The following is a 72,089-nucleotide window of genomic DNA, read 5'->3' as shown; positions in this document are numbered from 1 at the left end:
TGAGCAAGCTTAATTATCGCCCCATCTCTTTTACAAGTGTGCCATGCAAAATCATGGAACATGTAATCTATTCTTGCATAATTAACTTTCTTGACTCTATTAATTTCTTTCATCTTTCTCAACACGGCTTCCGTAAGAACCTACCTTGTGAAACAATTAGCTATTTTTGTCCATGACCTGCACATGGCCCTTGATTCTAACCTTCAAACTGACTCAATCTTCCTAGATTTCGCGAAAGCCTTCGACAAGGTTCCTCACAAGCGCTTACTACTAAAACTTTCTTGGTTAAACATGCATCATAACGTACTGCAGTGGATAAAAGAATTTCTGGCAAACCGTACCCAATTGGTTCACGTTAATGATCAAACCTCTAGGTCTCTTGCAGTAACATCAGGCGTCCCGCCAGGGTCAGTCCTTGGTCCCCTTCTATCTTTAATATACATTAACGACCTACCGACACAAGTCTCCTGTAGCGTTCGTATCTTTGCCGATGACTGTGTTATCTATCGCACAATCAGTAACCCCTCTGATCAACTAACTCTCCAAAGAGATTTAACTTGCGTCCAGGACTGGTGTAACCAATGGCTCATGGAACTAAACCCCGACAAATGCAAACTCATGTCATTTCATCGAAAACGTAATCCTCTCCTGTTCCCTTATACAATCTCGCACGTCACGATAGCATTAACACAGTCTTACAAATACCTAGGCGTAACGTTGTCTAACGATCTAACCTGGAATGCGCATGTCACTAGAGTGATATCATCTACTAACAGAAGCCTTGGTTTCCTAAAACGTCATCTACGTCTAGCGCCACCAAACCTAAGATTGCTTGCATACAAGTCACTCGTACGCTCTAAGCTGGAATATGCCTCTGCCATCTGGAGCCCCAACCAAAGATATCTAACAAACTCTCTAGAATCAGTACAGAATCGTGCCACAAGATTCATCCATTCATACTATTTATATAATGTCAGTATATCATCGTTAAAAGCAAAATCCGGCTTAACAACCCTGGCTTGTCGGCGTCGTATCGCTACTATGTACTTATTTCATAGGTTTTTTTACAGCTCACTTCATCATGCACCCTACATCAGTCCTCCTGCACGCATTTCACTCCGCATTGGTCATCCCTTTCAAGTCGCCCGTCCACGTGCGCACACTACCACTTATGCCACATCATTCTTCCCACGTTCAGCCTCGGACTGGAACGGCCTTCCACACGACATCGTCGCAATCGCCTGCCCATCCACGTTTTTGAACTGTATAATTAACATATTTACCAGCGAGCAAACTTGCACCTAAACATTTTTCCCTTGTGTATATAATTCATTTTATTAGCTACCCACCCCTTATGTAATACTCCCAATGCTGGGGGCCTTTAAGGTAATAAAGTGAAGTGAAGTGAAGTGAAGCTCAACAATGCAAGAACTATCGCTCCGGTGACCATCGGCACCGTGGCCTGACCGGTTATAATAAACACCTATAAACGACGGCCCTGGCGGTTAACTCTTCGAGCCGCCTACACTGTCAAGTGACCCGGACAATTAGGCTCAGTCATAACGAAGAAAAAGTTCCTTGTTATACGCTCGCCGACAGTGCGTGCCACTTTTACCACTGCATCAGCTTGTTAGTTAGTTGCCAGCTATTCCAGAGGGACTAGAATCCACTGCCGACGATAGGGAGCTCGAACAACATGCCACATCGTCGACAATGGTTTGCTTCGGTCAAAAATTGTGCAATATCTCTCACTTCTTGTCTGCCGAGTCTTTCTAAGAACCTCTGATTTTTTTTTTCTCGTGCACGGCGAGATGGTCTCGGGGTTGTGATGAACGTCACAAAAATACGCGTTCTCTTACACGCGTATTTTATCTTGACGAGACGAACAACGACCCTTATCTCGTCGTATATAGCACGTCAATGGATGTTGTGAAATTTCACATTGCATGCATTGCAACTATCATGTGTTCATCCAGTCCTTCTAGAGATGCTGTGCAACCGCAGGACTCTCTCAGGTCATTTTGAAGAAAAAAATGACTACCTTTTCACTCTGCGAAGATGGAATGGCAGCGAAAGCTGACGACAATCAAAGCTCTCAAATGAAAAGCAAAGTGCTTTCGCTGCCATTCCATCTTCACAGAGTGGAATGATTGTCATTTTTTGCGTTGCGAGTCTGGCGTCGTTGCTCATTCGGAGGTGCCCGGGCTCGCGATTGTCGTTTTCGTTCAGCATCGCGGGAACGTTTTTCGTTGGCGGTCGTTTCGCGCCGGCGCCGTTTACATTCTCGTTGCTGTTCCCTCCAGCGCTCCTCGTACGCATGTTGTTCTTCGGGTGTGCAAAGTACACGTGTCCACCCCATCGATAACGCAGCTGTGTTTAGAGCCGATACCTCTCCTACTTATATACTGCGATAACCTTGACGTTACGCTATTGTTCACGGCGAGCGTTCTAATCTGTTCCGCATTTTGACATCTGCGCCGCCGCACTGCACCCGTATGGATTTGTTAGAAATCGCTAATTCCGTTTCTGTTGCTCGACGCCGAAAAAACTACGGAAGGTTAGTCATGTACAGCTTTCGCTGTAAAAAAAACTTTCGTCCATGTGTTGTGTATGAGAAATCTCTTGCAAACAATCTCAGCTTTGCATTAGTAAGCAAATGATCGCTACTTTACGCTTGACGTCTGTGCTTCAGGAAGCGGGAGATAAAAGACATCCTGAAATGACGATAGCTATGTGGATACAGTGGGTGTACGCTGTACCAAGGTGTAATGTTGGTGAGCTGCCGGTCAGCATGAGAATACCGCTGCTGTAAGCGAAGTCGAGAAAAAGTATTTCTAGAATATTTGTGATCACTGCTACCTGACAGATGGCGATGCTCATTCAAGTCACCGCCAAGAACGACATGTCCTTGGTTGGAGTAATGAACGAGTCTTAGTTGACCAGCGCTAAATCTTACGTAGGAGAAACGTTGCCACGAATAACCGATATTGTGCATTGTTTTAAATGCTGTTACGGAAACGTCGTTAGTGTTGTGCGCAGGTGCTTGGTTTTGTACGTATGTGTGGTCACCTTATGTGAGTACTAAACTATTGCTAAGGTTTCTACTTGTCTCAGACGGAAATTCTATGTACCTTGAAAGTTCAAATGGCCATGTCATGTGCGGCTCTCATATCGCGATAAATGGAAATCAGTCCTCTGCTACGGTGACAGCACTTCTGCACTACAAGCCCGCGAAGGCCAGTGGATGCCCTATGATGGTGCTTGTTATGTTCTGCAAACATGACGCGGCTGGAGGTAAAGCCGCCGCTTGAGCAACATAACAGGAGTGTATGACGGCTCTTAGGATGTATACGGCGTCCATGTACCGATGCTAATCATTTGCTAGCGCCTCTGGTGAAGGTGTGCCTTAGAAGCTCCTTCCCTGGTATGTGGAATGATCTCGCACCATTTTCCTAAGCACCAATATATTCATCTTTAATAATAGAGAATCCATCCACGTTGCTCGGCTGGGCAACGTGGATCAGTTAGCGCGCCTCAGATTCGACGCACCACACTTCAACTCCTCATGATCACCATTTCAGTGGGGTCGTGTCTTGTTCGCGCAAACAGCTATCACGTGGCCCGTAACAGCTTAGTGGACATGATATTTCGTAATATCTTGATTTCAAATGCTCCGGCAGCTTTTTCCCCACAACTATAAGCTTTGTGCATTCGACCTTTCTAAATGATGAAATGTCTGTGATACGAGAATAACGGAGAATAAGATTGAAGTCGAGTGTAGCAGTGTTGGTAGATCGCCATCGTCGATATCTGTATCCACAACGTAGATCACACCAGCAGTTGTGTTGCTTCCAAGTGGGATGAATGAGCGGGAAGAAATGTACCCCAGCTGAATAACAATTTTCAAAGTGTTGAGGATAGTTCATTAGGCACAACAACAACGAGTATATGTCTTCTCGGATTTGAATTAACTTGTCTAACTCGCCCTGGAGCCTGCACCCCGTGATAGGTAGTGAGACTTTGTCTGTGGAGGTGTTAACCACTACGAGGTGGTAGGCAATTGTATAGGTTTGTTAAGAGGACGGGTTATTGCAGTCAAACTCGCTCACGCTTGAAGTCCTGCGCAGCTTCCCCATGAACCGGTGCTTTCTCGCCTCGTTGTCATCGCCGTCACATGCCATGTTGTTCACGAGAGAGCAGCTCAATGCCCTTGGCTGCTACATGGTCAGTTGCTTAAACACAACTATCCGACATTGCACTTTGAAATCCGGAGTGCCGCAGCATCTGCCATTGCTTTTGACAACGTATCCGCCACGAAGTCGTCGGCGTACAAAAATTTACCCGGAAAACCAAAGCTAACAAGACTAACAGCTGATAGGAATCTTTTTGATAAGGCGGAAACTTAAATTGCTTGGTGAAGCGTAGCTCAAATTTTGCAAGAGTAACGCTACATATCTTCAGCACATCTGCCTTTTGCTTCGGCTCAGCGCTGGTTTCCCATATCTGAGCTCAGCACTCTAACATCACAGTAAGCAAAAGTAAGCAATAGCTGCGCTTTCTCTTCGTTCAAGTGTATAAATAAGATGACGCATGCATATGAAGAAAAGCTGAAAGAATAGAGGCGATCCTTCCGTGCTCAACTACAAAGGAGTTGGCGTATATACGCTTCAGTATCGTCCGCGAGAGGCGGATAAGAACAGATGCCGGTGCCTTGAGCCTGCTCAGAGGCAGGATTTCGAAATTGAAGGATGCAGCAGAAACGCTTTCAAAAATGATTTAATGAACAAAATCTCTTCTTGGAATCAGCAGGAGCAGAATGTAATGGCTCAAGCTATAAGGTCTCCTTCTTGTTTTCTCTTTTCTTAGAGTTTGTGTACTCACAGAGGTGGCTTTTATATGGCCTCAGGGCACTCCTTTTTCTTTTTTACGTGCTCAGTTGCGTGAACTTCGATTTATTCCTCCTGTTGATTTACCCTGCATTCTGCGTAGTACCTACATATATATAAGCAATCGTTCTTACTTCGTGTTGCCGAGGCACCGCTCTGCGCCCGAACACCTGCATCTTCTTTTATTTTTAGATTACTTGGGATTGGGGGCACTGACCGAGCAAGGGCTTATATGCTCGAAAGCATTTCGTTCTTCCGTGGTGTAAGGTCTCTTTCATTTTTGCTTGAAAAGACCTCGTAACTCTGCACTTTCCGCCATTTTTCGCCTTGGGATACTCGGCTACACGTTATTTTTCTCAGCTTCTTTTTGTTCGTTTGGAACAGTCCCTCAATGTTCTACAATGGCAACGGTTTAAACACGGGAACGCAGAAACTTGGACAAACCGCTGTGAAACAGGCATCGCAGTGGCCAAGAACAACGGTAAGAAAAACGGAACGTACGGAGGTGTGCGCTGGCGCCTTAGGAGGACGACTTTGGGGGCTTTTGTTTCCACAACTTGCACTGATTCAGAAGACCGAACGACTGAACAGCCGGACAGGCAGACGATAAAATGGCCGTCAAAGCTTGACGTCTGAGAACAATAAGATGAAAAGTATACCCCAAGATAAGCACGGAACGTACACGGAGGCACTCAACTGGCAACATTTTCTTTTCTTTTTCTTTCTCCAAGAAACAGCTATAAAGTGTGACTTAAGTCACGATAAGGTCTGAGACATGAAGTTTCGAAGAATTGCAGCGGGTTCGATCCCCGCCACGGGAGCTGCATTGCGGTGGGGGCGAAATATAAAACCACCCGTGATTTAGGTGCACCTTAAAGAACCCCAGGCGGTCAAAATTAATCCGGAGTTCCCCATTACGGCGAGACTCGTTATTAGATCATGGTTCTGGCACGTAAAAGCACCGGAATTAATTTTTTTTTACGTTACGAGAAATGGTAGGGACTAAGCCTGTTCTAAGGTGAAAAACGAAACAAGAAGCATCAAGCCCGTCAACAACAACCACTCGCCGTTCGAGTAACGCATTCTAGAGAGAGAGAGAGAGATAAAAGGGGGTGAAAGACAGGGAGGTTAGCCAGGGCAAGTACCGGCTGGCGACCCTGTGCTGGGAAAAAGGGTAAAAGGAGTAAAAGGTGAAAGACGAAAAATTACTTTGAACTAAAGGGACCAATACCTCCTTCTCTCACGTTCCAGTTTTTTTTTTTTTTTTTTTTTTGCTTGGAGGACAAAGACAATTTGGCGTGACAGCACTCAAACGTAATCTCGAAGGCGAAAGCGAAAATCCTCATCATGATGTGAGACACCAACCTGCCAAAAGCAGAAAGGTTTTTCTCCGCATTTGTACACATACGCCTGCTGCTTGGCGGTATTTTCCATCTCGCAAACTTAGTCACCGGCTTCCATTTTGGTTTCTTTTCTCGTTCCATCAATCTGTCCATTCTCTCTTCTCTCTCTCTCTTTATTTCATTTCTCTCTCTCACCTTCTTTCTCCTCCTTTTTCACTGTGTAAGCATTTAATGCATACGGTACGAGTGCTTTCCTGCAACCTTTTCCATCTGTTCGCAAAAGCCGTGTAGGTGTTTTCTACCTCAACCTTTCCGTAGCAACGTATTGCGAGAATACAGCACAACGATCTCAGCGGCTTCATCCCCTTGGAGATTTCGAAACCCCGGCTCTCTCGGTATGCTCTCGGTCCCTTTGCCGCGTTATCAAGACGTATACGCTGGCGCGACTCGTGAGTACGTCTCGGTGCTTGTGTTCGTCCTTCTGGATTTCAGAAAAAAATCACCCATGTCCCTCTCCCTTCACCTGGCGAAATGTGACCTCTAATATAAATCCAGCTGTAAGCTTTGTGTGCCCACCGTGTGCTCTGTGTACGCATGCGTGCGGTTATGTGCGTGCGCATATGTGCCTTAGCGTGAGTGTACATGTTCTTGCGTGCGTGCGTGCGTGCGTGCGTGCGTGCGTGCGCGCGCGCGCGCCCGCATCGACATCATTGACCTTTTGATATTCATAGGCGACATCGACAAACTTCAGTGCCGACTGCATAGCATAACTGCACTTTTACAGAAATATATCAACGGGCTTGAGCTGACGTACGTACAAGTTATCTGAGAAAGGAAGCCTTCACGCTCCGCGAGGTAGGAAACCCCTCTTCGAACTAGCGGTGAACATTGAAAGCTTGTGAAACGCAGCACAGCGAACCTATATTTTGAAAATGCCCTCGAAAAATGTTCCCCGAAACAAATGTATGAAGTGCACGGGCAGCAGTTGGAAATGCCCGACTACTGCTTGCTACCCTAAATATATTGTAGTCACCGTAGCCTAAAGCTTGTATTTCGAAGAGGGACAGCGAAAAACCCATCGCCTACAGGAAACAACAAAATGTAGCTGTGAAACCGTATTTGCAAAATTTATCTCGTAACTTGAAGAATGTCGGACAACATTCGAATGTCCAAAGCTGGATTTTCTACAACCTACAAAATTAACAGCATTTACAAAGTGATGAAATCACCAAATGCATTAGTCCCAACCAAAGAATCCCTGAAGAAACACTAAACGGAGTACACTCAGAGCCAAAAAAATTTGAAAAACATGATAGCCTTCACATGTGAAAATATTATGCCTAGCAGAGGTGCCACTGAACCAACAATAGACTCTGGAAACATGATTATAATCCAAAAAGACGCACGTGAGTGGTGGCTTCCTGCCCATTTTGAACCATGTGATTGCTCTGCCTTAGCCAATGAGCGCACGATGTGGAGCACCTGTGGACGAAATAAGCTACCTGAAACTTGTTCTGTGAGAGTCTCACATGCCAAGTTTGAAAACTTCTGCGGCTCTGTGTCTGATGTTTGATGTTTTATTTCCAGACGCATATTTCGCACGTTATCTGTCTGTTTCAACTTCGAGTGCTTTACCGCACTATATTTTTGGCATGCCAGTCATTCGTGCCTTTTGCAATATATTTTTTTCTAAACAGCGCTCTGCTTGTTCGCTCCTTTTCGTCTTTTGTTCCTGTGCTCTATATAGGTATGATTATGCATCAGCGACAAACGAAGCATTCCACTCTCGGTAACAGAAATCATCATTATGGACGTCATAACTGTGTCATTTTGACAAATGCCGTCGCAAAACCAAATCCCGGTTAGGCCCCATCCAGGATTCGACCTCACGCCACAGTTCTCATCGTCGTCGTTGTTGTCAGCGAGTCGTCGCAATCGACGTGTCGTTGTCGCCATCATTTGGGGCCTTGCCTTCAGCACAGCGGAAGCTGTTGCGGCACGCGACGCTTTCGATTGAGTACAGACGTCGAAAAGTTAGATGAAGTAGCCCTTGGCGCCTATCGCAGTAAAATATCACATTCGTGCGGCGTTCGTATCTGTGGTGTTTATTGTACCCTAGAGGAAAATGTGCAAAGAGCACTGAACAAACTTCTGTAACACACCAGTCCCCTTGACAGCCCCAATAGGCCAAGTTATGTACAGGAACATTTTCCATAGAGTGACTGAACAATGACAGTAAAGAACCGGGCCCGCCTTATTCCGTGAATGTACATGCGCCCATTCGTGCAATTCGTTCGGAGAAAAAATTTTGGGTTCCGCGCGGACTCAAGGCCGAAAGCGCACTAGAGGGTGGGCCTGGCCTGGACTCGTCAATATATAGCGCTGTAGCTGCCGTGATCCTAGTGTAAGCACATGGCCTGGCACAGCCATGCGCGACAAACAGCGAGTCCTGAAGAATAAAGTGAGCATCCCATGTTCTTTGTTTTGTTTTTTTTGTCTCTCGGAAAATTGGAACGCCGGCAGGAGATTTCCTGCAGCTTCTCGAGACTCTTGTGACAGCAGTACACAAACACGTATACGCACAGCCACTGCCGCTTGCTTTGTTTGACATTACACCATCAACCGTCGTTGCCGACGAAACGCATCATCTCTTCCCGCGTTACAAAAAAAAAAAAAGGAAACTCACCGTTTGTTGTAAAGACCGTGTAGCGTGCAGTCTTTCTCGCGTTATTTATTTCTTTTTCTTTTTCCTAAACACTGAACACAGTGGAAAGAGAAATCACCGAACCCAAACACAAGCCTACTTTTTGTTCCGACGGCACCGAGGAGCGCCGCAACGTTGCGCCAAGCCGTCGCTGCCGATTTGCATTAAGAAGAATAGAAGCACGATATAGCGACCGTATCGCCTTGCTTTCTATTTTCGTGTCTTAAAGAGAGCTAACCCCATCCTGTAAGACTATACACTGTGTGTCTGTGAGGTGTTCTCGGTTTGACTTATTCTTACTTGAAAAAGGATCGACCGAATACTCAGCCGTATTTCTCAGAGGAGGCCAAACGTGGCTGCATGCGGCCTGCAATCGATTGTCATCGTATATGCGCGGTACATCTCTTCCCGCAACAAGAAGGAACATTCAGCAGGAATACACGAAGTTTCGTGGAACTGCTTTCTTCCCCGATACTCCTCCTGTCTTTTGCTAGCGGAGGTAACGAAGGTGAGGAACGAACCAGTTTGATTTGACTGCAAGTTGCGCCTTTGGTAATAAATTCTATCGGGAGCTACAAAAAAGAGGTTCAATATTCCACGTCGCGTACAAGAAAAACGAGCTCGAAACTCCGTTTGTGACCAAATAAAAAAAAAGACGGAATGAAAATTTGACGACGAATTTTATAGCATTTTGTGTAAAATGGAGGGAACAAAAATATGCAGTGATAACAAATTATGCACACCTTCGTGGCACTTGACTGTGAGGAGTAGTTAGGATGTGTTCCACATGTAACACTAACACAGCTGCTCCTGCCATGGGGGATAGGTTCTTTTGAGGCTACTCGGCTGCAGCCAGAAAGTCGAAGCACCATGCTTTAGTCGTCTACAATGCAATAAAAATATATCTATTCAAGTGGAGGAAAAAAATTTAGCAGATCCAACACATATACTATAATCTATGTGAAACGAAGCCTTCGCGAAGTGGTTAACTAATTGTTATAAAACAGTTCATCTTCTGCAACGCGTTTTGCAGCGCAGCGATTTCGTGCCTGTCCGGGAAATCAACAAGACTCGGAAACACCCTGCGTGCGACCAACGTGATTTTATTTACTTAATTATTTATTCATTAATACTGCAACCCCAATTTGGTGCTTTAGCAGAGTGGAGTTACATTTGTTGGGTTTTTCGTATTGGCAAAAAAAAAAAAAACAGTAACAATAAGAGAAATATACACGGAAAGGAAGTACATAATTGGCAATGTAAACACATTCATGTCCCGTAACTGAGCACAAGAACATATAATAAGCTTAGCACGACATGTGAGACAAGTCACTGCTGTAGGTGCACAGCAAAAATGTTTACGGATGGTTGTGAAATGACTTCATTAGTAAGTTTATTCCATTCAGTTATCGTCCTAGGAAAAAACGAATACCTAAAAGTGTTATTTCGAGTGAAAAAAGGAGTTAAAGTCAAGGCATGTCTCTGCCTTGTGGTTTAACCTCTAGAACAAGGAAGTATCTGCGACATGTCTGCCTTACAATAACCTTCAACTAACTGAAACAAAAACTTCAATCTCAAAACACGATTTCTTTGTGTTAGCTTTAGGACGTTCACTTTTGCTAATAATGATGTGATCGAAGTTCGCCCAAAGCGGTTATAAATAAATCTCCCGGTTCTTTATTGCATTTTTTTTCCAATTAGGTCAACATGTTTCTGAATGTACGGGTAGTAAATTATACATGCGTAATCTAAAGTTGGCTAAACGAATGCCTCAAACGCAATAAGGCGAACAGCGGGAGTAGAAAGTTTGAGAGCTCGTCTCAGAGACAAGAGTTTATAGTTAGGTGGGCTAATTACAGCGTTTATGTGTTTCTTCCAGCTAAGGTCATGTGATATCCAAAGACCAAGATAGTTGTAGTGCTCTACTTCCAACAGAAAGACGTTACAAGGTGAATATGCGAAATGAATAGGATTACATTTATGGGAAATTGTCATGAAAACGGTCTTTTAAAAATTAACAGACATTTGCCATTTATCACACCCCCATTCCTCCATTCAAATGACATTGATATTGCTGGCTTTCGATTTCTGAGTAAAGTATGCAGACAACTTTTACAAGTATGTCTTGTATCATTTATAAATCAAAAGGGGCCCGAGCACAGAGCCCTGAGGGACACCAGAGTGAACTGGTACTGTGTGAGAATAGTGTCCATTAAAGGAAACGTACTGTTTTCGATTTGAAAGATTGGCAGAAATCCAATTTACAAGCTGAGAGTTTTTAAATATTTTATCTAATTTAAAGAGTAGTTTATTGTGAGAGACTTTATCAAAAGCTTTGGCGAAATCCATAAAAATTGCATCAGACTGTTTTCCGGAATTTATAGCTTGAGCGAAATCATGTACGGTAGTTACTAATTGAGCGCAAGTAGCAAACCCTTTCCTGAAATAATGTTGAGAACTTGACAATATATTATAAGTACTAAAGATAACGAAATATGCGTATGTATTATATGTTGAATAATTTTACATGAAGTGGAAATTAAAGAGATTGGGCGATAATTAGTAACACAATCTGTACTTCCACTCTTATGAAGGGGCTTGACTTTAGCAGTTACCGAGTCATCTGGAACTCGGCTCTGATTCAAAGATTTAGAGAATAGAATTGTCAGATACTTTGGAACTTACTGTACATATAGTTTTATGAGCTCATTCGCTATTCTATCCGACCCAGGAGATTTTTTTACATCAAGTTGCGAAAGTAAATTAAAAACTCCCTGCTCACTAATCGTATTGTCAGATATAGGTGGACAGGACATAATATGCTCAAGGACTTCGTTATTCTTGAGGCTTGGATTGGAAAAATTTTAATAAAGTCCTGCAGGACTTGGGGAATACTGATTTAAAATGAGCATCGAAAGCATTAGAAATAACAAAACAGTCGCTAGTTTCTACACCGTTAATTTCAAAAACAACATTGGTCACAGTATTTGGGAAAATCCGACTCCAGGACCTCTCAGGAGACGACGATATGAAGTTGAGAAGCTGCTCCCAGAAATGGCATCGTTGTCAGCCGATACATTTGTAATGACTTGAGAAAGAAGTTCAGTTATTCGCTGCTGGAGAGCACCTACGTCATTAAAATTGCGTTCTTTATTTTTTAACCGTTTAGTCGTCTTTGCAACTGCAACGTCGCTCGAGAAATCCAGGGGTTCTTTCATTTCGATTTCATTACAATACGTGTAAGAAATCATTCAATGCACTCATTTGTGATGTCCACAAAGCTATTTCATAAACTATGAATATCCGCAGTACTACTTGAAAAAGAATCGTATTCAAATGAAAGCAAGTTCAATATTAAAGTATCATCTGCACGTGAAACGTTAGGGAAAGAGACCCTCTTGGAATTTTTATTTAAAACAACATCAGAAAGGGCTAGTATTGCAGCCTGACGATCAGATATTCCGAGGAGAACATCCCAGCTAGCTAAAGCAGCAACTCCTCCACTTATAAAAGAAATATCTAGTATTGCACAAGAATTTCCCTGAATTCTGGCGAATTCATTGACAATTTGCAGTAAGAAAAAAATATGCGATATACACCATTTTTTCATCGATTTTGTCGTTAGACTGTTTCAAAGAACAAGTAGCCCGATTAATACGCAAAAATGAGAACCTCCGGCCAAAACAATCTGATCTCCAGGCTTTATATGTGCAACAAAATTGTTACTTAATTCATCAGGAACATCAGTGTAAGTGGTGGGAGGCCGATAAATGGACCCAGTGACATACCTCGTCTTTTTGTAATAAGCTTTGCAGAATATGTCTTCAAAGTTAAGTATGTCCGGCATTTTTATTATTTGTAGCGATTGTCTAAAAAGAATGGACACAGCACCAACTCTACTACCACAGTCATTCCTGTACGCGCGGTAGCACCCTGGGGTAAATTCCCTGTCCTGTATTTCATCATGCAACCAAGTTTCTGTTATGATAGTAATATGAGGATCACAGGCTAACAACATCCCTTCCAATTCAGCAGTTTTACTAATCGCACTCCTATAGTCTACATTTAAAATTTTCACTGATTGAGGGCTGCACTTGTTTCGTCATTTTTCATTCTTCTTTAGTTTAACACGTGTATTTTTCGTTTCATCCCAACCAAACAAGTTGCCGTCCACTCTCAGTCAATCGTAAAGAAGTTTTACTTTAACACCATGCTCTCTCTCTTTTTCAGAACTTTTCCAAAGTTTCTTGCGTGTTTCACGAGCTCTGACTGAAAAATCTTCAGATATGGACACTGCAGATCCCTTTACCTTTTAGGAAAGCTTTAAGATAGACATCTCACGATAAACAATGAACTTAAGGATAACGCCTCTGTCTTTGCTTTCAATTACTTGGCCAAGCCTCTGACAGCTTTCAACAGCTGTCGTTGTTATACCTATTTTATCTCCTAGAATTTCTTTGACACTTTCTTAAGGCATGGGGGAAAGAAGACGAAGTGATTCTTTGATAGAGCGCTTGTTCTTTTGTCTCCGCTTTTTCGCTTTGTTTCCCTGCATTTCTGGGAGCTGCCGCTCCCTGCTTGCGGCAATGGATGAAAAGATCTCCGAGGACTTTCCTGATGTGCAGCCGTCAAGTCGGCTAGCACCCAGGAAACGTGGAAGTGCGTCAAGCGATACAGACAGCGAGGCCACTGAGATATGTTCGGACAGCTACGACTCGTCGGACGATGACTTCCAGGTCGTGATGAGTAGATCAGCGAAAAGAAGACTACTGCAGGCATCTTCTCGCCAAGTGCTTCTACCGTGAAAAGTGCACCGCTGCGCTGGCCGCACACTGTGCTGTTTATGCCCGTGGACCCGGCGACCAATTTGCGAATCCTCAACAGGCAGGTCCTCTCGTCATTACTCGAGAGAATCGCACCAAATGAGATTAAAGACGTGCGAATGAACTCGCGAAAGAATGTCCTGGTAGTTGGTGTCTTACATCGCAGCGCCCTACAAGACCTACGTAATATAACTGAGATCGACTATGTAAAAGTGCGATCAATGGTCCCTACAGGCGGCGATGGTACTGCGGGAGTCATTTATGACGTCGACGTTGCCTTCTCTAATGACGACTTGCCAATACTGATAAAGCCCAACGACAGAAAGAACTTTCATAAACAAGAATTTTCAGACTGGGAAACACACGTTGCGTGAAGATTTTGTTCGAAGGAAACAGCCTTCCTTCCCACGTCAAAGTAGGACATGTCCGCCATCCGGTACGACCATTCGTACCGAAGCCCCTCCAGTGCTTCAAGTGTTGCAAGATTGGCCACGTAAAGGGTGTCTGCGTGTACAAAGTCGTGTGTCCGCGGTGCTCTTAGTCCCATTCAGAAGACGCCTGCAGCACACATGTTCTAAAGCACCCAAACTGCAGTGGTCCTCACAAGGCCTCATCAAAGGATTGCCCGCGGGTGCGGAAGGAATTCGCGATCCTAAAACAAATGGCGCGGGACAATTCAACGCACCGAGGGGCTGCTGCCGCTGTTCGGCGACGTCGGCATCGACACCGAAAACGTTCACGACATTCCGCAACTGCAGATAGGAACACGCCAGCTAACGTCAGAAGGACTGCCGCATCACCGCACGGCGTCACCAAGACAGATAAAAGGAAACCAAACAAAGCGGAGATGCTCGCCCGTCCTGAAGAATGGCCTGAGCTACCGAGGGCACAACTCCCTGCTAAGTTACCTCGCAGCGCACCGACTTCGACGGCTTCGGCAACTTTTGAAGCTACGCGGGCTGATGACCTCCAGGTCACCAACATTCTGCCGTCGCTCATGAATGCCATTCGGGTTATACTTACCAACATGAGATCTCCTTCTGCGCAAACCGCGCTACAGGTGCTGGACACTTTGAGTCCCGTACTTGCAGCTCTTGGTTAAAATCATGGCTCTCCAGCAGCCGTCGTTTCGTGACGAAGTCCGGAACGCGTCGATATTTAAGTGTCTCATATAAGTGTCGAGATCTAAATGTATTTCATATGCACTTCTTTTCTTTGAACGTATTTAATTACATTACTGTATGAACGTATTCCCTCCTGCCTGGGTCACAAGTTAGCCTGTAGTATTCTGTAAAAAAAAAAAAACGCCAGAGGACTTAAGTCACGTATGACGGACTTTCGACAGTTTGTGTTCACACATAAGTTCCCAGTCATCGTCATCTGCGAGCCCCTATCAGGTATCAGACTGTCCGGGTATTAATGTTTTCAGTTTGCCACCCACGGAGAAGGCAGCAAGATCATCGTATTCATACTAAGAGATCTTACGCATGTCCATCATCCAGTGTCACCTGACAAAGAAAACCAGTACGTATGTCTGACATTGAAAAAAGGCAAGCTCACTTTCACATTAGTTGGCGCCTACATATCGCCCTCAAGTCGGCTGGACTGCGAGCGGTTACGGCGAATCACGACAGCGACTCCACAGCCTTTGGTGATTACTGGAGATTTTAATGCCCACCACCATCTCTGGGGAAGTTCTAAGATAAACTTGAGAGGCAGAAGATTAGTGTCATTTGCCTCTGAACAAGAACTGTGCTTGTTAAATGATGGAAGCCCCACCTTTCTGCGTGGAACTACCTACTGTAGCTGCCTGGACCTCACCTTTGTTTCATGCTCCTCTACTAGAAAGGTCAGGTGGTTTTCGGATATTGAAACGCGGGGAAGTGACCACCCGCCCACTTATCTTAGGATTGAAAGGTTGACGGACTCCAAGTTAGCCGGCGCCACACAATGCATCGACTGGCCGATGTTCAAATCAATTGTCGAAGACGGCTGTCGCAATGAGTTCTCCTCCAGCCTAGATGACATCATAAAGAGTGCCCTGGAAGCTGCCAATCATTCGCTTCCGAGAACGTATACACGCACCCATTACGACATTGAGCTAGAGAAGCTTTGTGCAATTCGTCGCCGTGCAGAGTGGAGACACAGGCGCACGAAGTCTGCACATGACTTGAAGTTGGCCAGAAGAACTCCAAAGAAAATTCAGCGTCGCATGGACAAACTCGCATCGCAAAGATGGAAGTCATTCTGCGAGTCTTTGGATCCACGAAAACCTTTGTCTCACATATGGAGAGCTGTTCGTGGTCTCCGTGGAACCCCTCAGCAGCGCCACCCTTTTAAGTCTTTGGCCCTTCACCAACAATGCAGCGAGATTGACGCCGCAGAAGCTTTCTGCAGGAGGATTGCTGGCGAAACTAGTTCCGCTGGAACATCGACGCTCCACCACTCACCGATTTCACGCGACCCCCGCATGGGCCGTCGTTTCTCCATGGAGGAACTCGAAGCTGCACTGGCCTTGTGCAAGCGTTCATCTTCACCAGGACCCGATGGTATAACCTACCGTGCCCTATGTAATCCTGGAGAAGAGGCTAGGAAAATGCTCGTGCTCTTGTTCAACAGCTCCTGGCAGACAGGTATGGTTCCCCAGGAATGGAAGACCAGTCGCCTAATTCCACTGCTAAAGCCTGGCAAGTCACATGTAGACATTGCGTCATACCGACCAATTGCGCTTGCCAGTTGCATCGGAAAACTAATGGAGAGGATGGTTCTAGCACAGCTAGAATGGTACCTCGAACATTACCAGGTATATCCAGATGCAGTGGCCGGTTTCAGGCTTGGCCGTTCTTCCATAGACAACGTTATCGACTTGATGACGTACGTCGAGCACCAGAAGTCCTGCAAGATTATCTGCTGCCCTGTTTCTGGATGTTAAAGGAGCGTACGACAGCGTAACGCACGAAGCGATTTTCAACGCCTTAGAGGCAGTAGGACTTGGCGGCAAAGTCTATTTTTGGATAAGTAGCTATCTACATAAGAGATCCTTTTTCATACTTACCGAGGATGGCCCGACCTCCCCGCATTAGACTAACCGTGGGGTGCCTCAGGGCGGAGTACTGAGCCCAACGCTCTTCAGTCTAACACTCATTGGCCTTGCCAACATCCTGCCATGCACTGTTAGGCTCTATCTATGCCGACGACATTTGCATTTGGACGTCGGGTGTGACGCGACTGCAACTTCGCGCGTGGCTTGAGAAGGCAGCCACTTTAACATCATCCTACCTTCGAGAACAAGGACTTCATATATCATACGAAAAGTGTGCAGTGGTGGCGTTTACCAGGAAATTAATGTCTCCATACGTGATATCCGTCGACAGACAACTGATCTCGTACTGCACGAGTCACAAATTTTTGGGGGCGGTCATTGACAAAAATCTTTCCTCGACCCCTCATGTGAATTATGTGAGAAAACGCCTGACAGAAATTTGCCATATGTTCAAGTTCCTTGCAGGAAAGACCTGGGGAGTGCCAATACAATCCATGCTGCAACTGTACAGGGTCCTCTTTATTGGATTCCTGCGGTACAGCCTACCGGTCATGTCCAACACCTTCAGAACTAACCTGAATATTATCCAAAGCATCCAAGGCCAAGCCCTCAAGCTATGCTTTGGCCTACCGCGGAGTGCGTCAACGACTGAAGTTATTGCAGTCGCTCACGATTCCACTCTTAGAACGCACATTAGCATTGAAACAATGCGTGTGCACATGAGACACTTCGCCCGGACCCCTACTCACCACTTCGCAAGTCTCCCAGTAGATAGGCCTCACACGACATTCAGTGCGACTATCTTCGCGCGCCGTGCCTCTCTCAGGTCAGGTTACACACCTGCGGCAAGGCTTTCCATTCCTCCATGGTGTATGCGCCGTACTCAAGTAAACCTTACACTCCCAGGACTTCAGAAAAAGTCGGACTTGCCATCATCAGCGCTCAAGCAACTAACTTTACTTCTATTGTACGAGAAATACAGCGACTGCACACACGTCTACACTGATGGATCAACTACATCAACCAGTTCCGGTGGGGCTGTAGTTATACCAACAATGAGAATAACCCAGCGGTTCAAGACTTCCCATGTCACTACGTCTACAGCTGCAGAGCTCGCGGCTCTCCGCGACGCGCTTCATGTTATAAAGGCTGAAAGTCCTAGAAAATGGGCAGTCTTCTGCGATTCAAGACCGGCCTTGCAATGTGTGCAGTCTGTTCTGCGACATGCAGCTCACGATCAGCTCACGTGCGAAATCGTGGAACTTGTCCATCACTTAGGAGAAAAAAGGCCATGATATCTCTTTCCAGTGGATACCAGGTCATTGCGGTATCATAGGAAATGATGACGCCGATAAGGCAGCTCGGACATCAAACCAAGAAGACCACTGCGTCCCCATTCCTCTCTCAAGGACCGACGCCGCGGGACAACTTGGCATTTTAGCACGCACGATCTCCTTAGCGGAGTGGAACACCGCACATACAAGGCGCACAAGACTGCACAGACTAAACCCGTCACTTCAACTCAGACCTCCAGCCGGTCTACACCGACGTGAAGCGCCTCTTCTGTGTCGGTTATGGCTTGGAGTTGCCTTCACGAATGCCTACTCAGCACTAATTGAAATGGCTGATAGTCCTGCATGTGATGTTTCCGGATGCGAGGAGAACATTGAACACTTATTGTGCCATTGTCCTCAATTTCAAGCACAAAGACAATCTTTGTCCAACACATTGAGGAAATTAGATTATCGTCCTCTGAGTGAAAAGACGTTACTAGAGCACCGTCCCGACCGATCATCAGCTCAGAAGGCAATAAAGGCACATTTATACTTTCTCAGAACTTGTGGTTTGCGCGAGCGTCCTTAACTCAAGTGCTGTCCGTATACGTATCTACACCTTCTCTCTCCCTTCCCTCGCTTCCCCTTCTCCCTTCCCTCAGCGTTGGGTAGCCAACCAGACTATTGACTGGTTAACATCCCTGCCTTCCTATATTACTATCTCTCTCTCTCTCTCTCTCTCTCTCTCTCTCTCTTAAGGCATCTTAGGAGCTTCTTTGTTGGACTCTTTCAAGCCGTAAATGATCAAGTTATTTCTACTGCTACGAGTTTCAAAATCATCTATTTTGTCCTCGAGGATGCTAATTGGGATTGCATTTGAGTCATCAACTCCTCCATTTTTTTTACTCGATTAGGCAGCAGGCTAAATTTATTCATGTGACGCTCAGTGGCACCGACACGTTCGGTTAGCCTGCTGAATTTCCCTACGATGTCTCTCTGATTGGCCTGTACATCCTCAATAGCTGCTTTTATGTATTTTGGTCACCAAGTAACAGATAGCATTTCTTTCTCCGTGAGAGGACCAGGATTAGCTTAACATCACTGCAAGCCACCGGATCAGCTGGGATGGGCGCAGCACAAGCAATAAGAAGTTTAAGACACGGCGGGCAATGCAGCAGCGGTAAGAAACAGTTACCATCACTATAACATGGAGCGGGAAGGTACCTACTAACCCGTATCGCAAGGCAAAGCGGGTTACTGAGCATGTTGCATTCTTTGTTGCTGCCGTGCCCACTGTCGTGAATCCGTGCATAAGGTAGCTTAAAAGGCTGTGAAGTGGCCACGGGAATCGCCGTCACTCGATGACAATCCAACGCTGACGTTATAACGAAAAGGGGCATTGTTGCGACTGCAGATTACACTGCCTCCGGGATTGGCCCACCTTTCTTCACTCCATCTCCGAGATCAGCCCCAACTTACTATTGCACTGTGTCCATGACTGGCGCATTTCACTCGGCAAGACGCGCCTAGCTAGAGCTTTGTTGTCGTCCTCTATATAAATTTTTGTAAGACCCTAGCGGTAGGGCTGTTACCTGTGCAACAATCAAAACATCTTCAAGAGTGTAAACATTCTCGCAGTGTAATATATATATATATATATATATATGTATATAATCACCAAGGAAACAAATGTAAGCACTATCCCTGTCATATTAGACAGTTTTAGAATAGCGTTTGCAACCAAACATAATCGCATTACATACGTAAAGAAACAGCGTTGTCCTTACTGCACATGCTCCGAAGATTGGTTTTCTGTGGTTTACATGAGGTAGTTTATGTTATTTCGCAAGTTTAATGTTCGCAATGCATGCTTACGGACGCTAAGAAATAGCACTGCCGAACATGGCGGCATCCATGGCTCCCGATTGAGCGTCAATTCTTATGAAGGCTACGTTCTCACTCTCTATGATCGCCAGTAACTATTGGAATCAGCTTTCGTTTTCCCTAAACTCACCTGGAACTTTAGTTACGAGCGCATAGCCCGTCCACTTTCTGAGATCATTCGGCAATTCTGGCGTCCGTAGGCCTAACGAGGCGCGTCCGCTTAGCAACAACAGGATGGTTGCTAATGGATTGTCTTTGCTCGTATACGTAAGGCACGAGGCACCAGACGGCGCCCTGTCTTTTAACGTCCTTCTTATGTTTGCATTCTCGTACGTTAAGCTGCGCGCCGGTTAAACCAAATGTATTGAAGGAACGCGCACCGTAACGTAACGTAACGTAACATACGTAAGGCGATAACCACTATTCTAAAACTAACTTTTCTATAATGCACCGGAAAAGGGTGTTACATAACGTTATACCCCGGCACGGATTCTATTCAATTCACGTCTATGGAGACAGTACGAATGAACAGCGGCCAACGGTACGGGTATCATGAAGATGCGTCTGTTGGTGTCACTAACTACACCTTTACCTTTTCTTTGAATGTGTGTTTGTGCGTGCATGTCTGTCTCTCTCTCTCTCTCTCTCTCTCTCTCTCTTTCTGTGGGTGTGTGTGTTAGAGAGGGAGAGAGAGAGAGAGAAAGAGAGAGAGAACGTGACAGTGAGAAACAGCGTGTATATTGGATTCACAGTAATATTATTGCAGCACAGCAACGGTATACAGGGAGTCCCAGCTAACTTTAGCCAAAATTTAAAGAAATATGCGTATGCCACATAGCTGGACAGAACCAAGGTAATGCTGTTTCCCGTCGCTTGGAGATACTCAGGCTATTACTTTTTCATTCTACCTAATTACATTATTAGTCCTAAGTAATTAATCAACTTCTCAAATATTATAATTAGATGAAAAGTGTCAATGAAAAAATTGTAGAACATGAGAAGTTCCCGATACAGCTTTCTGTTGCTCAGTAGATGCTACATAAAAGTGTTTTTCCGAGCGTGAAATAAGCCCGCGAATACACGCAAAGTGCCTCGAGCGGCTAGTCGCGCGGCAGTATGCGGGAGTTCTGCATTTCGGCCCTATCGAAATGCGGCTGCCATGATCCGGAATTGAATCCGCACGCATCCCTGTGTTCAGCAGAACAACATAAACATGGTGAAATTAAAACAAACACTCGCCAAGAGCATGATAAAAAGACAAAAAACTTGAGCGTTTTGGGGTTCCAGCGGGTGCCTTGTTCGCAATCACCCCAAACGCAATGGCTCTTTAAGTATGGTTAAGGGGGCGTAGTGTGCACGCGTAGATTGCGGGCAGATTTCCACGTGTCCTGTTAATCGCTTGCTGCGTCATCTGAATATGCAGTGAATGTAATCGAAGGTAGAGCCTTCTCCGTGCCATTAACGGACGCCGAGTAGTCTAGGGAATGGGCTGTCTTGTCATGGTGCTGCCATAATGCGGTGGAGACCGATTTGCCCTTCGCGACGTCGTGTTGATGCTGCTTTAGGTGCCTTTTGAGAGAGAGAGAGAGAGAGAGAGAGAGAGAGAGAGAGAGAGATGCATAGAAAGGCAGGGAGGTTAACTAGGGGTAGTTCCGGTTGGCTACCCTGCACAGGGGAAAGAGTTAAGGGGGATAAAAAGAGAAAGAGAGTCGAAGGAGGAGATAGAGAGAGAGAAAGAGTGACAGTCTACATTGCTACAGATGTCCTGAGAGCACACATCCGACACTTGACTCTGTTTGCCTCACACTATCTTGCTTGCTTGCCAAGAGGCCACATTCAATATTTGCCAAAAGTATTGCAAGACGTCAGTCCTACTTCTCATCACAAATCGCGGCTGCTACACGATTATCAGACCCATTGTGGTGTCTGCACCGGGCGCAAATGCAATTTGCAATGCCAGGCATCAGAAAGAAAGCTGGAGCACCGTTGTAAGTTTGAAGCAAACAACTTTGCAACACATTCACAACATGCCTTTTGAAGTTTCCAGATTCGTCAATATAGGCTGCGTCACATTCCTTGTACTGGACTTTATGCAAGACACCAGGATAGTTCGAACTTTCCAAGGGGTTATTTACGCGCACCAGTGACCGCGTAACTTGCTGGAAGGGACATGTGCCACACAAACGTCGTAGTTAGTAAACACTCTGGCCAAAGACTCAGTCATGGTGTGTGCATAAACATCAAGAGGTTTGAGTGGTGCCACCTCGAGAGCGACGTCACAGCAGGGACGCTGCTCGCTCTGGCTAGCTCTGCTGCTGCGCTCACGCGCTTGCTTCGTGCGCGCACGGAAAGGAATCAGTGCACAAGTCCCGCTTCGTAAAGACAATCTCGGCTGGTTGCCACTGCCACGTCTGAGCACGAGCTTGGTTTTCTAAATCGGGTGAGTCGTGAAAATTTGCCGCTTGGATATCTCAAGCAATGTAGAGTTGAAGGAGCCTGCTGCTTTTGAAGTTCAGAGGTGCCCCATGTCTGCCGGCAATTTCTTTTGTTTAGAGCAATGCTTGTGAATGAAGTAGGTAAAATATTTGTATGATATGTTCTTCCAAAATTTTCTTTATTACGATATCATCACAGAAATCACATTTGATGCAAAACAGCAAGCATACCATGCGAAATGACGAATACTGCTGGAGAAGCTCGCATCAACCCCTATTCATCTGGTGCGTTCGTCTAGTGAAATGTACGCGCTGTAATGATGCATAGAAAGAAAGGTTAGGCATACATTTTGTGCCAGTGAATTTAATACTGCTGCTTCGGTTCTTCGAAACAGCTGCGTGGAAAAAAGTGCTCCTCATGACTCCTTTAAAAATTGCTGCGTATCGCATGCTTCACTCACACAGCAATCAGTTCAAATAAATGGTTCGCAATTTTGTTCTAGAGCCAAGCCATTAAAATTGATGAGATCTATCACAATGGGCTGAGCAGCCTTCCTTGGACGATATGCAGCACCTCCCCACAGCCTCCCGCAACGGGACCAACCGGCCGGTCTTCGTTATGGGGAAGCCTGTACTGCTCGAGAAACACATCGATTACAACTTCTAACGGCAACTATTGATCAATACTTTACACTGCAATTAGAGGGCATAGAATGTATTCTAGGCAACAGAACGCAGCATATGCTGCGTTCAAGTGGAAAGCTAAGGAGGAGGAGTAGATTTTAATGAAGAGAAAGGAGGAGAGGTCGGCCTGGAGAACGTGTCTCTAGCCTGCTACTCTTCACTGGGGTAAGGTGAAGTGGGAGATACAGGGAAAGGTAGGTGGTAAGTGATTGTGTTATGGTACAATGAGCTACTACATACACGTTGTCCAATACGCGGATGCGCGCTGTAGACACAATACACGCAGGAGTAATCTTGTCCGCACAAAAAGTTATCGCGCCAACAGATTTCGTACTGTGTGCACGTCTCACATGTTCTAGAGGCGATCATCTAAACCAGTCTCACAGAAAGTTCAAAAGTGACTTTATGGCACGTTTGGGCATGCTCAACTCTTCTCCAGGCGCCTAAAATATTTTCTTTAGAAAAGGGGCGGCAGTCCAAACAGTGAACAATACACTTAAGTGTTCTTCGCTCGGTCGCATATTGAGAGCACAAGCAAAGTACGTGAGCTATTGTCTCGGGAGTGTGACAGACGCTGCAGTAAGGGTCCCGTTCTTGTCCAATATTGGGAAGGTATCGGTGAGTGTGCGTCACACCCAGCCGTAATCGATGGATGAGTGTTTCCTGGCTTCTCCGCAACCGAAATGGAAGCCGGAATCGCAAACTAGCGTCAAGTCTATGGAGACGCTCTTGCTGACATTCGGGGTTGTCCCATTGTCGCGCCATAGAGGTTTTGATGGAGGTATGAAGCAAAGCGTTGATGTCATACCAGGAAAAATTAAGTTTTACAATCTTCCCGTCAGTGTACGCCCTTTTTGCTTCCGCGTTATCTTGTTCATTTCCAGCTATTGCACAATGGCTAGGAATTCATTGCGGCACGATGGTATGCCCGGATTGAGATTTCTCAGCAAGCAGAGACATGATATCATAAACCAGAGGACTATTTGCGGTTCTGTGATTCATATAATTGCTGATGAGTTGCAGTTTCGAGTCACAGAATACTGTGCATTTCTCGAGGCTTTGTTGCGGACTGCTTCTCGAACTCCGGTCAACTCAGTTGCTGTAGACGAGGTTCTGTGTCCTATCTTGAACCGTTGCGGGATCCCCATTCCAGGTACTGTGTAAGATGCCGCGTAAGAGGTCTGTGTCACAGAACCATCTGCAACCATCTGCGAAAACATGTTTGGTATATCCAGACATGTAAGCAACGTAGGATAACGCGAAATGTTTGAGCCCAGCAAGCGGCATTTTCGACTTCTTAGTTATTCCGGGGATCGAGAGTCTCACCGTTGGCTTTACCATCGTCCAGAGTGGAACTTCTGGTATGTCATGCGGTTCGAAGTCCGACGGCAATAAGTCTTGCTTCGACAACACGGTTTCTGAGTAGGCGGCGACAGGCCGTATGCTTGTGACGTTCGTCAGTGGATGATTCCTGTGTCTAGTCAGTAACCTTAGATGCGCTCGCAATGACCCATGTTGCAGATAAAATCGAGCTGGGCATAATGCCCCAGGCAGACGCACATCGCGGTTGTCCTAGCAAAATTCTCAGTACGCGAGCCTGCGCACTTTCAAGTGCGCGAAGTGGAAAGCTACAGTATACATTGGGGAAGCACTGTGCACCATCGTTTAAGTATAGAAACAGCTGGCCAGGATAATGAAGGGATTCCTATCACTCGATTATTTTCCTTTCTTATCGTTCACCGCTCAAAGCTTGCCGATCCTGGTGATATTCTAACGGGACAGTCAGTCAGCGTTACCCACAAAGACGCGAAAAAGTGAAGACGACAAAGGCGCGCCTAGACTCCGTGCGCGGTTTCGCGATATTGCTTGTGGCTGTAAATAATCCTCGTAAATATATTCCGTCTCTCTCCTTCTTAATACAATATCGTAAGCGACCTGTCGCTTGTACCGCAGCGCAATAAGGGGAGAAAAAATGGAATATAGAACAGTCATTATTTCATCCAAGAACTATTCGCCTCCTTAATGCACAAAGCGCAGTCCCGTATGTCTGCCGAATAATGGATAAACCATACATGCCTTCATTTTATATACTTTATCTTCCATGCATTTTTTCTCCTTTCTGAAGAGTGGGCAGGCATGGTGCCCCTTTCGGTGGCAGTTGCCAGCCTGCTCCTCGCTGTCTCCTTACTGTCAAGTGTTGACGTGTTTTCAAATCAAATAATAATAATAATAATAATAATAATAATAATAATAATAATAATAATAAAGTGTAGCTTTCCTTGCAAGCCTCTCCACGGTTTGGTGTGGGACTTCGGTTTCTTTAGGATATGTGCGTGCCTGCGCGTTTTGGCGCGTGTGTCAGCCGTGCTACCGCACTTTCACCTACATCTTGCATTGTGCGCTTCGGCCATGCGCAGCACGCATTTAGCTATGTATCAACTAGCTCAGAACTAACGCCTATTTCTTGTTAAGCTTAGCTCTCTAAACGACCCTCTAAACGCCCAACCAGTGAGTCACACTAGTAAATAGCGCAATCTTCCCACGAGTAGTTAGGGTGCTGTTCTGTATTCCATTGGCCCTGTGACTTCAGGGACGTGTTTGTGAGTCGCAAATGGCGGGGCTTTCGATACTTTGACACTGTAGACAGCTCTGTAGCAGTTCGCGGCACGAGAAGTGATCGGGAAGATGCAGTGGTATGCCTACTATATATACCGTTGCTGTGCTGCAATAATATTACTGTGAATCTAATATACACGCTGTTTCTCACTGTCGCGTTCTCTCTCTCTCTCTCTCTCACACACACACACACACATTCAAAGAAAAATTAAAGGTGTAGTTAGTGACACCGACAGACGGAGTTCCATGGCACCCGTACCGTTGGCCGTCGTTCATTCGTACCGTTTCCATAGACGCCAATCGAATAGAAACCGTGCCGGAGAATAATGGCATATCACACCCTTTTCTTGTCCAATATGAAAAGTTAATAAGACAGGAACCGTGGTCATGTGCGTTTCTTCGGTACATGCCGTGCGAGACGAGTTCTGGCTCGTGGCCCGCCGCCTCGCTTTCCTTTTCAGAATGGCCACAGCTGGGGACGATTGACAAAGAAACGACCGGAACAGAAAATAACCGTCCCATTATCTCAATGCCACAGGTCATGGAATCGAAACCTGCAACTTTAAAAATGGATAACGCGGATGCTCTTCGCGTCTCTTCTCTTGGACTTGCATAGGCGCCGTCCGGGTTCGACCGCGCAATGCCCAAGAAGCAGCAAAGGCCAGCGTGGCCACGACGAGGCAGCGTTAGGCACTTCTCCGTTTCGGAGAAGTGCTCCGCCCGCTTTTCTTCGAAGGAGGACGATACAGCCAACCGACGAGAAAAGACGCAAATTCGTGTCTCCTCAAAGTGAGCGCACGGGGAGCCCCAGCGACGCGCTTCCCTAATGTTTTCCCTTTAGCCACGACGCGACGCCTGCGAAGCGAAACGAAAATGGGCCGCGCCGCTGCGTGCGGCAACGAAGCATCGCGCCGCCGGGAGCGCCGCGTCGTAAGGAAAGCAACGAGAAAACAAAGAAGAGAAGCACAAATGAGGGACCGAAACGGTGTAGCAATTGAAAAGCGTAAGTTTCATTTCCAATACAGTACCGTAATGCGAACGTACGGGTCCAGATCCCGCTCGCATAAGAGAAGCGCCTCGCGTACATAAGGCTACGTTCCGCCTCAGTACACGCCGAGCCGCGTGAATTCGGTGCAGCGTAGCGAAAAATGGCAGCGCGGAAAGTATAAACCTGGCACTGGTAACGCGAGATCTGGTGCTGCTCCGCCGGAGTTTGCGGGTAAGATGCGCTGCCCGAGCATAAGAAGGCGAGCAGAGCTGTTCTTTCTCTTTTTTCTTTTTTTTTTCTGGGGGGGGGGGAGGGGCGCAGCGTTTCTGGAACCGTTGCTTTGAGTTATGCATGCAGCAGGATCATACAAGCGCAATGCGCGGCGATGTTCTGACGCCACCCAGAAGCTTTCCGCGCTAGCTTGAGTGGAACGACCCGCACGTATTTTCGCATGCGCGAAATGGGAACAGTAGCACGACGTATGAAAAGGTTCGTTTCGCTAAATTTCGAGGAATGTATAGGGTGGAAGCAATTCAAGCAGAGGGTGGAACGCGCTGCGAGGCGTCTGCCAATATTCATGCGTTCTTCTTTAAGTGACCATTACATTTCTGTCGATGGTAGCCATATTTTCTTCTCCAGGGAAACGAAGGAATTTAACTGTGTACTTCACGAAAGCATCGTCCATAAAGCCTTCATACTTGTCGAATAGGAGATAGCTCCCCAAAGTTCAAAGGAAGGCCAGCTTAAAACTTGCGCACGACGGATCGTGTCGCATGAACCCTGTTCGAATTGCCGGTCGCAAACACGAACTGCCCCGTCCGTATAGTATCATAACCATAATCATCATTATTATTATCATCATCAGCCTATCCTATGTCCACTGCAGAACAAAGTCCTCTTCCTGCGATCCTCAATTACCCCTGTTTTGCGCTAGCTGATTCTAACTTGCGCCCTGCAAATTTCCTAATTTCATCATCCCACATAGTTTTCTGCTGTCCTCGACTGCACTTCCCTTCCCTTGACACCCATTCTGTAACTCTAATTGCCCACCGATTATCTACCCTACGCATTACACAGCCTGCCTAGCTCCATTCTTTTTCTCTTAATGTCAATTAGAATACCGGCCATCCCTATTTGCTCTCTGATCCACAGCGCTCTCTTCCTGTGTCCTGTCTCTTCCGTATAAAATGTCGTAATAGTAAACGGTACGTCCCCAAGTACCCACCCGTCCCCTACACGTCCAGTGCTACAACTCGCACCGACTATTGGCACTCGTTTGCAATGGCAGCATCAGTTTGGCGCCCACGAGATTCCCACACGTCTACTTTCGAAAAGCGGGGCGCAAAGCCCATAACCGGGCCAGAAGTATACGTCTTCGATTTCTGCGAGGCGACCCCGTGCCATCTCCTCGCGTTTACAAGCGGGACCATGCTGCATGAAACTGCTGTAGGCACGCTGCGACAGCGCCCGGTGTGACCAGGCGCGCAGCGAGCAACGCCTGCGCCGTTGTCTTTGTTTCGGCCCGTGCGCCACGGGTGGCTCCGAAGGAACGGAAGCAAACTGCCTCATTCCCATGGCTCGTAGAAGAAGGGGGAAAGACGGGCTGCGAAAGAGTCTCAAAGCGACGACGACGATTGTTTTTCGGCAGCCGCGCCGCCTCTTATTTCCTCGCCAGTTTCCGTTCGGCGCCGGCGCTGCTCGGTTGTGAGGAACAAAGGGACGCCGAGGAGCGAGAAAGCGATAGAAAAGGCGGGCATCACGAGCGAACGCTTACTTTTTGGCCCATACTAAAGCGGCACACCCGTCCCGTCGAGCGCACCGCTTATGGCACTTGTCCTTTTTCCTTATTCGTTCAAAACTCCAACGTGCACACGCACGCACGCATACGCGCACACACGCACACCTTTTAAAGCATACATACTGCGCGCCTCAAGCAGCTCTGAGCGGTCCTCTTCCTCAGGAAAACAGTTATCAATCCTGAAGGAGAGCGCGACGAGCTTGTTTTCTTGTTTGTTGCGCTGTTCGGAAGTTATTGCTCCACAGCGCTGCAGCTTACACGAGCTTCGAGAAGCAGTAGTGAAGAGCAGACGACGCAGCGGAAAGGAGGAAAGGCGCTTATGCTGAAAAGGCGCTTACCAAATGTCATTGCCTGAATGCGTGACAGTCTGGTTCCCAGTGTTGTCGCAGCTCCCGCTGCCAATGGCGCTCCCAGGCACCTCTCAAATATTCCACTATCGGAGTTTCTTTGCAACGGCTGTCGCAAGCGACTCGGCTGCCGCGCGGCAGCAATGTTGGAGGCGCGTTAGCAGCCGCGTTTCACCCAGTTTCGAAACTGATTTTCTTTTTTGATTCTGCTATTAGCCAACTTGCGCAACACACTCCGTTTGTGCTGATTTCTCAACTGCCCTAAACACCTGAAAAAAAGCGCAAGCGTACAAAAAAAAAAAGAAGAACGGAAGAATCGAACAGGGCAAGGTGAACAAATATACTCACGAAGAAACATTCGAGACACTCTATATTGCAGTGGAGAAACGAGCGTGTTGCCCATTGTCGAAAACGGGCCATTGACACGTCCCGCTTGAGCGCGTGCCAACCCCTAGAGGACTTACGGTATAGTCCGCAAAAACACATAAACCAATCAGAAATACTGGCAACCTGTGCATCCATATACAGGGTGTCCCAACTATCACGCAAGATTTAAAAATAAGCAAATGCCACGTAGCTGGACAGAGCCAAGGTAAGGCTGTTTATTGTGGCTTGGAGATACTCAGATTATTTTTGCATTCCGCCCGATTACATATTTAGCGTTAATTAATTAATTATCTCAGTTCTCAAATATTATAATTAAATGAAAAATGTCAATGAAAAAAAAATGTAGAGCAACATGAAAAACTCCCGATGCAGATTTCTCTTGCTCAACCCACGCTACATAAAACTGTTTTCGCGAGCATGAAAGACGCCCGCGAATGCACGCAAAGTGCCTCGAGTGGCCAGTCGTGCGGCAATATTGCGTGCATTTTCGGGCTGCTTTCACGCTCAGAAAAACACTTTTATGTAGCACGTATTGAGCAACAGAAAGCTGTATCAGGAATTTTTCATATTGCTCTAGTACTTTCCCATTGACACTTTCCTCTAGCTATAATATTTGAGAAGTTGATTAATTAAGACTAATTCTGTTATTTGGCGGAATTCAAGAAATAATCAGAGTATCTCCAAGCGACGGCAAACAGCAGTACCTTGCTTCTGTCCAGCTACGTGGCATTTGCATATTTTTAAATCTTGGTGCATGATAGTTGGGACACCCAGTATAGTCAGTGGGTCGTCGAATTAGCGACTGCTATCGCTTAGATCCTTTAAGTACCAGCCACGTGCGCGGATCGAGGCTCGATTCACAATGTGCGGGTGTATAATCGCAAGGACATGTACTGACCACACTGTATACTTGTTAACTTCTGTTACGATTGGCGTGAAGCACCCAGTGCAAGTAGACAGACCAGGGGAGAGAGAGAAACCGTGCGAGTTGAGGGGAGGCCCTGCTTCCTCGAACCAAACGGGACCCGCCAATTACCGCCAGCCGAGGCAAGCACGTGAAACATCGCCTAGTAGAGAGGGAACAGCTGCCAAACAGCAACCGAATTCAGGACATACCACGTGACGTTGGCGTGTGCAAAATCCCGCCTACGATTTTAGCGGCTCTATTTAGGCGGCCCTGCAATGTATATCTTTCCATTCTCTTCTTTCTTTCGTACTTCGTTACCATAGAATAAACAGCGCAAGTTTCGCACTAGAAATCCTCTTGTCCCTGCTTGGTCGCGATGGTTTCCTGGACGCCTGCGGTCTGCCGACAACGCCACGCCATCCAGTAGTAACGCCGGTCGAGGTTGAAGCAACCGGCGTCGCAACACTTCTGTATAGGTGGAAACATTTCCTCATTTTTATAGGCTACTGCAGATAATTTAGAGAGCCGCGTGGGGCTTCGATAAGGTTACTACAATTTTCAGAAGCAATAGCTTCACCACCAGGCGTCCTGTTATGTCACACAAGCTCTAACATGACACCTTACTCTGCAGTTATATATTCATGGCTTGTGTGTATTTTATTCCGATCGGTATAAACTTTAGGCCTGATATTAGTGTTACCTCGAGCAAATCACCATTATTTCGGGCATACATGGCCTATACTTAAATGGGCCCTGAATCACTTTTCGTCAAAGTCGAGAAATGCATTTGAAGTTAAATCAGACGATTTCCTAAATACTGTGCCGCAAAAACATACTTCAATGCGTGCATCAGAAGCTGAGTTACTGGCAACCAAACGTCCCCTACGCGTTGCCTCCACTCCTTCAATGAATTTTACTGTGAAGGTTACGGCGGAGCGAGGCGCGCCGACGACGGTCCACCTACTGAACGTCCCCGTGGCGCGCAGTTCGAATTTCATTTTGGATGTTCAAGTGGACGCCATGCACTAAACTTCCGATTTTGCCGCCTTCTGTGTTTTTCCTCAGCGAGCCGCAGTGCGATTAGCGAGCAAAGCGATGCTACGTTTAACTGTAGTGCGTATGCGCAGCGTTTGTTTTGTGCACGACAGGGCTTCAGTGCGTGCTCGCGCATATGCCCCAGTCTGGCCGTGCTACGGAGTGCGGACGAGCTTTGTCCTTCACCGGCTTACCGACGGATAGTTGCCGCATCCAACCTGTGTATTTTCAAGCGCCATCAATAGCACAATATCGAGACAAGTGTTCCAAGGTGTAGAACCAGGAGCGGCCAGGAGTAAGCGCGCGCTGGCAAGCGTGCGTGTGGTCTGACCTTAAGCTTCGTGTGGTTCGAGGATATAGTTGAGTGTTCAAAACAAGTCGAAATTAGCCAGGCTTGACGGCTACGACACCGACAAGTAGGGTATGGTATGCTAAACCTTTATTGAGATCCTGCAGGTCGTGAGTCATCACGAAGCGGGCCGCTCCCACGTGAGAACCGGAAGGCCATGCCTCTCGGCCGCATCGTGGGCCTGCTGCACCGCCCAGAGTTGGTCAGCCAGAAGAGAGTTGCGGAGAACCGTGCACCTCCCACCTGGCCGAGCTGTTATCGATGATAGAGCGTGACCGGGCACACCGCCAGAGCATGTGTTCTAACGGGGTTATTACTGCACAATCGCGGCATGTGCCATGGGTGTAAGTATCCGGATAGATCATATGTAAGAGCGAGGGTTTGGGGGGGGGGGGGGGGATGATACGTATTCCTTTGTAGTAGACGGAGCGTTAGTGCTTGAGCTCTGTTGAGCCGCGGATGAGGAACGAAGTAGGTTCTACGGCTGAGATAGTAGTCTTTAGTAATCTCGTTGTAGGTGGAGGGCGTGTCCCTGTTCTCTGGGGAGTCGGCTTCTGATTAGTCGGGGGTAGCGCGGTGGGCAAGTTCACGGGCAGCCCCGTGAGCCGACTCGTTGAGGTTGGGAGGAGCGCCCTCTATGTGACCCTGATGTGCGGGAAACCGATAAATGAAGTGATGCGTGATTGCCTTCCCCCAAGAAGTCTGAGGGCCTGTTTGGAAATGGTGCCTTTTTCAAATGCTCTAACTGCAGACCTTGAATCGCTATAGACAACATCCCGTGAGCTATCCAGCAGTACTAGTGCAATAGCCATTTGTTCAGCAATTTCCGAGTCCTTGGTCCGAACCGCGGCAGCATTGGAGATTCCTTGCCGACCATCGACAGTGACGATGGTGAACGCCCGACGTCCCTTACAAGAGGCGGCATCCACAAAGCTGACCGGTCGCTGATCACTGTGTATTTGCCTAAGCAGGGTGGCCAAAGTTTAATTGCTACGTGGGCAGCCACGGTCGAGCGTGGGAAGGCGATAGGCGGCTTCTTCCAAAGGTAAGCATTATCGAAATTCCAAAGCATATTTTCGCTTACTGCAGCCTGTTCATTAAACTGCGTCAATAAACATACACAGGAACATTAGTAAGAAGCGGAGTGATCCAAACACCCTTCTTGATTGATGTCAGCTATTAGCCAATAGTACCAGCGTATGGGAATCTGCTACATTGCGAAATAAAACGCCCAGAAATAAATGAAGAGCAGGCTTCTGTTGAAAAGAGAACTTTGAGAAAAAAGGTGACTTCGCGCTCCACTTGCGAGCTCCCCCGCACCACACATGACTGCAAAATTTGGCTGAGATATTCGCAGCAGCGGATGCTATCCGCGGACTGTTTTTTCACCAAGCCCGAGGGTTGGTTCCGGACCCCTTTAAGGTAAAGAGTGTCGACTGCCAATAAAAAGATATGAATACATGCACCTTTGTAAATCTTGCGGTGTTTCTAGTGTAAAGGTGTGCATAAAACGATCATTAAAAACCGATTCGAACGTGCATCGTATAACTGTGATACAGTATCGAATATACGAATACAAATTGAGTGCTTTCAAATAGCTTTCCAACAGCTACTGTTTTCGTGCTGAGCTTTCAATTAATATTACCCGTGGAGCGCTTGCACTGTAATCGTCTTACCGCGGGTGAATTCACTCAGCTAAAAAGCAAGCTCTTCTCAAAGGATAGTAAGTAGCTAGATAGTCAATTTTGTTGAGGGACACAGCAATTACAGTTGCGCGGCATCCACAACCTTTCATACAGCGCAACTTACTGCAACAGCAACTCACTATTATTTGCGCAAAGCTCTCTAATGATATCCATGGATTAAGAAACATCCTGCAAATCATCGGTTTTTTGGGTGTCATCGGTTTTGGGTGTCTCTTGGAGCCCTCATGTTGCCCACTTGAAGAAGAGGCTCACATCTGTTGTTCACGTCTTCAAGTTCATCGCCGGGAAAACATGGGGATCGTCAGTGGGCTCCATGCTACAGCTATATCGAGCACTTTTTATCGGATTCCTATGCTGTAGCTCTCCCGTGCTTGCTAAAACATGCAAATCAAATCTTCGAGAACTTCAGAGCGTGCAAGCACAGGCACTACGTGTTTGCCTAGGTCTTCCGCGGAGCGCCTCAACAGCAGGAACCATTATAATGGCTCAAGACCATCCGATCACGACTTACATCAGCACCGACACGCTTAGGGCCCATGTTCGTAATGTTTCACGGATGCAATCAAGCTCTCTTGCCTGCCTGCCAGAACGGCGACCACAGGCGTCCTTCACCAACGACGTCAGCAAGCATCGTGCCTGTCTACCATCCGGCTTCACACCCTCAGCACGTTCAACCTCAGCTTTGTGGTGTATAAAACAACCTCAAGTGTGTCTTATGATTCCAGGGATAAGAAAGAAGACCGACCTGCCTACCTTGGCCTTGAAGCAAGCAGCTCTGGATTGTTTGCACACTTTCTACTCTGACCGAGTCCACATATATACGGAAGGCTCTTCCACACAGACCAGCTCCACCGGGGCAGTGATTATACCATCGCGATCACTAAGCATCCGATACAGGATTTCTCACTTGACAACATCGACCGGTTCGGAGCTTGTTGCCCTCCGAGGTGCCGTTGATTATATTAACAGCCAACCGGCTAATCAATGGGCAATATTCTGCGATTCGAAGGCAGCCTTAAAATGTCTCATGTCATATCTTCGTCGCGGGTCCTGTGAACAACTCGTGTCGGAGATACGAGAAATGCACCATCACATGATCGCGAAAGGGCACGACGTCGTATTTCAGTGGCTGCCTGGCCATTGCGGTATCTCCCGCAACGACCTCGCTGACGAAGCTGCTAGGAAAGCACATGAAGGGGCAACCCTTGTTTCTATACCTTTATCGCGGACTGACGCAGCCCAATACTTAGGCAAGCTAGCGCACCGTTTGACAATGGAGAAGTGGCACACACCTGATTTCACTCAACATCGATTGCATTCCCTCGATCCATCTATGCAACTGCGGCTGTTACCAGGGCTTCCGCGTAATGAGGAAACAATGCTGTGCCGCTTACGCTTGGGCGTCGCATTCACGAATGCATATACGTTTTTTATTGGAATGGCTGATAGCGCCGAGTGCAATGCATGCGGTGTCGAGAGAACTATAGAACATCTACTGTGCTACTGCGCATCTTTTGAAAATGAAAGGCAAGATCTCTGCACAGCTCTCAACCAGTTAGCTAAAAAACCGTTCATCTTGAACAAGATAATGGGACCATGGCCTCGCATATCGCAACTACAAAAGGCCACAAAAGCGCTGCTGCGATATTTGAAAGCTACAGGATTGAGTCAGCGTCTGTGATCCGGACTGAGTGACTGAACGATATCCCCAGTGGACTTTTCTTCTTTTAATCTTTCCGTCCCCTTTCCCTTTCCCCAGTGTAGGGTAGCCAACCGGGCTTAGTCCTGGTTAACCTCCCTACCTTTCATTTATCATTTGCTCTCTCTCTCTCTCTCTTTCTCTCTCCTGCGAGTGGTGCCATAAACATTTTTTTTTTCATAGTGAACGTACGTTCATCGCCATACTAAGTAGTTGGCTATAGGATCTGGTAGCACGCTTAAAGCTATGATGAAGGTCACCATCGTGGCAATCTGGGCCTGTTTGTATGCCATAGTAAAGTTTTGAAGAGCGCCAGAGCGTAAGAAGAGCGTCTCTTTCTCGATTCTTCTGAAGCTCTTGCGCTATTCAAAACCTTTACCAAAGCTATAATGCTTGTTAAGGATTGGTAAAGTTGCGGACCAATCACAGCACGGGTTATGGTATAGGAGGGAGAGAGAAAATGAGATTGAAAGACAGTGAAAGTGGACAGTGCATGTAAGGGGGGCCAGCTCGCTACCCTTTAATGGGGTAAGGCAGTAAAGGGAATAAAAGGTCATAGGAGGAAATACTACATTTAAAAAATGTTATGCAGATCCCACGCACTGTGGGAATCTACGTAAGCGATGCTTTCCGTGCTGGTTGCTTTGATTGACGATAATTAGCGCTCATGTTGACGACTAAAGCTTAATTTCTTCAACGTTTAGGCTAACACGAGAGTGGTGAGTTGATGTTAAGCGTTACCTTGCGTGCACCACTGCTGTTTATCCGCGTAGTACACAGAACACATAGGGAGAGGTGTTTGCTTGAGGCGTTATTGTGCGCCATATTTTATAACCTCTGAGAGGGTTGAGCGTCGTCATTGCCTCACATGGAACATCGCATTGTGGCAGAAGTATTAAACTTGAATTGGTTTATGGGGCTGTACGTGCAAAAACCGCACTCGGATTATGACTCCGGATTAATTTCGACACCGTGATATCCTTTAACATATCCCAAAATCTAAATGCACGTGTGTTTTCTATTTCGCCCCCGTCGAAATGCGGCTGCCGCGGTCTGGATCAAATCCACGGCCTCTAGCAATGTCATAGCCGCAAAGCTGACGCGGCGTGCACAGAAGTGTTGATTTGGCGGTCGACCGCTTCCATAGTGTCTCCTGGACGCTGCGGCGCGCTTTAATTAATGCGGCTCTGCTTCTGCGCGCCCTGCATAAGTTGCCTGCTTGACATATTTGCATGGCGTTTATTTTTCAGAAATAGCAGCAACGTACTGTACCGTACCTTGAACTTAAGCTTATCCTGTGTCCCCGCAGCAGCTGTCGTATAGTAGTGGGATTGCTTTGCCTTCTCACGCCACCTCCCCCTTCTCTTGTGTGGGAACTGCCTCTTCTCCCTCTCCTTCTCTTCTCCTCTCTACAGTTCTGTTTGCGTCCCCTCGGGCCTGGCACGTTAGTAGAAAGGGAAGCGCTGCAGTTTCTGCAATGCTTCTGAGGGGAGTCGCGGATAATTACAGCTGTCAAGCGGCTAATGTGGCGACGGCCAGAGCTCTAGGGGGTATTGTGCACATTCGACGCGGTGGGGTGAAAACAAGTTTCTCCCGTCGCCTTTCCTCTCTTACTCGCGCCTGTCATCTATATACACGCTCTGAACCACCCCCTGACGCGGTGTGCGCGACAGCAGCAGCCCAAAGAAGCAGCAGCAGCGGTGGTAAAGTCGAAGGAAGAGGCAAAGAAAGCTTCGCTTTAAAAGAGGCCTAGCTGTACACATCAACGCGATAAAGCACGCGATCACTCTTAAAGTCAATCACTCAGACCGCACGTCTTGGAGAAACACAGTAGCGCGTTCAAAGCCGTCTGTTCTGGAGATATTTTGACGCGGGTCCGATACTTCCCTCCAACAAGAGGCGATTGTCCAGTTTACCCAACACAATCAAAAGCTCGCTCCGGGGTACACTAACGAGGGTAGTCACCCAGATAATGCCTGATCGTTTTCTCGCGTGCAACGATTGTCACCTGCAGGGTTGTTGGCCATTCCAATGCTGTATCAATAGGTATTTGTGACTGACACGCCGAGCCACAGGCAGCACAGAAGCGTTGCTTGAGCGAGTGCTTTCCCAGGCAGAAGATCGAGCTTCGAACGAAATTTGAAGCCGTGAATGGCATTGGTGCATTCGGTCGAGTTTCGCTGCGCTAGTGTCAGCTCACCCGCTAGCTAACGAAACGTACAAACTGCATCTGTTTTCGCGTTGGTATACTACACTGTACGCCATCATGGGAGATCGGGAAGTCCTGCAGTCGTTACGAATGATACCATGACGATGTCTCAGTCTGATTTTAGCAACTAGTTTGTTTATTGGGTGCGTGGGGAAATGGCAACTACATGAACTGGACAGCGGTCTTACAGACTAGAATTAGCTTAGGAAGCGACTAAGCGACAGCCATCTGGCGGAAAAAACGACAATGCAGCGCTCAGCATTTTCTTCTCGCATGCTTGCTGCTAGTGTTTGCTCGTCGTGGCATTGGCGTCCACAAGGCGGATCCACTTGGAACGAATTGTCAGGACGGCACCAGTTTTGAAATATAAATTCCCGAACTTTGCGGAGAAATGCATTGGCGTTCCAGTTAATTTGTTAACAAAACGCCGTTTCATGCACTGAAGCACACAAGTAACTGAAACGCCAATGCATTTCTGCGCAAAGTTCGGGAATTTATATCGCGAAACTTGTGTCGTCCTGAGAATTTGTTCCAAGTGGATCCGCCTTGCGAACTCCACTGCTAGAATTTGTAAATTGCAATATGGGTCATAAGATAATTAGCTAGAAAATTAGTGAATTCTTCTTAATTCGTCGATCTTGCGTTTCAATTTTTTTGCAAGTAGTGTCCGCCCCTTCATTAGTGCAAGTAGTGTCTGCCCCTTCATTAAAACCGCAGTCCCTGCGCGGGCCGCGCCGTCAGAAGGTGAGTGAGGTAGAGATTAAGTACGCCTGCCCTGAACTCCGGGTGCAAGAGTTAAAAAAAATAGTGGACTATAGTCGCAGAAGATAGACCATGACATTGACGACTCCTGAGCAATGAATTCCAGTGCAGCACCAAACGTTGCGAGTTCTGTAGCCTTCGATGACTTCGAATGAAATGTCTTTGAATTTCAATTTAAGAGTGGACACTACAGGTGTGAACATTGTCATGAAAGTTGCAGCGAATGCTTTGGTGTTCTACTGTATAGCATTATTCGGAGCATCGGCAAACAAGACAATTTCATTCTGAGTGTAACTCAAAAACTCATGACATGACATGTATTTTAGCTAGTGCCAGAAAAAGAAATTATGATCAAGATACCGTTCTGTCTGTTGTCCAAAGTTTTTGTGAAAGTTACTCAGAGAGCCATACACAGATATCCTTCGCGTTACCTGTTGGCGTTGGAGTGGGTTTTTCAGTGGCTCTTAAGTTCATTAGAGCACAATATTTCGAAACATATTCGAGAACGCTCGATTACATTACGTTCGATCGCAAAAGAAAATGAGCTTCTCGGCGTAATCTGGGGTATTGATTATACAGTGCTCGTCACTCGGTTGCGAACAAGTGAGGAATAGTCGTTCACTTGCCACCTAAATTCCAGATACTGCAAACTATCTTGGTGCTACCACGTTCGGTTATCCCGCTTTTGTCACCAATGCCTGACACCATGTGATGCATGGTTGGTTCGTTGTCACCGCAGGTAACCTGAGCTTACTGGTCTTAGGCAGCACATCATGTGAACCTTAACCTTGTATAGTACTCTTGCTCAAAATAATAACTGGTAGCTTATAATACCATCGAGCGATATTTTCAAAACATTGAAAATGTATTCATAAAGTCAAATACTTGATGTTCATTTGAAATGATGCATCTAATTCGATTCAGTATACTAAAAATTCGATCAGTAGATGCTACATTCCTACAAATAACGCAAGCTATTCAAGTTGCGTTTAGCACCCCTATACAATATAGGACATGTTTAACATTTCGACGTTGGAAATCATCGAACATACAGTACTGGATACGCGATAAAGCAGTTGAAAATACCTTCATTATCGCCTCAGTGCTACTACTTTGACATAGACTCGCAAACATCTTACTCGCACACCTGCAAAACTGGCAGTCTGTAATACGTCCCGTGTATACCACGCGAACAGCTCTGTCGAAGGAGCGGAAATCACGTGGAAAATGTGACTGGCGGTAGACAACGCCCACCGTATTTTGCTCGGGTGCCGACTCTATACTGGAAACGGCAGAGCCGCGTCTGTTGCACGCGATTCATGATGAATTTAAACTAAAGAAAGAAGACTGCGCACTTGGGTAACAAGACGTCTGTATGCAGGGGCCTTTCCTTTAAACCGGTTATTTTCGCTGGTACACTACCATGATTGTCCCCGTGTTGTAAGCTCAGCCTGCGCATTAGTGACACCTCGTGTCGCTGCAAACGTAGGTAAGTGAAATACATTATTGGTGATTACAGCAAACATGTAGTGTTTTCCCGGTACATATGCTCAAAATGTTTTAGGCAAGTTATCTTTTCGCTGAACGAAACTAGGAATTGTTGGTGGCTTAAGGTACTTGGCATGCTACCTTCAATACTGCCACAAACATAATAAACTCTGACCCGTCACGTCGCGTCGTCTAAAAGAAGGCTGGCCGTAGCTTCTTTTGAACGATGAGAACCGGAGGCGTGCAAGGAGAAAGACTCACTGTTCACTTGATGCCTAGAGTCCGAGAGACCGAGATCTGGCCAAAGTGAACGAGAAAGAAAGGAGGGGCGTTAGTGTTGGGCGTCAAACAACGTTTTGTGGAGCGATCTACCTTGAATACACTTAAAGGCTGCCTTGCGGGAGCTACCAGAAACTACACTCAACATTCATAACACATTGCATTTGTGAGGGATGATTTTCATGTGCCTGTGATTTAGAATTGATACAAAGCTTGTTTTTTCTTTTTTTATTCATGTTCATCGTACTATTATTCCCTGAAATGTTTGTGATCAGATACACAGATGGTTGCAAATTCAATATATTTCAGGAAGTAGTTGCGATCTTTACGTTAACAGCTCCATTATTTGTTTTAGATTACCGATGTTTGTTTTAACGCGTTACCGACAATGCTGGCTTTGTAACAGGAGGCTGAGGACCTTTCAAATTGCATCGCAGCAGCTGTAATCTCGGCCTACAGCATTTGTAGTAAACGGGCTGAATATAATAAAGAAATTGAAGAAGAAACATGCGGCGAGATTCGGAACCCTCAAACATGCTGCCAATGACAGCATCAGTGGGTATCATCAGAGAATCTATTTTCTGCTTATCTGCTTCAAGGAACACGTTTAACACCGTTATCATCATCATCATGTTGTCAATGCGATTAGCATCCTTAGGGTAGTTCATGCATTATTCAGGGTCGGTGGGTTGGTCGGTCTCCCACTGTTTCCCGCCAACTTGAATCACTAGGCAGTCCATGGACTAAATGTCACATCATCGGGCTGCTGTGATGAGGGAACCGGGTTCGAAACCAATCGTCGGGCCAACTTTAGTCACGAGTATGTGGCACAATGTATGTGCCGCTCTTTAATAAACCTGTTTCACGCCAACTTGTGTCACTGGGTATGTGCCACTGCTTACGTGCTTCCGTTCCATGAACCCCGTTCATGTGCCACTGGCTATATGCGCGCGCTCTTCAATGAACCTCGTTAACACAAACTCGGGTCACTGGGAGTGTGCCTCTGGGGATGTGGCACAACGTATGTGCCGCTCTTTAATAAACCTGTTTCGCGTCAACTTGTGTCACTGGGTATGTGCCACTACGTGTGTGCCTCTCTTCAATGACAAAAATAATTTAAATCTATCCAATGGCGGGCGGAGTCGAACCTGTATCAAAAATATTCAGGCAATCTTACCTGAATACATATTTGCACACACACACATGTCAAGCGGGGATATCGCAGCGGCGGCACTAGATGGCGCTGTGTGCCCAGAGGGAAGAGTGAGAGAGCATTCCAGCTGAATACACGCCTCATACATGACGCGTTTCGCCTGTTGGAATACGCGTGTCCTTACATTCCTTCAACGGAAGTCGCAGAAAGCCGATACTTTGAACATGGTAAAAAATAGACTTATCAAGAAAAAGACCGCCTCTTGAATCTGCCGATTCACCAAGATAGCTTTCTGCGTTCTGTTGACTCAGAAGTTAGATCGAAATTCTACTCCCACTTCCTCGACACTTAGACACATTGTACCATCGTCTTCGACTGAACGTGGCGGCATACACGAACAATTATCTGTCCCTCATAGGGCGTAACACTAATCCCTACTGGTATAACTGTGGCAGCTTATAGACAGTGAAGCATATACTACTTGAATGCCCTGCGTACAGCTACGAGACAACTTTTTTGAGCGACAAATGGAAATGATTTGCTACGATCCGTTAACTTTACCCGGCATCTTAGGTCCAATGCCCGGCCCGTCAAAACAGCGGTGGCTTTTGGATTCATTTTTAAAACGCCTGTCAGAAATTGATCTAGTCGAAAATCTTTAAAGGTGCACCATTTCATATAGAAAGGCCGAAATTTACCCATCATTTCAACTATAAATATTAGCATCAGGTCCACTTCTGCATTTCATATTTATTTTTATTCTTTTTTTCACTCTCCTCTAGAATATTTTAATCCCATTGCCCGTCCCTATACAGAATAGCATGCCAGTGGTTGTACACGCGCAGGCAAAAAACTGTTTTTCGATTAAAGAGCCTCTCTCTCTCGCAGTAACCTCGACATTAATCGCGAGATGTGTTCTGCCACAATGCTTCTTCTTCTTCTTCTTCTTCTTCTTCTTCTTCTTCTTCGTGTTGTTGTTGTTGTTGTTGTTGTTGGATGGAAAATAAATGGAAATCGAAGAGTAACAGACCTGATGGACACTGCCTCCTGAAGGGGCACAACGTGCCCATTCGACTCAACGGGATGGGACATGGCACCTATAGCTTAAAATAGGATGCCCCATTTACCATGATGAGGCCTGAGGGGTGCTACCTAAACTGTCAATGATATGCGTTTAAGAGACATGTGTGTAAATAACCCAAGAACGCAGAGGGAGCAAAAGATACTACTATTCCTTAATCGACAGATCATTGCAAGTGTCATGTGGATGTCACGGGTTTCAATCCCATTGTTTGTGTGTCGCAAGCGTTTATTTCCTTTATTCTGTCTAGAATCAAATCGAAAACGCAGAATTCATGCGCTCGCTGCCTACTTTTCGCTTAGCCCCTGTCCCTGGTAAATCTTTTGGTCGCATTTTTCAGGTTCCGTCGATTATGTTCGCGAATTTAGTGAGTGGCGTATGCGTTTAAAGTTTTTTAATCGTTTCTTTTGCATGGGTTCTAAATGGATATTTTGGCTGCTTCCAACCCCGAGGCGATGCCAAACACCGGAAATTCAAGCCTGCATTGCAGCACGAAGTATGTGGTTCAGTCAGGGCGGAGAAATCGAGTTCGAGGCAAGTAACCTGCCACCCAACTAAATCAATTCTTTGCATATGTAGACTTCTGCCGCCAAAATGCCCAAAATAATCATCTTGGTTAAAAGCAAATGAAGGCAAGTTGCCAAGTAAGATTTGCATGGAAAGCGCTGTGGTCGACAATCGTCATGTTGTGCACATTTAAATAACAGAAGGGAGTGCTGCAGGAAATTAACAAGACACCGAAGCAACGTACTCAAATAAAGGTGATGAATGTACGCGAAACAGACACATCTACATTGCGTATGCAGCATATGCAATCGGATTTTAGTGTCCCATGTGTCATCGAAGACTATTCGGGAGCGAATTGCGTTGGCAAGCACGCTTGTATCCGTCGAAGAAAGATGCTCGCCATGTTCACTTCGGAACAAATGTTTGTCGGTTGCTTGTACCATTGGCCACGTTTATCGACTATCACCGCTACATCCCGCTTTCGCTTACCGTCATTTCACCTGTATAATCCGCAAAATCTAGAGCGGAGTCATATAGATAAGAGAGTAACCGAAGTTGACATTGAGTGCAGACATACTGGAACATCCAGAAACAAAAGGCGAGGACGAGATGCACGGCACAGTCCACTTATCCCCGATACGTACGTGTTTAATGAGTTCCGAACACGTTCATCCAGCTCTCCGCCATACAGCCCGTTTTTATGTGGCGGTATAAAGAAAGCGCCGTGGGGTTACATGTGCACTTGTAGGGCGCGATATTCAACGTTTTTTTTGTTTTTTTTTCAGAAGTTTCTGATATTTGAATATAGCACCTAGAAAATAGAAATAGAAAATAGAGAATATAGAAAATAAGCACCTAGGTGCTTTTTCCCCGCAAATATTTTCAGCATGTTAACTTAAGTACCTGTATATTGGACATGTTTGTGACATGCTTACGCTACACCCAGCTAAGCAACAACTTACATCATCATTCTTGCACGAAAGTATGCTTTTATTGTTTTTCAAGGGATTGAAATTTCCCTGCAGAAATTACCTTGCTCAGAATACATTTAGGTGCTGGGGGAGTGGGGTAGGAGACGGCACAACCAAAATAACCGCAACACTCAAAGAGGAGTGAGTGCATTGACAATGGGCGATACAGTGCGAAGAAGCAAGCAGGCTGTATTATCACCAAGAAACCAAATTCTGCCACAATATGGTTTCTTGGAGTTGTATCTCATTTTTTCTAGGGTTTTTTTTTTCTTTTCGCTGAAACTAAAGCCTTTCATGCTCAACACCTTCCTCGGCCTGTCATGGGACTGAATGGTGAACACTCACTGAACAGGCCGGTCTCAACGTCGTCCTCGGGCACCACGAGCTTGCGCTGCATAGGCGATCCGATGTCTCCTCGGCAGAGAGGCAGAAGGCGAGAGGCGTCTGCTCGTTGCCCCTTACTGGCTGTTCCCCGATGAGCCCGCGAACGACGCTCGCTGAAAATTCGGCAACAGTCTTAGCCCCTCACGCAAACAGAACACGCACACTGCCCACCGAGCTCAATCGGTTGCCCAGTTCTCGATCAGTCTGACCACCGTGCATGCGAGCACACAGCTATCTATATATACGACCCGCTGTTCTCGCAGTACCAACTACGGTTGTAAAGCATGAAAGATGTACTCACAGGCTACACGCGACATTTGCGCGCTCTCCAATCCACGACGCACAAGATCAATCTACTTTTATCTTGCTCTTACATGGAATCTACAGCATGAACGTCGACAAGCTAGAACACTGTCCTCCTTGGTCACCGTCACGAGACTCACGGACGCACAGGCGACGCGGGTGTCATCAGAATCTCGCAGCTCGGATGATTGCCGTCATCAAACGACCTAGACGCCACGGCAGGCGACAAAAAGCGATTCAAACTAGCATGCAGCGCACGCATAGGTGGCGAAGCCTGCACCAAAAAAACAAAAAGAAAGAAAGAAAGAAAGAAAGAAACGAAGAAGAGGAAGTAGAAGAGAACGAAGGAAAGGGAACGGTCGAGCGTTGAATATGTATCTTTGATTCCGCCTGCCACCGTCTTCGAGTTCAAAAGAAGAGCGGCGCAGCGTATGCGCCCGCGTCGCGAGCCTACGCGCGCCGCGACACAATATGGAAAGCCGAAACGAGTCGCGTGCGCCCGCCGTCCGCCCACAACGTGCAGCGCACGCGCAGTGAGCACCGCCACGTCGGCTTCACGGATCGCGTGCGACGCGTGTATCGGGCCGCACACCGCCACGCGCGCGACATCGGCCGGCTTAAAATCAAACGCGGTCGGTCGCCCGCCGCTCCACTGAACGCTTGGTGCGAACTGTTTCTGCCCCAACGCCGTTGTCTGGAGCAACGCCGATCCATCACGCAGCTCGCGCTCTCCGCCAGGACTGCGCAGCGAGCGCGAAGATCCAGAAGCGGGCACGAAGGAGACGCTTATCTTATGCGGTGCTTATCGAGAAAGGTCCTCTTGTTTTCGTTTCTTTTTAATTGATTTATATATTTGTTTACGAAGATTTCTGATGCCTCATTTAAACCTTGCTCAAAGTATTGTAGCACTCAATTGATGCAACCGAAATATGTTTCCGGAGCTGCAGGCATCGCCACAAGTACAGCGTTTTCTTTTTTTTCTTCTTAGATTTTATTAAAGTGAGCTCTAAAGGTCTTAAAAATGCGGAGAGATTAGATAATTATCCGATTTTATCGCGATCACTTTGAGCACAGAGTCACATACCTTAAAATTATTCGAGCTAGTAAGTAGCCAGGTAATCATGAAAATTATGCTAGATTAAATGAACTTCTAGTCATAAGAGTCAGACGGTACAACCAAATGCATGACTTGAAGCCTGTCGGCCGTAGAATAAATAACGCTTTTCAGACATGCAGGAAGAAAAAAAAGGGGTCGGGATGGGAGGAGGTGTGCAAAAACACTTGTGCGATAAAACCTGACGGCGCTAATGTCTGTAGCGTAATCAGTTCGGGTCAGCTTCTTCCAGAGAAGTGAAAATGAACTGCCGAATAGTTGAAATGTCACGTCCTTAGTATACACTTATGACTGACGCTACTGTTTAAAGGGGCACTGTAGAGAAAAATAAGTTTCGTTGTGTGAGTAGATTACTCTTCTACAACACCAAAAAGGAAACTACTCCTAGCCTGAGAATTAAGAAGCTTGGTGAGCCACAAAAGACGAAAAAAAAAAAAAAACGAAAGACGGGTTTCGACGCCACCCTGAAGTTCTCGCAACCAGCTCCTCGCGACGTCATTGATTTTTACGGTGGATGCTCGGACCTAGGTAATTCTTTTATCGCCAAAGATGGACGACATTGTATTCTGAAATGGCCGAAAAGTGAACTTGGCAAGCTTCAATAACTCGCGCTGCATCCAAACGGCCCAAATGAGAGGATATGCGTTGAAATTTTCGTGACTCCGCACTGACGTGTACCGGTGCTGCAGGGTTTCGGCGCGAAAATTCAACAAACAGAACGTTTGACACTGATTTCCTTCTTTTCTAATATTAAACCTGCTACTGAGAAATTAAAAAAATTATGTCGGAACAGATCCAGTGTTTGCTTTTTGGTGTCTTAGAACGACAGATAGCTGAGTCAGTTGGTAAGGATTCATAATGCAAAGAACGGGTAAGGCGTGCAGACACGGACATAAGAGAAGAGAACTGGACAACACGAACGCCGTTACAACGACAGATACTGTAGCTGAGCTAGTTGGTAAGGATTCATAACGGCGTTCGTGATCCACTTCTCTTGTGTCCATGTGTGCACTCCTTACCCTTCTTTGCTTTTGGGGTACCTTTTGCGGCCTCAACGTCAGGCGAGCATGAAGTGAGCGTCCTTGCCAAACTGCGACCTGGCCTGCTGTATGCACGTCCGACGGTGACGAGCTAGGAGCCACGTTCGTCTATGGGCATTAGGGAGAAACGTTATTTGCCCTACCTTCCCTGGCTTTCACCTGGCCCGGTGGGTGTTCTGTTTCTCTTCAAGTTAGCTGTGCTGATCCCAGAAAAGATTTAATCATAAAAGGCCGATCCCGCATACAGCGTAATAGCAAACTGAGCCGTTCGCACAGACGGTGCCATATGTGGGGCCATTTACGGTTTAACAAAAATTATGCTGCGAAGTCACGTTTTGAAGACAAATGGCTTGGCAGTGCCACACTTATGCGGCGCTATCGCGGCTGTTCTACGCCAGATGTTTTTTTTTTTTTTCTACTTCAGACAGATTTTTGAAAGTCGGCAGTGAGTGAGTGAGTGAGTGAGAGAGAGTGAGAGAAGAAACTTTATTAATGAATGGCCGGCAGTTTCGTTGTGGTGGCCTCAGGTGGCGGCTCGAAGTCCTTGGACTCGGGCGGCATCTTTGGCTTGCCGAACGGCCCAGAGCTGGTCTGCCAACTCTGAACTTTTGAGAGCCGCCTCCCAGCGGCGGCGACGCCGATGGAGAAGGTCCCCGGCGGTCCCCGCAGCTGGGGCGGCGTCGGGGAGGAGCGAGCTCGAGGCTTCCCGTACTGTGGTAACGGCCGCGATTACGGACGCGTCGCGAACGGATGTGGTCCCATTACCGTGGTTGCCGGCACATTCCCAGAGCATGTGTCGCAGCGTTGCTCGTTGTCCGCAAGCTTTACAGGCATCTGTTGCATATAAACCTGGGTAGAAGTGATGTAGGACCGCGGGGCTAGGGTAGCTGTGTGTCTGGAGCAAGCGTAAAGTTACGGCCTCATTCCTGTTTAACTTGTCGTGTGGTGGCGGGAATGTGCGTCTTTGGAGTCTGTAGTGTTGGGTGAGGTCTCTGAACGTGGTCAGGCAATCGCCCCACACCCATTGTGATTCTTGTTGCCGCATTTCTGTTGTTGTGTCCCGATCAGGCAGATCCGATGCCCCGCTCTCGGGGGCAGGGGCGGCGGCCACATAATCTGCGGCGGCTCGGCGTGTGAGACCTCGAGCCGTGGCGTGGGCCGCCTCGTTGCCCGCGAGCGGGACATCGGTGTGTGCCGGGGTCCAGAGGAGGAAGACTGTAGAATTTTGGGGTTGCGAGGGCGATAACGAGTCGCCGTCATCACAAATTTGGAGTATGCGGACCGCTTCCCGCGAGACGCGACCGCGCGCGAAGCCGCGGATAGCCGCCTGCGAGTCGCTGATCACGATCGCAGCTCTAGGCACCGTGGCCAGTGCTAGGGCTATTGCGGCTTCTTCGGCCGCCTCCGTGTGTCCCGTGGTCACTGTAGCGCTCGCGAGGCACTTACCCGTGCGGTCTACAACCGCGATCGCGTGTGCGATTTTCTCTCCCTCATATCGCGCAACGTCTACATACACCACCTCGCTGCTGTTGCCAAACTTCTTCTGAAGGTCTCTTGCTCGTTTGTTGCGTCTCGCGGCGTGGTGCATCGGGTGCATGTTTTGGGGAAGCGGCGGGATGATCAGGCGGTCGCGGACCGAGGCCTGAACCACCATCTTTTCTCCATGCTGAGTGTGGTACGCGATGCCGAGTGCCTCGAGGATGCATCGACCTGTCTTTGAATTAGATAATCGTTTAGATAAGCCTCGATTAACTCGTCAAGTGAGTTGTGAAGCCCAAGCTCCAGAAACTTGTCGGTGCTCGCGTTGAGTGGAACGCCGACCGCCCTCTTAAAAGCCTTTCGTATCATGCATTCGACCTTGTTTTTTTCGCACGTCTATCCACTTAAGGTAGGGGGCAACATACGTTATGCGGCTTATCGCGTACGCCTGCACGAGACGGATCGCGCAGTCTTCACGCATACCATTGCGTCTATTCGTGATGCGACGCAAGAGTCGGATCGTGTCATCGACCGAAGAACGAAGTCTTCGCACCGTCTCTCCGTTATGGCCATTTGCCTGCAGATGTAACCCCAGGATTCTAATTTTGTCTACGTGCGGTACGGGAGTACCATCTGCCAATATAATACGTATTTTGGAGTATTCCCGTTCTTCGTCGCGCAGGATTTTACGACCTCTCCTTGTGGGTTTGTAGATTAGCAGTTCGGACTTGGTAGCCGAGCACTCGAGGCCCGTTCCACGCAAGTAATTCTGGACCGCATCTACTCCTGCCTGTAGAGTTCGCTCGACGTGACCGTCACATCCTCCCCCGGGAACCCAGAGGGTGATGTCATCCGCGTATAGACTATGATGCAATCCTTCTACTTCTGTTAATTTCTCGGGTAGACCGAGTAGGACTAAATTAAAGAGTAATGGTGATATGACGGATCCTTGCGGCGTGCCGGACGGACCCGTCTCAAATTCCGGTGATTCCTCGTCGCGAACGACGATGCATGCAGGCCTGCACGCGAGGAAATCTCTAACGTAATTATACGTTCTTTGGCTAAGTCCTAATGTTCTAATTGTTTTTAAGATTGCTTCGTGTTTAACGTTATCAAATGCCTTTTTAATATCTAGGCCGAGGATCGCCTTAGTGGAGCTGGTAGTGTCGTCTACGATCTGGTGTTTAAGCTGAAGCAATACGTCCTGTGAGGAGAGGTTGCGGCGGAATCCTAGCATGGTGTGCGGGAACGCGTCACGATCTTCGAGAAAGTCGGTCACGCGGGTGAGAACTGCGTGTTCCATGACTTTGCCGACGCAAGACGTAAGCGAAATCGGTCTTAGATTATCGAGCGTAACTTGCTTGCCGGGTTTCGGAATCATGATAACGCGGGCCCGTTTCCACGCTTCGGGAAGGGAGCCCCCTCGCCAGCACTCGTTGACGTAGGTCGCGAGGCGGGAGATCGACTCGTCGTCTAGGTTACGGAGAGTCTTGTTGGTAACCCGGTCCGGGCCGGGCGCCGATCGGGTGTTTAGTTCGAACAGGACTATCCGAATTTCTGCTTCGCTAAATTCCGCGTCCAATTTCTCTTTTGCGACGCATTCGTATTCGGCATGTTGGATGCTTTCGGCCTTCTTAAAGTAACGATCACATATTGCGTCGAAGAAGTTATCACCTTTGTAATCTCTTACTAGTCTACGAGTCTTGTGGCCTTGAGCGGCCCTAGTCTCCTCCGGATCTAATAGGTGTCGAAAGAGGCGCCAAGCGCTCGCCCCCGCCATCTGCCTCTCGAGGCCGTTGCACGTGTCTTCCCACTGTGCCCTGGATACCTGGAGAGCGTGTTCTTCGATCTCTCTAATTGCGCTATGCGTTTGCGCAAAGCCTTATTATGTCTTTGACATTTCCATCTCTTTAGAAGTGCTCGCTTTGCTTCCCACATGTGTAGCAGCCTGCTGTCAATTATTTCAAGGTTCGCCTCGGGCGGAACTTCGCTCGTTGCCGCGTCTACATCCCTTCTGAGCGTCTCGGTCCATTCGTCTATGTCCGTAATCGGCTCGTCGCCTCGCCCCGCTTCTTCTCGTTTCTTGTGGAACAGGTCCCACTTCACAAGTTTGAGTTTACGGCCTTTGCATACAGGGTTAGTCCCACGACCGCTCGGGCCCGTGCCTATTGTCATCTCGATCAGCATGTGGTCCCTTCCTAAATCTTCTTGCGTGTTTTGCCAGTGCGCTGTGGTTACATTCGAAACGAACGCGAGGTCTGGTAGCGTGTCGACACTCACGCTGTTCCCTCTGCGTGTAGGATCGGCGGGATTCGCGATCAGTTCAAGCCTTTGGTCTTGCGAGTCTTCCCAAAGGTGTTTGCCTTTGGGTGTTTCTCTGGCGTAGCCCCAGGCTCCGTGAGGCGCATTAAAGTCGCCCGCAACAAGTAGAGGCTCGCCGCCTGAAGCCGCGCGCGCGCCCCGGAGCAGGTCCCCGAAGCGGTGCTGCAGCGTGGGTTTACTGTACACGTTAAGGACGAAGAGTCCGCGGCCACTCTTAGGAATTAATTCTACGAATACGTGAGGTATCCTTACGGAGGGAAGTTCGCGCTGCGCTACAGTGACGTTACGCCGAACGAGCACGGCGGCGACCGGCAACGGGCGGGGCGGGGGCGACGGCCGGCGCGCCACCACCGTCCCCGGCCCCGCCCTATTTGCCACGCGGGGTGTAGACCGTTTCCTTCTTTGTCTGTTGTCCGTCGCGGTCGCATCTATGGCTTTGTAGCCAGCTAGTTTGACCGGATGGTTTGTCTCCTGTAAAAGTGAGTGAGTGAAACAACTTTATTTGGTCCACTATAGACGTAAGCGAACTCCACGTCACCTGGCTAGGCCCACTAGGGAACCATCAGGGGAAACCTGACGGCCCTCTCGCGAGACCTCTGGACTGCCAGGATTTCAGAGGTCTGATCCTGGGCCCTAATTAGCTTCATCATTTCCTCTTGAGTGAAAGGGGGACCGGCAGAGGCGCAGCCCCACAGGACATGTTCGAAGTCCGCATAATCACCACACAGAGGGCAGTTCGGGCTTGGGAACCGTTCGGGGTACATTGTGTGCAGCGCCGCGGGGCTCGGGTAAGTGCTTGTTTGCAGAAGTCTGAGAGTGACTGCCTGGGCCCTGCACAGCGCGGAGTGCGGCGAAGGTAGAAGTCTTCTTGACAGATAATTATATTTTCAGATTTCGTTGTACGAGCAGAGAGGCTCGGGTCGCCCAGGAGAGGACGCGTTGCCCAGCGCACGGTCAGTCAAACCTCGTGCAGCCGAGTGCGTCTCCTCGTTGGGGTTGATCGAGGCACCCTCAATGGTTCCAAGGTGCGCAGGGAACCACGCCAAAGAGTGATGTTTCATGTCTTTGGCACTTTGGATGATACGTAGGGCCTGGGGAGCCTCCATTCACATCTGAAAGGCCCTGACAGCGGCCTTGGAATCCAAATAAATCGTGTCATGCACACTGTCCGTCAATGCAAGAGCAATAGCAACCTGATCTGCAACGCTGGAATTAGAAGTGCGGACGGTAGCGCAGCTAAGGATTTTAGAATCACAGTCGATGACCACTGAGGAGAAGGCCTCTTCTTGAACGTACGAAGCAGCGTCTACGAAGCATGTTCGGACCTTGTTCAAGCGGGCACTGGCGAGCAGAGCTTTACCCCTGGCTCGTCTTCGTCCTTTGTTGTAGGTGGGATGCATATTTCGTGGCATACGGTGTATGTAAATCTTGGACCTTACGTCGCTGGGCAGCTTCACAGCGTCGAGAGTGACTACCGTGGGGTTACGTCCGAGCTTGCCAAGTATGGCTCGGCCCGCTGGGGTACCGGAGAGTCTGACAAACTGCGAAAATTCTCGGGATTCAACGATTTCTTCGAACGTGTTGTGAATTCCCAAATTGAGGAGGTCTTTTGTGTGCGTTCGGATGGGAAGGCCGAGGGCAAGCTTCAAGACTCTTCTGATTAGGGCATTGATCTTGTTGCGCTCCGATGCGAGCCAGTTGTGCATAGCCCCTGAATACGCGAGGTGGCATAGCACGAAGGCGTGGATAATCCGGATCAGATTGTCTTCCTTGATTCCGCGGTACCTGTTGGCGATTCTTTGGATCAGGCCGAGGACGCTTTCGGTCTTGGAACAAATGCGTTTGAGGGCGGCTCCATTGGCCCCGTTCGACTCGATAAACATTCCTAGGACCCTGATAGTGTCTACCCGCGGTACTGGGGAGCCCTTACCGGTGAATAATGTAATGTGGCTCTCTGTTGCTGGCTTCCAGGACCGGTGTGAACCGCCTCTGGGCCTCTTCTTGTAGATCAAGAGCTCGGATTTAGCGGGCAAGCACCTTAGCCCGGTGGGGATAAGATACCGCTCCATCAGATCGATGGCCTCTTGCAAAGCACCCTCGACCTGCCCTTCACATCCACTGCAGCACCAGATGGTGATGTCATCCGCGTAGATCGTGTGGTTAATGTTCGGGATTTTGTTCAAGGCTCTCGACAGGTTGATCAGGAAGATGTTGAACAGCGTCGGGGAGATCACGGCCCGCTGAGGTGTTCCCTTTGGCCCAAGCTGGATTTCATGGGTCAAAAACTCGTCAATCTTGAGTCTAGTGGACCTTGAGGAAAGGAAGGAGCGCACGAAATTGTACGCCCGTTTGCCGGCGTTACACTCTGTCAGGCTCTTGAGAATAAAGGCGTGCGATATGTTGTCAAAAGCCTTTTCCAGATCCAAGCCGAGAATTGCCTTAGTGTTGGCGGAAGTAGAGTCAATGATCTGGTGCTTGATCAGTCTCATGGCGTCCTGAGTCGAAAGCCCCGACCGAAAGCCAATCATGTTGTTTGTATAGCATTCGTTAGACTCGAGATGGTCAGTGAGGCGGTTAAGCATGGCGTGCTCGGCCATCTTTCCAACACACGACGTCAGGGAGATGGGCCTTAGATTGTCGATGCTCGGCGCCTTACCTGGCTTCGGTATGAGTACTGTGTAGGCTGCTTTCCAGCTCTTGGGAATGAGGCCGCTGCACCAGATATCATTTATCTTGTGCGTAAGAAACTCGATTGAGGCGTCGTCGAGATGCTTGAGCATTTTTTTGGTGATCCCGTCGGGCCCAGGGGCAGATCTGCCGTTGAGGGATGCGAGAACTCGCTTGACCTCAGCCATGGTAAAATCCTCGTCCATAGATGGTACGTCACGCCCTTCGTACTCGGGAAACTGGGGGGGGGGGGGGGGGGCAACGGATCGTTCGTGGCCGCCAGGTACTTGTCTATGAGGTGCTCCGTGACTGCCTCATCTGGAGTCGAGTCGGTGGCCAAATGGACAGCTTTCGCCAAAGCTCTCTTCTGATTGGACTTGGTGTTGCCATCGTGCAGTAGGTGCCTAAGGAGACCCCAGCTTTTACCGTTCTTGAGCTGGCCCTCCACCGAGTCGCACAGCTCGTCCCATTGCTGCTTGCATAGCACCCTGCAATGAGCCTCTATCATCTTGTTTATATCGGAAATTTTCTTGCGTAGTCTTCTGTTATGGCGCTGAGTCTTCCATTTCGCGAGCAGTGCCTGCTTGGCTTCCAATAGATGCGCCAGCCTACTGTCCATCCTGTCCACCTCCAGATCGGTAGTCACCTCCTTGGTGGCTCTAGCCGCATCCTTCTTTATCTCGTCGCAACAAGAGTCTAGGTCCATATCATCGTTAAGGACGCGCTCGGAGCGGTTGGCTCAGAACAAGTCCCAGTCAGTGAACCTAAAGGTCCTCGTTTTGTTACGGGCAGCCTTGATCACCGCTTCGATTATGCAATGATCGATGCCGAGGTCCATGGCTGTGGGTCCACTTGACGTTTTCCAGGTTCTTGACAAAGGTAAGATCCGGAGTCGTATCTCGGCACACCGAGTTCCCTCTCCTGGTTGGAAAGTCTTTATCGGTTATCAGCGTAAGATCTTCCTCCATTGCCGCGTCCCATATGTCTCTACCCTTCTTCGTATTGGTACAATAGCCCCACGCCTGATGCTGGGCATTAAAATTCCCCATGACGACTAGAGGCTGACAGCCGGCCAAATGCACGGCCTTCTTGAGAATACCACCAGGCCTGGCTCTGTGAACGCTGGGTGTGCAGTAAACATTCAGTATGAAGATACTGTTTCTTCTTAAGCGCTGCGTAGGGGGGTCGACAAGGAGTTCGGCCATGACGTACTCGATCCCATTGTCCGCGGGACCAAGGTCTCGCTGAAGGCACGTGAACTTTTTACTGACCAGGATAGCGACCCCCCTTCCTCCTTCAGTGGAAGCCACCGTAAGGAAACCGGGGAGCTTGATAGGTGATGATGTGATCGTTTCTTGCAAGGCGATTACTTGGGGTTTGTCCTTTACGCTTTTTAGGTATTGTAGAAAGTATTGTAGTTTAGGTATTGTAGAAAGTCGGCAGTAACAGATATATCGCTGTTCCGGTATTCTGAGTAAATTTCTGGAACAGGTGAACACTACTTGCACGGCAAATGGTAACGTTCAGGTAACTCATTAGGAGGTTTCACAAATAACTTGTCACTTATTCACTTTTGCGCACATGGTGGTGTACCTGCCACATTAAAGCCGAGCATTACCGAAGTCATTTCTGCTTAGCAGAAACCCAGACTAGCCCCACTTTCGAGATATCCGTCCTCAAGATGTGCTATACTAAATACATTGACGTTCCAGTTACACAGCTTCCCAAAAACGTTCGAATAAGAGTTCGGGCTAATACCGATGCATTTTGACGCATTTTTAGCATATTTTAGCACACATTATTCGCTAATTCTCAGCATCAATTTCATAATTGCAGTGTTTGCCCTCAATGGAATGATTAAAATTAATGAGTTACTTAATTAGCCACCAGGACATCGCGATTTACCATGCAAGTAATTGCGCCTCTTCCAGGAATTTCCCTGAAAAAGGCGGAACAGCGTTGCTTCAAGTGAATTTTTAAAAAATCTAGTCGTATACTAAATAATATCAGGTATCATACACGTGCACCAACACACACATAAACACAAACAAACTCTAAGCTGATTCATTAAACACCCAGATACATACATGCAGACGCATATAACCGTTCTTTTTGTGCTTCAAAACAAAAGTGTGATCAGGCCAAGGGCCTTTCGGTCCTGAGACGAACACTTACCGCCTAATTCATGGGCTCGTTCGTTTTCGTCGGTAAGATAGTGTAACGCTCACCTTACGCAAAATTACCGGGGACCACAAAATAGTTATGGCATGGGTGTTCCGTTTCATGCTGTTAAATTTAGAGAAAATTGTCGAAAAATATGCAGCAATATTACACGCAAGCACACTTGAAAGTCCACTGAAAGAGAAAGATCTAGAAGTCACTATAGCGTGCGTCTTTTCATAAGGACAGCACAAATCTTTTAAAGCGCAACCGACTAAAGAGGTCAAGAGCAAGCACTATTAGGATAATAATGCCCGAAAGTAGCTTACTATGGAACACTGGACTTGCGTTATTGTGGGTTATAAATTTGTCCCGCAAATATTCAATTTTTCTGCGAATGCGATCAAAGGTTGATCGCATTAAAATTCACTTTCCAATATGCGTTTTTCTCCATTGTTGTTCGCATATCTTTCCCCCTTCCTCCCCTTGTCTTCACACACTTAATAATTAAAAAATATTATTACCTAACTTTCGAAGGAGGGGCTTTAGGGAGCTTATTGTGAATGCAGAATTAAGTCGGTCAGTCCTCGAAGCATAGCCGGCCTAATGTGAAAGGTTATGCGCCAAAAACCGCTTTCGAGAAACACGTGCTCAAAATCCGCAGCGAGATGAATTACTGCTTCAGTAAATGTTCCTGCACTGTTGAAACGTGCTATGAAGAACTACAGCCGAATTTGCATGTCGGGGCACCATTTTGAGTCCATATATTTTTGAAAAAAATCCCTAGGCACAAAGCTTCTCGCAAAAGGTTATGCCTTGAGTACTGGCCGACTTCAACTGTGCGATTATAACATGACCCCTAAAGTAATTATTAGAAAAATGATTAATGAAGCTGTGTTTATTAATAGTCGTATCGGCCACTATAGCTCAAACTTTGATGTCCGCCTTCTGCCGCATCTACAAATTACTCAAACATGCATGTGTAATTGTCCCTTCGCCTTTCTCTTCCGTCCAGTCCTCTACAACCCAATATGCGTCGCTTCAGCCTTTGCTTAAGACACCCTGTCACTTTTTCCCGCAACTGCCGCAGTTATGCACAACTACTGTTCTTAAGAAGAAGCTTAATTACTTTAGGAGGAGGAGGAGATTTTAATGGAGAGAAAGGAGGAGAGGTCGGCCTGGAGAGCGTGTCTCTAGCCTGCTACTCCTCACTGGGGAATGGGGAAGTGGGAAATACAGGGAAAGGTAGGTGGCGGATGATTATGATATGGTACAATGAGATACTATATACACGTTGTCCAATATGCGGATGCGCACTGGAGACGCAATACACTAAGAGCAATCTTGTCCATACAAAAAGTAATCTTGCCACAAAAAGTTTTTGCGCAAACACATTTCGCACTGACTACACGTCTCACAGCTTCTATAGGCGATCATCTAAACCAGTCTCACTTAAAAAGTTCGAAAGTGCTTTTATGGCACGTTGGGCACAGTCAACACTCCTCCACGCGCCCAAAAGCTTTTCTTCTGAAAAGGGGCGGGAGTCCAAGCTGTCAACTGTAGATTTGAGTTTTCTGCGTTCGGCCGCATATTGAGGGCACACGCAAAGTACGTGAGCTATTGTCTCGAGAGTGTGACAGACGCTACATTCAGGGTCCCGTGTTTGTCCAATCTTGTGAAGGTATCGGTTGGTGTATGCCACACCCAGCCGTAATCGATGAATGAGCGTTTCCTGGCTTCTCCGCAACCGAAGTGGATGCCGGAATTGTAATCCAGCGTCAAGTCTATGGAGGCGCTCTTGTCGATGTTCGGGGTTGTCCCAATGTTGCGCCGTAGAAGTTTTAAGGGAGGTATGGAGCAAGGCGTTAATGTCATACCGGGAAAAATGAATTTTTATAATAGTTACGTCAGTGTGCGCCTGTTTTGCTTCTGCGTCAGCCTGTTCGTTTCCAGCTATTCCACAATGGCCAGGAATCCACTGCAGCACGATGGTATGTCCGGAATGAGACGCCTCAGCAAGCAGATACATGATGTCACAAACCAGGGGACTATATGCGGTTCTGTCACTCATATAATTGCTGATGAGTTGCAGTGCTGGTTTTGAGTCGCAGAACACCGTCCACTTCTCGAGACTTTGTTGCAGTATGCAACGTACTGCTTCTCGAACTCCGGTCAACTCAGCTGCTGTAGACGACGTCCTGTGTCCTATCTTGAAACGTTGTGCGATCCCCATTCCTGGCACCGTGTAGGCCGCCGCGGAAGAGGTCTGTGTCACAGAACCATCTGTAAAAATGTGTTCGTAATATCCATACATGTAAGCAATGTATGATAGCGCGAAATGCTTGAGGCCAGCAAGCGGCATCTTCGACTTCTTCGTTATTCCAGGGATTGAGAGCCTGACCGTTGGCTTTGCCATCGTCCAGAGTGGAACTTCGGGTATGTCATACGGTTCGAAGTCCGACGGCAATAAGTCTTGCTGCGACAACACGGCTTCTGAGTAGGCGGACACAGGCCGTACGCTTGTGACGTTCGTGAGTGGATGGTTCCTGTGTCTAGTCAGTATCCTTAGATGCACTCGCAATGGCTCATGTTGCAGATAAACTCGAGCTGGGCACGCACGTGCCTCTGCAATAGTGCCCCAAGTAGACGCACATCGTGGTAGTCCTAGGCAAATTCTCAGTGCGCGAGCCTGAGCACTTTCAAGTGTGCGTACAGCAGTTGTGCTAACCCGAGAAAGTACAGGCGCACTGTAGCGGAAGTAGCCAACAAAAAGTGCCTGGTAGAGCTGCAGAAGAGATGACTTGGATGGCCCCCATGATTTTCCAGACATATGTCGAATGATCTGAGTAAAGCTGTCTAGCTTTTTTCTTAATCCTGAGAGGTGCTTCGACCAGGATAAGTCACGGTCGATGATGACTCCGAGAAACTTGTAGTGGGTTACTGAAGGTATAATCTTCCCATCAATCATAACGGGGTAGCAGGCCATTGACTTTCGTGTAAATGCCATGGTTGCACTTTTTTCCGGTGAGAGCTGCAGTCCGCGACTGTTTAGGTATGTGGACGTTATTGACACCGCGCGCTGCAGCTTCGTTTGCACTTGTAAGCGCGTTAAGCTCGTGGTCCATATACAGATGTCGTCTGCATACACAGAGACCGAGACTGCGCCTGCGTGTTCTTTGACCAGTCCGATGAGAACGATGTTAAATAAAGTTGGGCTCAATACACCTCCTTGAGGCACTCCACGATAGACGGGGTGGTTCTTTGTTTCCCCGTCTGGAGTTGTCATGAATATCGTTCTCTCTTGAAGATAGCTGGCTATCCATTGATGCATACGTCCCCCGACACCACATTCTTCTAGGCCATTTAAAATTGCATCATGGAGAACGTTGTCAAAAGCACCCTTGATATCTAGAAAGACAGCAGCCGTTAATCGACGGCGACGTTTCTGATGTTCAACAGTTGTTACTAGGTCAATGACGCTGTCGATGGACGACCTACCCTTTCGGAAACCTGTCATTGCGTCTGGATATATATTACGCTTCTCCAAAAACCACTCCAGGCGCGTCAAAACCATGCGTTCCATGGTTTTACCTATGCAACTGGCAAGCGCCACAGGTCTGTAGGAAAGCATAGCATGGGGTGTCTTGCCTGGTTTCAATAATGCCACAATTTTGCTTGTCTTCCAATGTGCAGGCACAGTTCCCGAGGACCACGAGAGATTGTATAAAGCCAGGAGCTCTTCAGTCGCTCGAGGGCCTAGATGGCGCAAGGTAGAATAGGTAATGCCATCAGGACCAGGCGCACTTGAGTGTCTTGAGGATGAAATCGCTGCACGTAGCTCTTGCAGCGTGAACGGGAGGTCGAGGCGATCGTCCATTGTTGGAGGAGCACACCTGAGCACTGAAGCTACCGATGTTGTAGATCCAGAGAGGTGTATGCAGAAATCTTCCGCGATTTCCTTCTCACTGCGCGTCTGGATGATAGCCAAAGCTCGGAAGGGACGTAGTTGTTGTGGAGGAGATGGTAGTGCTCGTACAACATGCCATATTGTGGACAACGGTTTTCTTGGGTCCAGGCTGGTGCAAAATGACCTCCAACGTTGTCTGTCGAGCTTGTCTAAGTATCTTTGAATTTTCTTTTGCACACGGCGTGACGTCCTCAAGTCTGATATCAATTTAGTTCGCCTGTATTTCCTCTCGGCGCGACGTCGGACTGCCCGCAGCTCTTCATATATAACGTCAACGGATGTTCTTGAATTTGAAGTTTCGATGATGCGTGTTGTTGCGTGCATTGCTGCTCTAATGCGCTCTTCAATCTCTTTCGGTGAAATTACACAGTTGCAAGATTCTTCTAGCTTGTACTGAAACGCATCCCAGTCAGTGCGTCGCGTATGAGAACTTGGAAGTCTTGTAAACCACCTCAGTTGTACATAAGTAGGTAGGTGATCACTGCCATACGTTTCAGCATCTGTGCACCAGGCAGCAGAAGACGAAAGGCATCGTGAAGCGATAGCTAAATCGAGACAGCTGCTGTATGTCGTGCCACGAAGGAATGTTGGTGAGCCATCGTTCAGGATCTCAAGATCATTGCTGCTTGTGAAGTTAAGAAGTTGTCTTCCTCGAAGGTTTGTGATGCTACTACCCCAAAGATGGTGGTGCGCGTTGAAATCGCCCACAATAATATGAGGTCCTTGGCAAGAGTCAAGAACAAGTTTCAGGTGTCCAGAGTCAAATCTTCCCCTGGGAGAAATATAGCCACCGATGATCGAGATTATCCGGCGCTTTAGCTTCAGTGTTATAGAGACGTACTCGTTGCTGTTATGCACCGGAACTTGGTTTAGCGAATACGTGAGGTCACATCGCACACATAGTAAAACTTTGCTAGTATTTCCATTTGTCCCAGACGCGAATTGTTCATAGCCAGAGAGTCTAAATGGCGATGTCATATTCGGCTCGCATATTACGATAACTGGAAACCGATGCTTGAGCACTCTCTGTTTAAAATCTCCCAGGCGACCCCGTAGACCTCGTGCGTTCCACTGGAATATTACGGAACCGCTTATCCTTTCCTGTAGTGACAACCTTGAAGTTGATGATGCCATGGCGTTTACTAGCCTTTATACAGCAGCAAGCACTGGTTCTAGTGCGTCGAGAATTTGCACCGCAGCCTTGGCAACGGGCGTCTTAACTCCGATGAGCAGCAATCGCAAGGAACGAATCAACTGTGCAAGCATTGCCTTGATTTGCCTATCCGACGATGAAGGTTCATGGTCACGCTGGCGTTCCGGCTGCACTTCTGTACTCCGAGATGGCAGGGAAGGCCATATTGTAGTGTCCTTGGTGTTTAGAAGAGTAGACGTGGTTAAAGGTGCCTGTGACGATTGAGGACTAGCATGAGCGCTCGACGACTTTTCCTGGAGTACAGGTTGTCCTGTTGTTGATGCTGATCTCCTTCTGCGATTACGTGAGCGCCTCTGGCGGCGGTGGACCTTGGTAGCAGCTTCTCTGTGTGTAGATCGATCTCGTACCATTTTCCTTAGCACGGACATTTCAGTCTTTAATTTTGGGCAGTCCTTCGACGTTGCCTCGTGTGGCCCATCGCAGTTAGGGCACTTCAAGTCAGAGCCAGCACACGTCAACTGATCGTGATCACCACCACAGCGCGGACATGTCATCTTGTTCACGCACACAGCACTTACATGCCCGATTTTCTGGCATTTACGGCACTGCAAGGGCCTAGGAATGTATGGACGGACAGGATGGCGCACATAACCCACTTTTACATGTGTTGGTAAGGTCTCTCCCTCAAAAATGAGTTTTATGCACTTCGACCGTCCAAGACGGTGTATGTCTGTGATATGGACGGTTGATGAGATTAGCGTTGGGAGAATATCTGTATCGACATCGTAGATAACACCAGCGGTGGTGCTGCCTCCATGTACGATGAATGAGCGGACAAGTATATTTCCTAGCTCAGTTACAGATTTCAAGGTGTCGAGGCTGGTTCGTGTAGTCACATCAACAGTAAGTATGTTTCTTCTGGGATTAATTCGGACCTCTCTGATTTGCCCTGGAGCCAGCCTCTCGAGATAGGCAGTGAGAGTTTGCCTATTGAGGGAATTGAGGTTGCCTGTAGCAGCGACGGGGATGTAGGCGATTGTGTACGCTTGCTGTGTAGGCGGCTTATTGTAGTTAAGCTCACTCACGCTTGATGTCCTACGAAGTTTCCTCTTCAACCGACGATTTGTGACCTCGGTATATCCGCCGTCAGAATCCATGTCGTCGACGTCTGAGCAGCTCGAAGACCTTGGCAGAGTCGCGTTGAGGTGGTCGAGCGCAGCAGACCGACTTGCAGCTTGGAGGTCAGCCCCCAACCTTGGCGGCAGAGGAGGCGGAACGTCCGTCATTGCTTTTGATATCGTACCCGCCACGGGGGCGACGGTACGCACAAATTTAACCGAAAAAACCAGAGCGAAGCAGGACTAGCAGCTGATCAAGAACTCGTCTTCTTCGTCTTTTCCCTTTAAATTTCCCTTTTCCCTTTACTTTAAATATTTACTAGAGTTATGAGATGCTTTGACGGGCGAGTGATTTAGCATTGCGTCGAATTACTTTGAGCGCCTTATTTGACGACAAAATTACTCATTACTCTTAATTTTATCTTCCTGCTGTAAGTCATTGAGTCACAAATTACGATGCACTGTCGATAAATGTGTGAAACCCTGACAATTTTATTCCGAGGCGCTGCTGACTCCGTAGAAAGAAAGTGGAGGGATGCTTTGCAAATTTTCTATATCTATTGATGCACAACGTCACTAAATATTGGTTTATTGCATAGTCTAGTAATATTAGCGTATTTTGAGAGAAAGAATTCCTGGTTCGAAGCGCGTGCACCAGTTAATTATGGGCTGCGAACACGACGAACAAGGGAAAACATTTGATCTTGCCGTCGCTGACGGAGCGCACCACGTCTATAACTGCGTGAAACATATTATTTTTAGAAAATAAAAATGCTCGTGTGCATAGTAATACTCAGGAGACAACAGTGAAATAAAGCCACGCACACTAAGTACTCAGAGGGTTCAATTTAGCCGATAATTCTCCGTGGCTTTTTTCCTTGCCAACACTTGACAAAATTAGCACAAATGCAAGTCGCGTACACCGATGTGTACACCATTACTCTAAGGAGTAGACATCGAATAAAAGTTCTCAGTTTGGAGTATTCTCTACGCCGGCCGTGCACTTGAGTTGCAGTCCGACCAATTCAGCCTCGAAAAGTTGCACTTCTCCATTTCCTATCCATCGCCTGCAAAGGTGCCTGCGTTAACAGCTGCGGCACCACACCACTTGCACGTGACGCAGCCATACGGATGGATGGGTGGTTGGATGGATGGATGTTATGAGCGTTCCCTTTGTAACGGGGTGGTGGATTGCGCTATGGATGAATGGATGGATGGATGTTATGAGCGTCCCCTTTGGAACGGGGCGGTGGGTTGCGTCACCAAGCTCTTGCTATTATACGGCCTAATGTCCTACCTAGGTTCAACAATAAAAAAAGAAAAAGAAACGCTATGAACTTTCACAACCAACTTTTCTGATCTCCTAGCACCCGCCGTAGTTGCTCAGTGGCTATGGTGTTGTGCTGCTGAGCACGAGGTCGCGGGATCGAATCCCGGCCATGGCGGCCGCATTTCGATGGGGGCGAAAACACCCGTGAGCTTAGATTAGGAGCATGTTAAAAAACCCCAGGTGGTCAACATTTCCGGAGTCCTCCACTAAGGCGTGCCTCGTTATCAGAAAGTGGTTTTGGCACGTAAAACCCCATAATTTAATTTTTTTATCTCCTATTGCGAACTGCGCTTTTGTACGTCTCCGTTTTTTGTCGTTTCCCTATTTTTATTCCACCAATCCTCCAATCGCCTCTAACTAATCACTATTGCGGACATGCTTACTTTTCCACTGCTCTCACTGAACCCAAGGGCTTAAAGGAGGCCAGTCGTGCCTAAATCGACCGCTGGGCAGATGTCTTCACATTCTAATAAAACATACTCCATTGTTTTCCTAGCTTTACCGCAGCGAGCACATGCTTCTTCTTCCTTCTTATATCTCGCTTAATAGGTGCGTCTTCTAAGGCATCCCGATCTCTCTTCGAAAAGTAATGAGCTTCTCTTAGAGTTATCATAAATTGTTTTTTTTTTTTTCTGATTTCGTTTTTTCCTCTTAAGTAGTTGCTCATGGCAGGTTTCTTTTCCATTGCCGCCACCCATCAGATTACTTCGGCCTCTCTGACTTTCCGCATGACGTTCTTTGTTGTTGTGCTGCCCACCCTACAGGCCGAATACTTGCTGGTAAGCTTCCTAGTCCTTTTCCTCCACTGTGAATCAACGTTTTTCCTGTACAGATACCTGAACACTCTCCCAGCCCATTTATTTCTGCCACATTCCTCAGTTGTTTTTCATACTCAATTTTACTGTAAGCTTCCCGCACTTCAAAACTATTCCAGCCCATATCACCCTGCACAGCTTCATTTGTAGTCTTCCCGTGAGCGCCCAATGCGAGGTGACCCACTGACCTTTGGTTCACATCGAGTCCTGATTGTACCCCTGATTTAAAGCAAACAACCGCATTTCCAAAAGTAAGTCCTGGAACCATTACACCTTTCCACATACCTCGGAGCACCTCGTACCGATTGTATCCCCATAGCGCTCTGTGCTTCATTATGGCTGCATTTCTCTTCCCCTTTACTGTTATTGTATTTTTCTATCTATATATCTATTGCCTTCGTTTATTCATATACCAAGGTATTTATATTCTGTTACCCGAGGTATTTCCTGGCCCTGTATCTCCACTGTCTGTTCACTGTTTTCATTGAATACTATAACACCTGATTTTCTAACACTAAATTTGAAACCTAAATTGTTGCCTTCCTCTCTACAGATATTAGCCAGACGTTGCAAATCACTTTGCTTGTTAGCTAGCAACACAATGTCATTCGCATAAAATAAACCTGGAAGCTGTTGCTCTACTACTGCACCCGCCTGTTTGCATGAGAGATTAAAACCGCTATTACTTCCTTCTAGCGCCCTCTCCATCCTCAACATCTACACCATAAACAGCACTGTGGATAAAGGGCACCCCTGCCTGCCTCAGTCCCTTGTTGATATGAACTTTCTCCTCGCTCCTCATCTCTTTCCATTCAACGCAAACGGTATTTTCTAGGTAAATCTCTCTCAAAATTTGCAGGCAATCCTCGCCCAAGCCTTCCCCTTCCAGAATATCCCACAATATGTTGCGGTCTACGTTGTCATAGGCTCCTGTAATGTCTAAAAAGGCCGCATATAATGGTCTGCTTTCTGTTCGCTACCCACACTATAGTGGCGCCCCTCGGCGTGGCTACTGAGAACGTCGTCTTTCCGGCTCCGGCGAGGCAACTGGTGGGAGCAACAGCTGCCATTTCGCCCACTGCCTTCCCCCTCCTGTACTCCGAGATAATCTCTCGCTCTCACTTCCGGCCAAGGTACTTGCGTTGATTGAGCATTCCTTGACGATGTGACTTTACTGTGATTCCTTCCTGCAGTGGGCCGTTTGAATGGCCTTCCCGCAAGAAAATCCGGGGCGCGCATTAAACGAAAAAAAAAAGACTTTATATTATGATAACCGTTCCTGCACTATCCATCCGCCTTCTATTCATGTTCGATATCACAAAGCGCGTTGATCATATGATAGTGCTCGAAAAAAAATCAACGTATAATGACTGCTAAGAGCTGTAGATCGCGTAGTAGAATGCAGGGGGTTTCAGAAAATGCGTATTAATACTTTTAAACATAAGGGAAGGTGCCATCATTAGGCAATTTCCTCGGAACTGCTTTTACCCCACAGGCATACAAATTTTAATATACCCGGCCATCGCGACCGCATTTCGATAGGGGCGAAAGGCGACACCCGTGTACTTAGACTTAGCTTTTTCTTTTTAATTTTGAACTTTCAAATTTTGAAACATCGACATTTTTTTGAAACCATCTAGCCCAACAGTTTACCATTCTTTTATATTTAGGTGCACGTTGAAAAAACCCCACGTGGTCAAAATTTCCGGAGTCCCCCAGTACGGCATGCCTCATAATCAGGTCGTGGTTTTCGCACGTAAAATTTCATAAGTTGATTTTTTTAAATTTTAATGTTCCTTGAAGTAGCAAGCAGACGAGTAAGCTTGAAATCTAGTCTACTTTTTAATCAGAGGAGTAAAATATACATCCAAGCACGATACGTGCATTCCGTCATCTGAGAAGTTTCCAACGAGTTCCAGACACGCGTAAAGTTAATGCTGCTCATTTCTGCAGCGTAAAAAACTTGACAGTCACTTTAGCATACACTTAAGAGGATGAAGGCGAAAGCCTGCGCGTTTACGAAACATTCATTAAATTACTTTGACATTACCATTCGAAGGCACTTTGCTTCCTAATACTTGTTTTCTATTCACTTGTTTTTATCGTTTTCTCTTTTCCGGTTGCCTAGCTATCGCCACTGGTTCTGCGTGGCTAATGGCACGTTAGAACGGGCGTGACAAGTCTATGGAGACCATTAAGACACGCACGCAGATTCACTCAATTATTTTTTTCTTTTTTTTAACAATTCAATAAAGCGGGGTAGCTACATGGGCTTGTATATACGGCGCCTTCCACTTTATTGTAGCGCAGCCAGAATGAAAAGGGCACAGAAAGGCAACTTGGACAACAAAAAAATTATGCAGATTCCAAGTACTGTGGGAATCGATCTAAGCGAAGCTTTCCGCGCTGGATGCTTTGATTGACGATAGTTAGCGGTGACGTTGACGGCCAAAACTAAATTTCTTCAACGCTTAGACTAACACGAGAGTGGTGAGTTGATGTTAAAGGTTACCTTGTGTGTACCACTGCTGTTTGTCTGTGTAGTACACAGAACACACAGGGAGAGGTGTTTGCTTGAGGCGTTGTTGTGCGCCATACTTTATAACCTCTGAGAGGGTTGAGCGTTGTCATTTCCTCACATGGCACATCGCATTGGTGTAGAAATATTAGACTGGAATTTGATTATGGGGCTGTACGAGCCAAAACCACACTCAGATTATGAGGCAAGCCGTAGTGGCGGACTCTGGATTAATTTTGACACCGCGATGCTCTTTAACGTGTGCCAAAATCTAAGTGCACGTGCACTTCCTATTTCGCCCCCGTCGAAATGCGGCTGCCGCGATTGGGATCAAATCCGCGGCCTCTAGCAATGCCATAGCCGTCAAGCTAACCAGGCGGACACAGAAGTGTTGAACTAGATATAAAGCGAGATATCAGAAGGAAGAAGAGGCATGTGCTTGGCTGCGGCAAAGCTAGGGAAACGATGGAGCATGTTTTATTAGAATGTGAAGACATCCGCCCAGCATTCGGTTTAGGCAACACTGGCCTCCTTGAAACCATTGGCTTCAACGAGAGCAGGGAAACGTAAACATGTCCGCGATAGAGATTAGTAAGAGGCGATTGGAAGATTGGTGGAAGAAAAGTAGGGAAACGACAAAAAACGAAGACGTACAAAAGCAAAGTTCGCAATAAGGCGTCACAAAATGTGGTTGTGGGAGTTCATAGCGGTTTTTTTTTTTTCTTCTTTAACTTGGATAGGACACTAGGCAGTATAATAGCAAGGGCTTGGTGGCGCAACTCACCGCCTCGTTCCAAAGGGGACGCTCATAACATCCATCCATCCAACTTAAGCTTATCCTGTGTCCCCGCAACCGCTGTCGTATAGTAATGGGGTTTCCTTGCCTTCTCACGTCACCTCCCCCCTCCTCTGTTATATGGGAACTGCCTCTTCTCCTCCCCCTCCTTCTTCTCCTCTGTACAGTTCTACCACGTCTCCTCTTGCTCAACACCACTTAGACAAGTTCTCTAGATGGTGTTGTCTGGCCTCGCACGTTAGTAGAAAGGCAAGCACCGCAGTTTCTACAATACTTATGAGGGGAGTCACACATAATTACAGATGTCAAGTGGCTAATGTGGTCACGCCCAGAAAGCTCCAGAGGGCATTATGCACATTCGACGCGGTGGAGCGAAAACGAGTTGCTCTCGTCGCCATTCCTCTCTTATTCGCGCTTGTCATCTATACACACGCTCTAAACCACCCCCCGACGCGGTGTCTGCGACAGCAGCCCACAGCAGCAGCAGCAGTAGGAAAGCCGAAAGAAGAGGCAAAGAAAGCTTCCCTTTAAAAACACAGCGCTAAATTTCAACACCAGATTTATTTCTAGTTCTCGTAGGCGTACTTATACTCATCAAAACGTCATATAACATGCGTGTACATTGCTCGGCAAATATGAACACAACCGGGAAAACCACACGCAGACGCTTTTGCGGCCACACTGATTATTTGGAAGGGTTCCCATTCAACGGAAACAGAGATGATCAAGCTCTTTCGTTGATAAAGAAATTGATGGCTTACTAGCGCATGCGCTTGAACTTCGGTGCCATAACGCCGGATGGTCGCAGGATTTTCCTACCCGTGAGCCATCTAAGGCTTTCGCCTTCAATATTCTTGTCAGTTTAACCCAGAAAAGCGAAAGCAGGCCGCGTTTCCGTAGCGATGCCTTCCGCTCGATGCTATGCCACTCTTATTATCCGCCGTTCGGGGCCGGCCGATTCCACTGATAACGCGCGTGCAGCGTCGCTCTGAAGCTGGAGAAGGACGAGAAGCACGAAAAGGAATAGCATCGGAAAATGCAGCGTTACAAGTTGGCGACCTCTGGTGAGGAACGTAAACGTCGCGCCCATAGCAGACGTCAATGAGTGATGTCACTATTTACGCGTCACCGGGGGCGAGCATGAAGTGAGCGTCCTTATCAAGTCGCCATCCTCATGCTCGCCCGGCCTCCAAAGCACACTAACGACCAAAGTTCTGCTACAGGCTTACGCAGCAAATGGTGTAGGCTTTTGCATGTCACATTCCGCTAATTGACGGCATTGCCGCATCCATACAGTGTGTGCACGTTGCTTACATTAACTAGATAAGGGAAAATCGCCTTGCAAGAAAAGAAAGCGATAACGCGAGCCCATTAAACGAGCACAGCAGCAAGAAATAAAAAATGAGGAACTCAGTGCCGTTCCACTCTGTGAAGAAGGATGACGAGGGAAGCTGCCCGCCGCGGGTCGGCCCTGTATTGCACTACCTTCGGGATCGGCCAACGTATGGGGAGTGCTTAACGCCTGCTTCCCCTCGTGCGCGCTTCGGCCGAGCATTGCACTATCTGCGGCATCGGCCCACGTGTAGGGAGCACTTAATGTCTGCTTCACCTCCGCGGCAGATCGGCCCGGTATTGCACTATCTTCGGGTTCGGTCTACGTATATGGGGTGCTTTACGCCTGCTTCAACTCCGCGGCAGGTTGGCCCGGTATTGCACTATCTTCGGGATCGGTCCACGTGTCGGGAGTGCTTAAGGTCTGCTTCACCTCCGCGGCAGATCGGCCCGGTATTGCACTGTCTTCGGGATCGATCCACGCATGTGGACTGCTTAACGCCTGCTTCACCTCCGCCGCGGATCGGCCGAGCATTGCACTACCTTCGGGATCGGTCCACATCTAGAGAGCGCTTAACGCCTGCTTCACCTACGCGGCAGATCGGCCCGGTATTGCACTGTCTTCGAGTTCGGTCTACGTGTAGGGAGTGCTTAACGCCTGCTTCAACTCCGCGGCAGGTCGGCCCGGTATTGCACTATCTTCGGCATCGGCCCATGTATGGAGAGAGCTTAACGCTTGCTTAAACTCCGCCGCGGGTAGGCCCGGCATTGCACTACCTTCGGGATTTTTTTCTACACGTGGACGCGATAGTGGGAAAAGTAGCACTTAACGGCTTCGCTGTGAAAACGACACCATTCGTCTTTCTTGGCAAAACTAAGACCTTAGATGCTCATTAGTGACCATGAGAAAGAAGGACTTCACCTCCCCTAGCTTTAAAATAATTAAATTCTGGGGTTTTACGTGAGAAAACCAAGATATGATTATGAGGCACGCCGTAGTGGGGGACTCCGCATTAAATTTTACTACCAGGCGTTCTTAAATGTGTCCCAGTGCACGTGACACGGGCTTTCTTGCATTTCGCCCCCATTTAAATGTGGTCGTCGCGGTCGGCTTTGTGGTGCCAAAGGGTGGCGCACTTCTCTATTTTCTCAACCTTTTCCTTGCAATCATCATTCTACAGTGCTCGTACTAACACTTCTCAAACCATAAGCTGGAGCCCTCGTGGTGACGATCCTAAGGTCTTTTGCGTGGTCAGTTGGCGATCTCTTACATGTGTTGAAACCGCACAGTCATGCTGACAGGCTGGTGCCTATGCCCTAAATCCCGTCATATTAGATTCGATCTCTCACTTCAGTGCCAAGGAAGTGCGCTTTTTCTCGTCCGTGAGCTACTGCTCAATGTACAATTCAATAAAGAATTATTTTTTCTTATGTAAGCTGTCTTTTATAGCAAAAACATATTCGCCGCAAGACACGCGAAGTATTAGAATCAGACGCCTAAAGCAAACATTATGAAACAATGACCGGGTTTACACCTGGTTCCTTTATTTAATAATAATAATAATAATAAATGAAAATACATTGCAACTTCAATATGTCATGAATACTATGACAAAAAAGTGAACGAAAACGACGTTAGTTCGTGAGGCAGAGATTGCAGACCGCTCTGGTCCGCTTATATGCCTCTATTATAATTTTTTTTAATTTCTTCCATAATAACGTGTTCAATTATTCTTTTTATTTCTTCTACAAATATAAAAGCCTATTCATCTAGTCTCACTTCTACATTACACGTTACTCTTTTATTCGCAGTTCTATACTTGAAGGCGCATCATTATCACCATCATCATATCAATACCAGGTTCCATTCTTTTCTGCACGAGACATCTCGCAAGAACGCGCCCGCATGTATCGGAAGTGTCTCGAATGTTACCGACGGTTCTATCTGCTTTCTATTGTCACCGAAGCTTCTGTAATCTGATTGCATGCGGGATGCCAATTGTATAGAACTTTCTGGAAGACACGCGGGCATCAGCGATTACTCTGAAACCTTCAATGATTCATGCATAGAGAAACGAGAAGAAAGGGGGTTAACCGAGGGGCCCGATTTTTATTAGTCATATCATAAGAAGCCAACAAACACTGACACCAAGGACAACATAGGGGAAATTACTTTTGCTTAATCAATGAAATAAAGAAACGATAAATTAATGGAAATTAATGTGGATGAGAAAACAACTTGCCGCAGGTGGGAACCGAACCCACAACCTTCGCATTTCGCGTGCGATGTTCTACCAATTGAGCACGCGAAATGCGAAGGTTGTGGGTTCGGTTCCCACCTGCGGCAAGCTGTTTTCTCATCCACTTTAATTTCCATTAATTTATCGTTTCTTTGTTTCATTGATTAAGCACAAGTAATTTCCCCTATGTTGTCCTTGGTGTCAGTGTTTGTTGGCTTCTGATGATATGCATAGAGAAAGACATTCAAGAACAGCGGACACTCTCATAGAGCCCAGTGGCCGAATTAAGTGTAGCGCACCAAGCGGATGGGATTAACTTCTGGTTTCGGTTTTAGGCGCGCGCGTTTTGAACGCTTGCTGGCACGCACAATGCCGGCTGCGGCAGCCAGCTTTCTTTTTCTGCTTCTGCTTCTCAATCGCGCGCAGTTTTAGTGCGGAATCGTTTATTTAGTCGAAAGGATTGCGAATGATCCTTACAAGCCTCCATCGAATCTGTGCCACGTGTAATTTCATAAAGCAGACGCAAGACATCTTGTAAATAAGGAAATATTTCGCTCTATATAAATGCTCGTTCCGGGTTTTTGTGCGTTCATCCGACGTTGTGGCGCCCGCACAGCCGCGCCGTAAGCAGCAGCCGCAGTAGGAGAACGCCGCCTACCTCGCCTCACCAGCGTGCCTAGCGCGACAGATGGTGCGCTTCCGGCCCGCCTTCCTCGCTCGCACGCGCCAGATGGAGCCGCGTTCGCCGGCTCACTAAAAAAGTTGGTAAAGTAGTAACACTCTCCTCCTCCACCTTCACTCCTCATTTATCCTCTCTCTCACGCTCCCTCCTCGACCGTGCCGCCGCCTACACTGCTCGAGCGTAGCAACGCCGCCAACATGCTCTCTTCGCCACTCCGTAGACTCTTCTCGAGCAAAAATGGCGCTGATGCACGGCGCGAGGGCCCACGTGATGCTATTAGGCCAATAGCGACGCGGCGTCGGCCAGAGCACGCGAGGAGGAGGCGGCATTCTTCAAAGCGTGGCACTACTTTACGAAGTTTAAGGGGCTTTACGGCTCACCCTCGCACGCTTTCACTCGCACTTAGAGTATACGGAGTGCAGCGACAATTTTATCGCCCTTGGATATTATACGGAACCTCACGGCGACGGCGATGGCAGGAAAGCGCCTGAAATGTCCATATAAGTGCCATCGCAAAAAAAGCTGAAAGCAAATGCACCGTCTTCCGTCGCCCGAAAGACCATGGGGGGATAGAAGCGAGGAACGGAGGTAGGCGGCGTTGTGCTCCTGCAATAGCTGCGCATTTAGCGACCGCGCGCAAAGAGAACTGATGATCGCGGCTCAATCTCGCGCGCCATAGATGGAGGATCCATTTCTAGATAGGGATCTACAGACGGCCCATATCTTTGTGCGTGCTGTTTCCTCGCCGCTCTTGCGTTGAAGCGATAGACCACACAAACGTAACTTCGCACGCTGCTACTTCCATGCTTGCTCACAGCAGCATTTAGACAGCGAGCGTCCGCGCTCATCGAATGTGAGGTATTTATGTTTTATTGTGCGTGCTGGCACCAATGTTTGTTAATTCAATTAGTAAGTGAATTCTTGCAAGATTGCACGGCCTATAGTGCTGCTATTCTTACTTCGTACAGCCGTCTACTAATTTCCTATCGCAATCAATGCTTTGACTTTCGGGCGAAACTCCGGCTTGTTTAATTATGCACTCATTTTATACGCTTATCACGTGGCGACACCTCCTAACCATTGGCAGCGCCGTCACAACTCTAACAACGTACGCATTAGGCCACACGTTTAGTCAACCAGATGGCTGCGATGTGACGCATGCAGTGACGCCAGAACCAGGAAGACATTTGGTCAACCAGTACCGTGGAGCCGCATTGGCGTCGGGGAAGCGCGCTCGTCTCGCCCGCCGGAGTCGCGGCTTCGATTCCCATCCAGACGAAAATTTACCAACGTTTATTTGCATACGCATTA

The sequence above is a fragment of the Dermacentor andersoni genome, chromosome 1, assembly GCF_023375885.2.
Source record: "Dermacentor andersoni chromosome 1, qqDerAnde1_hic_scaffold, whole genome shotgun sequence".
Taxonomy (NCBI): Eukaryota; Metazoa; Arthropoda; class Arachnida; order Ixodida; family Ixodidae; genus Dermacentor; species Dermacentor andersoni.
This window is presented reverse-complemented; position numbering follows the sequence as displayed.